This window comes from Vicia villosa, unplaced genomic scaffold (assembly GCF_029867415.1).
Source record: "Vicia villosa cultivar HV-30 ecotype Madison, WI unplaced genomic scaffold, Vvil1.0 ctg.000244F_1_1_2_unsc, whole genome shotgun sequence".
In the NCBI taxonomy this organism is placed as follows: Eukaryota; Viridiplantae; Streptophyta; class Magnoliopsida; order Fabales; family Fabaceae; genus Vicia; species Vicia villosa.
The window spans coordinates 39471-110396 of NW_026705095.1; the positions used below are offsets into that span (position 1 = coordinate 39471).

The 70926-nt window shown below is 35.6% G+C and overlaps 9 protein-coding genes and 1 long non-coding RNA gene across 11 annotated transcripts; 5 read left to right on the plus strand and 5 right to left on the minus strand.

Annotated features, from left to right (window-relative positions):
* Positions 1–2059: 2059 nt before the first annotated feature.
* Positions 2060–4877, plus strand: LOC131625817 (eukaryotic translation initiation factor). The gene is made up of 5 exons (XM_058896647.1): positions 2060–2369; positions 2564–2732; positions 2847–2972; positions 4353–4418; positions 4496–4877. The coding sequence occupies exons 1-5, from the start codon at positions 2161–2163 to the stop codon at positions 4538–4540; spliced, it is 615 nt and encodes a 204-aa protein (XP_058752630.1). The 5' UTR covers positions 2060–2160; the 3' UTR covers positions 4541–4877.
* Positions 4878–5964: 1087 nt separating this feature from the next.
* Positions 5965–7476, minus strand: LOC131625818 (protein PROTON GRADIENT REGULATION 5, chloroplastic). Its single transcript, XM_058896648.1, has 2 exons — positions 7059–7476; positions 5965–6298 (listed from the first exon to the last, which is right to left on the minus strand). The coding sequence occupies exons 1-2, from the start codon at positions 7335–7337 to the stop codon at positions 6194–6196; spliced, it is 384 nt and encodes a 127-aa protein (XP_058752631.1). The 5' UTR covers positions 7338–7476; the 3' UTR covers positions 5965–6193.
* Positions 7477–15238: 7762 nt separating this feature from the next.
* Positions 15239–16309, minus strand: LOC131625813 (putative F-box/LRR-repeat protein 23). Its single transcript, XM_058896642.1, has 2 exons — positions 15963–16309; positions 15239–15776 (listed from the first exon to the last, which is right to left on the minus strand). The coding sequence occupies exons 1-2, from the start codon at positions 16307–16309 to the stop codon at positions 15239–15241; spliced, it is 885 nt and encodes a 294-aa protein (XP_058752625.1).
* A 1063-nt stretch (positions 16310–17372) lies between these two features.
* Positions 17373–18409, minus strand: LOC131625809 (F-box protein SKIP19-like). Its single transcript, XM_058896640.1, has 2 exons — positions 18085–18409; positions 17373–17997 (listed from the first exon to the last, which is right to left on the minus strand). The coding sequence occupies exons 1-2, from the start codon at positions 18387–18389 to the stop codon at positions 17520–17522; spliced, it is 783 nt and encodes a 260-aa protein (XP_058752623.1). The 5' UTR covers positions 18390–18409; the 3' UTR covers positions 17373–17519.
* Positions 18410–20924: 2515 nt separating this feature from the next.
* On the plus strand, positions 20925–22169 carry LOC131625814 (uncharacterized). The gene is made up of 2 exons (XM_058896643.1): positions 20925–21667; positions 22112–22169. The coding sequence occupies exons 1-2, from the start codon at positions 20925–20927 to the stop codon at positions 22167–22169; spliced, it is 801 nt and encodes a 266-aa protein (XP_058752626.1).
* A 3037-nt stretch (positions 22170–25206) lies between these two features.
* LOC131625810 (F-box protein SKIP19-like) lies at positions 25207–26317 on the plus strand. Its single transcript, XM_058896641.1, has 2 exons — positions 25207–25571; positions 25651–26317. Exons 1-2 carry the CDS (start codon positions 25219–25221, stop codon positions 26126–26128), a joined length of 831 nt encoding a protein of 276 aa, XP_058752624.1. The 5' UTR covers positions 25207–25218; the 3' UTR covers positions 26129–26317.
* Positions 26318–27568: 1251 nt separating this feature from the next.
* LOC131625811 (uncharacterized) lies at positions 27569–30061 on the minus strand. Of its 2 annotated transcripts, none has more exons than XR_009290959.1 (3): positions 29600–30061; positions 29284–29406; positions 27569–29179 (listed from the first exon to the last, which is right to left on the minus strand). It is a non-coding gene; the product is annotated as an uncharacterized LOC131625811 (long non-coding RNA). The 2 variants fall into 2 exon arrangements; XR_009290958.1 differs by having other exon boundaries at positions 27723–29179; positions 29332–29406.
* A 6392-nt stretch (positions 30062–36453) lies between these two features.
* On the plus strand, positions 36454–37320 carry LOC131625815 (uncharacterized). The gene has a single exon (XM_058896644.1). It carries the CDS (start codon positions 36454–36456, stop codon positions 37318–37320), a length of 867 nt encoding a protein of 288 aa, XP_058752627.1.
* On the minus strand, positions 36876–39809 carry LOC131625819 (actin-related protein 2/3 complex subunit 2B). Its single transcript, XM_058896649.1, has 10 exons — positions 39661–39809; positions 39491–39557; positions 39184–39388; positions 38923–39089; positions 38749–38826; positions 38531–38663; positions 38354–38445; positions 38214–38270; positions 38012–38072; positions 36876–37929 (listed from the first exon to the last, which is right to left on the minus strand). The coding sequence occupies exons 1-10, from the start codon at positions 39717–39719 to the stop codon at positions 37745–37747; spliced, it is 1104 nt and encodes a 367-aa protein (XP_058752632.1). The 5' UTR covers positions 39720–39809; the 3' UTR covers positions 36876–37744.
* Positions 39810–62530: 22721 nt separating this feature from the next.
* Positions 62531–65720, plus strand: LOC131625820 (uncharacterized). The gene is made up of 2 exons (XM_058896650.1): positions 62531–63112; positions 65046–65720. Exons 1-2 carry the CDS (start codon positions 62850–62852, stop codon positions 65104–65106), a joined length of 324 nt encoding a protein of 107 aa, XP_058752633.1. The 5' UTR covers positions 62531–62849; the 3' UTR covers positions 65107–65720.
* The last annotated feature ends 5206 nt before the right edge of the window (positions 65721–70926 follow it).

Genomic DNA, 70926 nt, shown 5'->3' on the forward strand with positions numbered 1-70926 from the left:
TCTATCTCCTTTAAGGCAAGGTGTAGGGAATTGGCTCAAAGGAATGTCACATACATTGTTTAAAACCACAGAAGCAAAGGATTTCACACGATTTTGTTCAATCGTGTTTTTCGTTTCTGAATTATTTGTTACCTTCAAATGTGCATTGGCTTCAGGGAAGAGGACATCTACATCCATGGCTGAGATTATGGAGAAAGAGGGGGGAAGGAGAGAGAGAGAGAGGAGAGGAGAAAGACGCGATGCGTTGCTACCACCGTGAAAGAGCCGTTATCGGCGAGGAAAGCCGTTAACGGTCATTTTACACAAACATGAATTTGATTTTTGCTTTCTAAAAAAAAAATAGAAACAAAGACACACACACACACACACACATATATACACACATATATATATATATATATATATATATATATATATATATATATGTATATTAGTACACATCATAAAAAGTGTTTGTGGTTGATAAAGGGATAACCCAAAAGTGTAATCTAAATATAATAACAAAAAGTTAGAATCAAAATACAAATACATCATCAAATACTACTGGGTATGACGGATGATGAGTCGGCCTGTCCCCTTCGAGGTGTCTCTCTGCTGCCTCTTGTAAAACAGAACCTCCCGAGCCCAGGCTTCTATAAAACAGAGCCTCTGTAATGATGGCATCCATAACACCTCAAACATTGAATCCATCAGGAAACATATCTCTATCAACACCATTCCGCGCAATCTCCATGATACGATGACACCTAGACAACACATAATTGGCATGATCTACCCTAGACTGCTCCTCTTTTAAGATCTTCTGATGAACTGGACTTGGTGGATTCCATGGAGCATCCTGTACCATGAATGGATGGGACACCCGGAAGAGCCATATAATGTAACCGTACTCGTAGCTCCAGCCGTCTGGTGCTACGGTGCTCCAGGCCTCATCGGGAAAAAAGATGAATCTCAAAATCATCAAACAAATTAACAAAGCATTCATATCACTCCGTTTCACCGTCAGAGGAGCATATACAGTAGGATCCCGAGGAATGGTTCGGGTGAACTCGAATTGACGCATAACCCGCTCAGGCATATAAACAACCGTCTTGCGAATCTCGCAGGCCAACCAACCCGTAAACAACACAACCTCGTCAAATGGTATCGTCACATGGTGGTTGATTTATGAATAAAAGTGTATGTCCTCATGCACCAGCCGATCAATGTAAATCCGTAACGACTTTATCCCTTGGTTCCCTCGGAGCGGGTCGTATGCGCAGGCATGCGCCTTATCTTCAGTATAACTCATAGCAAGTAACCAACCTGAGATGCGGGGGGAAGTGTTGTAGGATCCATCCCAGAAATAGGAAAATTAAATAGTTAGTTCTGGTTCCTGCTGCGATTACAGAAATACGTTAATGGTTTCCTTGTCCCCAAATGAGCTCATAAAAAACCCATTGGTTATGAAAATGACATTGCCATCACCTTTCTAATGATTTCTAATATTGATAAAAAACTACAAAGTTTCAATTTCTAATATAAATCACACATTTGAGTGGATTTTAAATAAACTATAAAAAGTTCAAAAACAACTTAGTTGATTGATTGTGGTTGATTTTCCTTGATTGATTGTGGTTTGATGCTTGAGAGACTGGTGCTTGATGATTTCTAACAACTTGGGTTGCAAATGTGGTTGATTTGGTGAAAATGAGATTGAGAGAGTTTTAGTGTGTTTTGTGTTTTTTTTTTTTGTTTTGAAAGTGATACTATAATGGGAAGGGAAGAGACAATACGCCTTTTAGGTAGTCCACAAACTGAAAATATATTTTCGGTTCTAAACTGTAGTTATATTTTCGATTAGTACCCAACTCTTCCAACGTAATTCATGTCTAATATAATGCGAACCAAAAATATATTTTTCAGTTTTCAAAGACATTTTTAAAATTTCGCGTGGTGCGCTAAAAAGCATGGGGTGGAATAAGAAATGTTATTATTTTTTCATTTTCTTTTCAGCCCAAATTTAACGGGCCAAACCAAAACCCACAAATTACATTTTCCACAACCTAACCAAAACCTCACTCATCATCCCCTTTCCTTCCTTTTCGGCCAAAATTAAAAAAATTCAGAAAATCCCCTTTCCTTCTTCTCGACGACAAAAGATAGAGAGAGAATCGAAATATGGCAACAGCTGAACCACTCGTTGAAGGCTCCACGGCAGAGGAAGTGGCGGCGGTTCCAGTTCCGGCGCCGGAGGTAGGGTTAAAGCACAAACTAGAAAGAAGATGGACTTTCTGGTTCGATAACCAATCCAAACCTAAACAAGGCGCCGCCTGGGGAACCACTCTTCGCAAAGTTTACACCTTTGACACCGTCGAAGAATTCTGGTGGTACGTTATCTTCTTACTCTCCTTAAATTCATTGCGTTTTCGTTGAATTTAAGCTCGGAATATGAAATATTCGTTTTCAATTTGATATAGAAAATGTAATTTTTTTTCTAGATCTTAGGAGTAAGAAACTTAAGGCATCTATGTTACATTTGAAGATTCAGGTTTTGGTAAATGCTGATTTGGGAATTTTGTAGTTTGCATGATCAGATATTCAAGCCCAGTAAATTGCCTGGTAATGCTGATTTTCACTTGTTCAAGGATGGGGTTGAACCGAAGTGGGAAGATCCAGAGTGTGCCAGTGGAGGGAAGTGGACTCTCACCAGCAAGGGGAAGGGAAATCTTGATACCATGTGGCTTGAAACTGTAATTTGTTTATCATTACTGAGCTGTTTTTATGTTTAAGGGATATATATATAAGGGGTGATTTGGTAGTTATGATTGTTGTTTTGCGACTAATTATGGTGGTTTTGTTAATAGTTGATGGCTTTGATTGGGGAGCAGTTTGGAGATTCTGAGGATATTTGTGGTGTAGTTGCGAGTGTACGCCAGTGGCAGGATAAGCTTTCGTTGTGGACAAAAACGGCAGCAAATGAGTCTGTTCAGGTTTGATTGTTATTCTTATGAATGATAATTGTTGCTTGCAAATTTATATGCTATTGTATTTTGTGTTATCGAAAACTGTTATTGTTATAACCAGACAATGGCATGCGTGAGCAAGCCTTCTTACAGTTTAACTAAGAGTGTGTCTGGATATCAATGTGAGGGATGTATCAATGGTGAATGTTGAGGGAAGTATCAATGGTGAATGTTGTTTTTTTTAGACTTAAAGTGTGTTTGGATAAACAGTTTAACTAAGCATTTATTCAATAAGCTATTCTAGGGTGCCTAATTAAGATTTATTCAGTAACATTTTTCTGTTAAATTTATTGAAATGTAAGCTAAAAAACAACTTACGAACATGTCATTAAGTTTTCTTTAATATCTATCCATACACTAATGTAACTTAATGTCATAAATAAATAATCTCAAATAAGCTCTTTGAAATGCCCTCTTAGAGCATGTTAGTAACTGTTTCATCTTGAATTTGTGAATGTATCATATACGTTTTAGTTCCAGATTTGTGATGGCACTATGCAAGTTCCTTCCCTGAAGTCATCTGTGTACTCATGTGTAGTCAATAGCTGCTAGCCGCTATGCAAAATTCCATAGCAATGCGGTTTTGCCCTCAACTTATAGCTGTCCTCGCTATTTTTTGGGCTTTTTTTGCCTATTCTCCTTTAAATTTTGATTGGTGACAAAATAGGACCCATATGTCTTGTCATTTCCTCTCTTCCGAATGGGATTCATCTCCCCCCTCACCTTGGAGATGTTAAGAAATATGGGTTGGCCTAACTGAATCATATAAAACCGACTTGTAGGGTGAGAATTGTCTCCACTTATAAACTCATGTTCAGACCATATTGTCCGACGTGAGACTTTTAACACACCCCTCGACTAAACATTTGGAGTGTGGAAATAAATGATGGTTGGTCCGATAGCGGAAACCAAATAGTAGGTGGCCCCATGGATCTTAAACCTATGATATCATGGTAAGAAATGTGGTTTGGCCTAACTTAGTCATACAAAACCGATTTGTAAGGTAAAAATTGTCTCTATTTATAAACACATGTTCAGACCATATATTGCTGATTTGAGAAACAAAACTTATTTGCTTTATATTGATTTGGATAATGGCAGTAATGAACTTTTATCTTTAGTTATAAATATTTATTTAATGTTGTGTTTCTATTTTTTAGCTTTTGTCTTGTATATATGGTTTAAATTTCTTGTATTGTTTCCCTAAAATTTGGCCCAGCATTCATACCACTCCCAGCTATACCGCCACCCGATGTCATCCCGTAGTTCATAGGGTCTGACATTTTTTTTGAGACATTAGGATATGACATTTGATATAAACTTTTTGTTTTGAAATTTATATTGCAGATGAGCATCGGAAGAAAGTGGAAGGAAATCATTGATGTTAGCGACAAGATGACATATAACTTTCATGTAAACTTCTGCTCATAATGATTTTTAAATGGCCAATGCATAAATATCTGCTATTCTTACATGTTTAAATGTTACAGGAAGATGCTAAAACTCGAGGTGCAAAGGCTCGATACACCGTGTAAATGCTACCAGAGCTTTTTTCCGCATGTGCTGCTGGCAATGCTGTTGTACTCATGTGTATTAGAATGCACTTCTGTTTCATTTGAGGCTGAGAATTTAGTTTTTGTACCCTTTTCTCTTTTTTGATTGTAATACTATTATACTTTTTTTTTTTCTCTTTTCCAATTCTCATAATTGTCTGGCATTTTTCATTATAGTTTGTTCACAATTTTCCTCTTAGCCTTCTAAAAGGCTGAAATTTTGAATATTTTTACTCTTGTTTTCCATGAGTTTTTGTTGTGTTGATTGTACAAGCATGAATCCTAATAGTGGGTTAAGTCACTGGAACTGTTTCTGTTATTTTATTTGTTTAATTAAGTTTATAGATCAATTTGTATGTCTCAAATGAACACATTTTATACTTAGATATATAGAAAACAAAGATATGTTAAACACAGTTTATAGATCAATTTTATACAATTTATTCAACCAAAAATCGTTAAAGAAGACTTGAAGAAAAAAAAAATTGCTAGACTTATGCTATGTTATCTTTAAACATGTAAACACTAAACTTGAGATTGTTTGATTTTTTTACATTTTAATTAGATTTTTCATAGTTTTTAGAACAATTTTTATAAGTATTTTTTAACAAATTTTACTTTAAAATATTACATATATTCATAAATAGATGTATAAAATAAAACCATCAATAATTAGAATTAGTAGAATTAACTTAAAAAATAACGGATTTTGACGGGGTGGCAGATTTTGGCGGGGCGGGCTATGGCGGACGGCGGGCTTAAAATGTCAACCCAACCCACCATTTTTTGGCGGGTGCACGGGCTGGTCCGGCGGGCCACGATCCGTTTTGTCACCCCTATTATAGTTCATACACCAACACTATCTAATATTGACTTTTCTAATCTTATCATGCCTAGTCTTACACACATCCAACCAAACATCTTCACTCTACTCCACTTTATTTTCGTGCTAATTCTTAACCGCCTAACATTATGTCTCTACAACATCACAAGTTTTATTGTAGTTGATAAAAAATTCTCTTCAGCCTGAGCAGTCTCTTATCACATATAAGTGCTAAAGCCCTCCTCCATTTCATCTGTTCAATTTAAATTTGATAGTTTACAACTCTTCTATTTTCCCATCGTTTTGTTTTGTATTACGGACCAGAGATAGCTATATACAAACTACATGACTCGTAAATAGTATCCAAGTTTCTCCTTTGAAAGATGATTTTAAAACCAAGATAAATTGAGTCTAAAATTCCAATCTCACTGGTCTAAGGTTAGGGTCAGCCTTATATTAATATATTAATATATTGTACATGTGAGGGTTTAGAGGAATCTAGGAAACAGGTTGTTATAAAGGGATCAATTTCTTTCATCACTGGTTCACAGAAACAGAAAGAGGCTATGAAAAATATGCTGTATAGTTCTAAATAACATTGCTCTATTTCTTGATAGAAAACCTCATTAAATTTTATAACATTTCATATATCTAAACTCTAAAGAACAAAATAAGACAGCAATTATATAAGAATGAAAATTCAAAACTAGAGAAGATTTCCTAGTTTACATTCTGCTGTCAATTGAAAAACCATCAAGTTTCAACATGAAAGTTTATAACATTTACAAAATGTTGAACATCTGTTAACTTTATCATGCAAGAAAACCAAGCCATTCTCCATTCTTCTTAGCCAACCTGATCAAACCTTGTCTCTGCTTTGCATCTGCTCCTATTGATTTGCAGAATTCTGTAATTACCTAACATTTCAAAACATCAAAGGTAAGTACAATTTTTTGTTGTTGCATGCTTTAATCAATTTTATATATTCACATAAAGTGGCTACCAAACATTTTCAAACTATCTTCCACACAATTCTCAATATCTTATCATATGTTACACAACTAGTACTTTCTGATTGGTCTTTCATTGTTGTTTTCATGACCACCACACAACCGCGATTGCAGCCTTATCAACTGCATTTGACTGCAATTCTCAACAATTAGAACGCGGGCGGGTGACTATTACCATGACCTCAATTTAAAACCATCTCTAATCCTAACCCACAAGAGTTGGCTTGTTGGTGAAAGATTGAGTCCTGAGAGTGTGCTTATCTCAAAGTCTCATGTTCATGTTGGGATAGTTCATACAGAACTTTGTTATGATTTTAAATGAATTTCGTTATTGAACAGTAAGATTGGTCCCTTTGTATTAGTCGGTCTCAAATCCGGATATCAAATTTTCAAAAAATATATAAAAACAATTCTCTAATCCTTTAATTTTAATCTTCTATTTGTCTTAATTTTCCTATAAAGTTGTTTTTCAAATCCATTTTCCTTTCATCAAAATCCTCCAATCTAATTAACCCAGTTTTCAAACAGATAAACCTCATATAATCCGAATCCAAGAAACAATTTCCTAAGTTGTAACACAATTTTCAACACCACAACCCAAAATCTTTAAGATATAAACTAAAATTTACACAAGCAACTATTACTAATAATATTTAATAAGATTCACCTGAGAGTGTAAAGCAATGGCTTTGCCTCTAAGCTGATTGAAACGTTTCTTCCCAACAATATTCCGAGTAACAACAACAATTGGAGCAAACACACCTTTTCCATCATTAACATTCTTCATCATAGGTTGCAACCTCATTGGTTTACTACCTCTTCCAATTCGAACTTGTGATGAAACTGACTTAGCCAACATAGAATAATCTTCACCAACTATAGAATTTCCCCAACTTCCATAGAATGAGGAACCAACACACCCTGTTGCAGAAATTGAAGTAGCCATTTTGGTTACTATGATGTTTTTTGTTTGTGTGAATATAAAAGTAGAAGGGCTGTTTGTTTTAGGTTGTTAGAAACATTAGCTTGAATGCATGGTTTATAATATTTGTATGTGAAGGAAGGGATATTTGGGTGTAAAATGGAGAACCAGTGGTTTAGAATTGGACTAGAGTGTGAATCACAGCTTAGAAGGATTTGGAGCCACATATATTGATGGCTTTGATTTTTAGTTTTTTTTTTTTTTTTTTTATAATTAAAAGTATATAACACAAGTATGACTTGTATAGTGTAACATTGAGGTTGTGGTCCCAAGATTACTTGGAGGAAATCTGAAACTTCAGTTCTAGTAGGTTAGTTGTATTTCTAGGGCCATCCATTAATCCAACAATTAACTCTTGAATTTTTAAGTGAATAAAAAAATTTGGTTCTCATTTTTGTGTGTGCAAAGCTTGGTTATATGAATGTCTATCCAATTGTAAGGATTGATCTCTCTAATTAGATAGATCATATTGAAATTGAATTCATAAATTTCATCTTTCAATTTTCAAAATATTTATGATTACATAAAAATTAGTTGTTAAACAAGAATTTACCAAGAGAATGTCTTGCATCAAATTGTCTTCTATAATATAAGATAATGGAGAGTTTGTTGATGATGGACAGTTGAGAGTAAAGAAGAAATCATAATTCTAAGTGAGAATGAATTGAATTAAATTGAGGGTTAAGTCACAACCAACTCAAATAAAATACAGGCTAAAGACGAAATTAAGTAAAATGAGTTTAATATTGAGTTTCTAGTAAAGTTAACATCTCCTCTTAAGTTGGACTTTAAATTGCGTGGAGTCTCAACTTGAACAAAATAGATGAAAGTGCAGGGAAATTAAGAGGCTTAGTAAACATATGTGCTAACTGAGAAGTTTGTTGAAACTAGAAGTAGATATAGGAGTTTGGATTGAATCTTTTCTCTTATTACATGATAATCTAACTAAATGTGCTTGCTTCTTTCAAGGAATGTAGGATTATGAGCAAGATTGACGACAAACTTGTTTCACAATAAACAGAAGCTGGTTGAGTAAAAGGAATGTACAGATCTTGAAGAAGATATTTCAATCATTGTAACTCACAGGTTAAGAAAGCCAATGCGCTGCATTCTATTTCAATACATGACCTAGAGACAATATTTTGTTTCTTTAACTTCGGACAAATGAAGGAGGAACCAAATATGAAACAATACTCAATAGTCAACTTTATGGTATCAGAGCATCTGGCCTAATGAAAGTCAACAAATCAATACATTTTTAGGTCACTAGAAGTATAGAAGAAAATACCTTTTTGTCGAAAAGCTTTAAGATATCTTATAACTCTGGTAGCATCTTGATAATGTGAAAGAAATTGTTTTGACCCAAGTTAACCCAAATGTTGTACAATATATGAGATATATGACCTAGTTTTAGTCAAATAAATGAGCCTTCCAATGAATCTTCAATACAAAGAAGGATCCTCTAGAGGTGAGCGGGCCATCTAAGTCAAATAACTTTAAAGTTGGACCAAAAGAAATGAGTGAAGGCTTTGCATCAAGATATCTCTTGTCCTTCAACAGTTCAAGTGTGAACTTCCTTTAACTAAAAAGAAGACTTGACGTTGACCTATCAAAACCAAAAAAATATATCAAGTGATTTAAGCCATTGATCTTAAAATTTGAGTTTAAAACTTTCTTGACATACTATATTTTATCTGTGGAATTCCTAACTAGTACATTCACATAAACTAAAAGAGCGGTAAAACTAGTATTATTGGATTTAACATTTAAAGAATGATCAAATTGAGATTGAGAATAACCCAAAAAAATCTGAATGGAAAAGAGCTTAGAATACCACTGTCTACTTACATGTTTCAACTATATGAATTTTTTTTTTAATTTGCATGAGAAGGATTAGAAGTAGAATATCGAAGAGAGGATCGTGTAGACTTCTTCATGCACGTCATTATGCATAAACTATTATTCACATCATGTTTTTTCAAATGGCATCCTTAACAGATGCTACAAATAACACGACTCTAATTATATTGTTCTCGGCAACATATGAAAATGTGTCAAAATAAATATTTTTAATTTAAAATATTCTGCCTGGTTCTCTCCAAAAGCTCCCAAACAAGATACTATAAACTATAAAGAGAATACAATTTATTTTCTCAAATTTTTGTTGTAAGTCTCACGAGAAATTTTAAAATATTTTAAAAATGTAATTATTATAATAAATTTATAAAAACATAAAATATTTTTATATAATTGTTCATACTTTTAATAATATAATAAAATAAAAAAAATGTATAACATTTAACTATAAATTTAATAAATGCAATGATATTGTAAAAAAAAATTAATTGTCATCTATGAATATATCAATCTGTCACGTCATATAAATTATTTAAAATTTTCAGTGAAATTTAATAAAATACATAGTAAATTTTCACTACTGTGGGTCTATAATCCCTTTTCTCATACTTTTATAACAAAATAGTTAATGCACAAAAAAACTCTACATATTTATCTTATAATCTAATTAAAACTTAAAATTATCGGCCGACACATTAATACAATTTGATAGTTATTTGAAGGAATTTATATGTAAATAAGCAATATTTTATTTAATTAATTTTAAAATATAAATTTTAGATTAGTAAAATATTAAAGAAAAAGAGACTAAGACATTAAATTATATATGTTGTTGAATGGTAGAATTCCAGAATATTGTATGACATTCTAGTAGGAAAAAAAAGACACATATAAAGTTAATGTGAATATGATGTTTTATTGGAGTACTTACCAACCTTAACTAGGTGGCAATATGCGAGTGATGAACATTACATGTCCCCTTCTCATCCTCATCATTTTTGAGGTCATAACTCATAAGCACATGTTTTCAAAGTTAATTTCAAACTTAAAATATATACGCGTTTTCTCTTCATTCTCTACCGTCCGAAATGTATTAAGGTTCCTATGTTTTAATTTTAAATAAATAATTTTTTATATTATTAAAAATGATTTTTATGAATTTTTTAAGTGTTAAAAGCTTTTTAAATTTACTTTTATAAATTAATAATTAATTTTAATATTCCATATACATTATTTTGAAGGTTAAAATATAATTAAAATTACTTAATTTTAAAAAAAATATTTTAAATATAATTTTTATGAAAATTTATTTAAAATATTTAAATTTAAATAATTTTTTAGAAGTTTTAATAGTAAAAAGAAGTGTTTTAAAAATCGGACCGGACATCGGTGAGGGTATTTGGTCACTTGTTTATTGCTTGAACTATTGCGTCATTGGTCGAACCACATGATTAAACCAGATTAAACCAAATAACTCGGTTGATTAGACAGATCATTATAACAAAATTATATAGGTATAAAACTTGTCGAACCGGATGATTCAGTCTCTATAAAATATAACTATCACTTAATTTATTTAAAAATATCATATCATAAATAAATTCACAAGTTTATAAATTTAAATTTAAATTTTAAACACAGATATCACATATAATAAAATAGTACAAAATTATAAATTATAATTGCAAACAAAGTTTAATCGCAACATAATTTAATTGAATAGTTTATAACAAAATAACTCCATTGTCTATTAACTTTAATTTCTAGAAAGATTCAATATCAAAATATCTGCAGCAAAATCAACCGCATCTGCAACATCTTTATTTATATTTTTATTTTTTATTCTATTTCTTATATTTTTAAATCAACCGTATCTACAACATCTCCATTATCGTTTTATTTTTTTTAAATAAAAAAATAAAAAAGCACTTAAATCGGCGGTTCAAGAAAACCAATTTTTTTGGTGTTAGTGGTTTATACCGTTTTTGACAAGTTCAACAACATATCTGATCCAGAAATTGAACCAGATTGATTATCTGAACGGTTCCCAGTTCGACCGGACGAGCTGGTCCGATTTTTAAAACACCGATAAAAGTCATATTAAATAGACGAAATAGCTAAAATAATTTTATGAATGATTATCTAAATTAATTTTTTATTTAAAACATTTAATAAAATCTATAACAAATGAATATAAATTTTTTGCCGTTTATAATATAAGAGTGTTAATAGTCGAGTAAAATAGGTATTTTAAGTTATAAATACAAAACAAAAAATCTCAATTTAAAAGTGATTGATTCTCTCATTTAGGAAACACAATCAACGTTTATTATAGGTAGGCAGAGTTTAGACAGGGTGCTGGTGGCATACGAAATAGTAGACGAGGTTTGGAGAAAGAAGAAAGAAATGGTTCTATTTATAGTGATTTTTGAAAAAGCTTATGATTTGTCAGATTGGAACTTTTTAACTTTCGTGATGGGAAAGATGGGATTTCATGAGAACTCGTGTAAGTGGATCCTAGAATGCCTAAGATCTGCGTCAGTATCAATTTTAGTAAATGATAGCCACACTAAGGAGTTTCATATGGGTCGGAGTTTAAGACAAGGTTATCCTTTATTTTATTTCTTATTCTTAATAGTAGCGGAAGTGTTTATGGTTCTAATGAAGAAAGCTTCGACATGGGTAAGTTAGTGGGTTATAGATTTGAGACTGGTGAACAACGTTTTTCCATCTCTAGTATGCAGACGACACAATGATTATAAGTTAGAAGAGTTGGACCAACATTCAGACAATAAAAACAATTTTATTACTCTTTGAATCGATGTCAGGATTGAAGGTAAATTTTTACAGAAGCTCAATCGTTGGAATTAACGTTACACAGTCTTGGACAGTCGAGGCAGGAAACGTACTACACTGTAAAGTTGGCTATTTGCCGCTCAACTATCTTGGGCTTCCAATGGGAGTAAATCCGAATCGAAAAGAAACATGGATCCAAGTGATATAGACGGTGAAATCAAGGTAGAATAGGTGGAAGAGTAAAATTTATCCATCGACAACCGAGTTGTAATTTTAAAATCTAATAAAAGCGACGATGATGAATCTGGATTTGTTGTAATCAATGTATTTTAATATTTTGTGTAAACAATGAAATGTTTTTTTAAAAGGAAAAGCTTATTCACCTCATTTTTCAACAGAAACTGAGGGATAAATACATTTTACCTAAGTTTTTGTCATAATTGAGGGGATAATTAGACATGTTTATTGAGGATATTCACCGTCCTTAAACAAATGTTTGTCGTCCATTTAACGAGTATCAAAATTCAAGACACTACCATTAGTGATCCGTATGAAACATAAAAAACTTCCATTATAATAGCATTATTAATATCAAAAATTGATATTGAAAAATCATGAAGTGCTTGAAACTATCTACATTCACCACTATACATCTTGGTCTCTTTTTTTTTTTTTTGTGAAAGCATTTGCCATAAAAAATTCTCTATGATGGATTGTAAGAGCAGAAAATTATTTGGGATTTAAGATTTGTGTTCTTAAATATTTATTTGAGCAGAAAATCATTCATTTATCTAACTTTTTTTTTTGGTTTTATATCAGAAATAAATGCAAGCAAAAGCAATTGAAAATATCCTAGCACCCAACATTTGATCTTCCCTCAAATTCAATGATTCAAAAATCCAGCATTTTATCTTCACCAACATTATTGGTTTTTTAATTTTTACTTTAATACTCTGTAAACAAATTAATTTATTAAAATTTTGTGTAAATAATGTAACGAGTTTTTTTTTTTAAAATCTATTTTACACCTTGGTTTTATTTATAAAGTGAGAGATATGATGCGCTAGTTTTGAAAATAATAAAAGTGCAGATGTTGGGGTTCGAACCCATCTGCAGATAACTTTACCCCTCGGTGTTTTAAAAACCAAGGGGTAAAGTGATAACTTTTTGTGACATCCTTCGTTACCTCGCTTTTTTCGTTGAGGTTAAATGCATTTAGCGTTTGAGGTGAAATGTGTTTTTTGTAGTAATGAAGAACGTTTGCATGAACAACTTGCATGACCATTTGGAAAACACTCTCAAACATAATGTTCTGGTCTCGGCCGAGCAGGCCCAACGCTTACATTAGGGCCGAGCAGGCCCAATCCCTTATCCAGGCCAAACATGCCCAATCACTCTAGCCCCAACAACGCTTCCAGCAGCCGTTATGAAGTTAGCTCCACGTAAGACCACGTGGTCAAACCAACTGCGAGGGATTCGGGCAACTCCCTCCGAACCCTACGCCATGCTCATCCAGAACGCGAAGTTGCTTGCTGACTCAGCCCTAACACTTGGGATTCTGGCAGTTTCCTAGCACGTGGACCTCCAATTGGATTTGACCCAATTAGGGAACCTTGGCCCAGCGCTGGAGGCTATAAATACCCTCTTTCAATAGAGGGTCAGGTATTCATTCATTCTCTCATAAACCTTGTGCTTGCTCTCTCTGATTGCTTTCTTACTTTGGCATCAGAGTATCTTGTAGGTACCCCCCCTTCTCAATTCTTCAAGTCCACCGTAGCTGACTGTGACGATCCACTTTGATCAAGTAAGATCACATAACATACTTCATTTGTATAAGAATGGCTCCAAGACGACCTCTTTTAAAGCCAAAGCCTCAACTTTTATTATGGAGTAACGACCTACATCTCATGCTATTTCGGCCATGATGTTCCTTCCATTACAATCTTTATAACACCAACCTCTATTCGTTGTTCCTCTTTGGTTGTTAAATCCTGCATCAACATTACATTTCACCCTCCCTAACCTAGATGGTTGCCACAAAACTTGTTGTTGACTTTGTTGAACAATATGACTATCAAAGTGAAAGTTTTGTGCCATGAACCAATCCTTCCAACTATGGAATGCTTGCATACACAATTGATTTGGTTCCTCCTTCTCATTATTCCATAACTAATTATTTATGTTATTCCAAATAACCCATAACATAACCGCAACACTACCTGCAACCATCATATCCTCTTTACTACATACATCCTAAATTATCGTCCTCACTTCGGTGAAAGTTTGTAATCAAGGAATAATGATATCACCCAAGCCCGCCATGCCAACACTGTAAAGTTGCATTGTAGAACACCCAAAGAACACATGTCACCCATATTCCACTCTGCCATCACATAACTTACAATTAGTAGGACACGGAACATAGTGTTGTCGCAAGAGATATCAAGTAGGGAGACGACCTGCGCCTATTCTCCAAGGTAAATGCTTAGTATTTGGCGGAGCTCTTATCTTTCACTAACTACTGCGATCATCTTCATCATTTCCCCCTCTTTGACTAGTATGAGCTCTCATCCACAACATATTTTGGTTCTTTGATTATTAATGTCATGACACATATTAACTAAACTATAAATTATATTAACGTAACTTTTAACATATTATTAACCAAAGTTCCTTATAGAGTAAGAGATGTGGATAAAAATAATTATTTTTTTATAGAAATAATAGCATTATATATTTTTTATTCACAGAATAATTTTGTAAATTATATATGACTAATTGTTGAATAAATAACCAACTTTATTAAAGAAAAATTTAAAAAGGGGACAACTTCTCTACCCATCACAAAAAGTTGGGTATGATACCTCCAACCAATCACATGATTCCATCTCATTTAACACATTTAATTATTTATTAAAATACTACAAATGTTTGTTGTTTTCAAAGCATTTTACAAAGGAGGTAACCTTACCCAACTTTTTGAGTTGGGTAAATAAGAATTCACCATTTAAAAAACCAATAATGTTTATCTATCATACAAACGCAAGACTAATCAAACATAATACAACAATCTAAATATTTCAGCAAGAAAAACAAAGACGATCCCAGTTGATTAATAAACTGTACATGCCAACCACAACTGATACAAAATTTTAACCTTTCAACACGACTTAAACAAAATTCTACTAGCTAGTACTTCAGGAATCTCCATCCTAATTTTCATCTAAAGATAAAAATTGACCAAGATAATACTCCAAGTTACTTCCATCATCAGATCCATCGAAATCTTCACTTGAAGTGTCGCAATGAGAATCATTTTTTAAAAAAGTGCAGGGTTGTAAAAACATAGGAAGTATACATTTTTTTATTTGCTCACAACACCTTTTCCTCAAACTTTCATTGAAACTTTCTTCCAATTCCATAGAATAATATAATGCCATGTCAAGAGATTCAAGAAGAGGACATCCATTAAGAATAGCAACAATTCCATCAGAAGTTAGCACATCTCCATCAATTTTAAGACTGCGTAATCCCGGCATTGTTTTTGCGATAACAAACGCCTCATCATCCACCTCGATGAAGCCCTCAACAGAAACCATCCTGCCATACGACAGTGATTTCAAAAAAGGGCAACATAGACCAGCAGCTACATAAAAAAACCTAGAAAGTTTATAATTTTCTGAAACGTAGAGTTCTTCTAACAGTGGAAGCTTCTTAACTGCTCCAATAAATCCTATATCTGAGAGATTTTCACACTCCACAAGCTGCATGCGCTTGAGGTGACTTGCACTATAAAATTCAAATAAAAAACTATTACTATCAAATAAAAATCTTTATATGGTTTTAAACTATGGTTTACCTGCAACCATGTTCGAGATCGAAATACGTTAAATTAACAGAATCATATGTGTATTGAGAATGTATGAAGTTAATCACCTATCAGCTATGTATTCAAGGAGTTCATCTGTTCCAATGAAATCAATGTAAATGTCTTCTAGTTGACCACAACTGCGCTGTACTGCAAGGCGGCACATCTTCTCCAAATCCACGAGGCTGTAGCGTGGATAGCCAAACTTGGACACATGAATGGTGCGCCAGATGTAAGGATCTTTGCAGATATTCCACCATGAAGGGCACACTAGACATGCACTTGTGATTATTTCAACAGTACCAAGCCTCTGGAGGATGTTTAGTGTCACATCTCTCGGAAGTTCAAGCCAATTTGGCTCTTTTGTTGGGTTTAACTTTTCCACTTCTGCTGCTGGAACCGAAGTAGACGCCATATTGCTAGAGGAATGTAATGGCATGATAACGTTTATATAAATGTTTTGAAAGGTGAAATGTGGTTTCCAATAAACTTTGGAACAAGATTATAATTATCATCATTAATTACCATACATAATGCCTTCATAAAGAATTCACAAATAATGTTTTGAAAAGTGAAACGCCGGACATAAGAAAAATACTTCAATGTTTCCAATAAGACTATAGTCTCAGAAGTACCACCACACCACAAATAAGACTATATTCCACCTAGTGTATCATACTCGTCGAAGCCATTCGCCAAGAGAAATTGGCAAAGCTAGTGTATCATACTCGTCAGGCGCCAATTGTCTTGGCGTTTGGTGTTGTCGGAAGGGGAGATGTCATCTTTCCCGCCGTCTTCAAAAGGAAAAGGAAGTGTTCAAGAATGTGTCAATGCTAGCTCTTACAATTGATCAAGTTCTGTATTTGGAGGAGCTCAATAGGCACCTATCTTGCTTTCGGAGATAGGGGTTGATATCCAAACTTTTGTGTGCCCTGACTTGCTGGCTGAGAATGTACAGTCACTTATGCAAGAGATTAAAAAGAAGGGTGAAGCTACAACCTCTACTCATACAACATTAACCGATACCGGGGTTGCTTTTGTTGAGGCAAAACCATACAATGGATTCTTCCCATAAGGCGCTAGAGGAGTTGAAGTATTGTGAAACCAGTTTCAGCAATTTGTTTCTGACCTTTATTGCATCAGTTTGGACAAGGAGGCAACGGTGGATCAATTGGGAAGGTTTATTAACAATGTTTGGCAGTGGGAGAATTTTGGAATTCAATTTCCCTTAGACGGTCCTTCGCTGAACAGGTTGAACCTTTCTTGGAATTTTTTCCTATTGCAGGTCCAGAAATTGATGCTTGGGACAGTGTTGTGTGGATGTCAGATCAATTTGACGGTTACACTGTTAGATCATGATACGACTTACTAGCAGCTGACACTGACAGTGTATTAACCGAGTTCGACGAAGAGTACTCCTAGTAGTGTACTTCTAGTACTTTATCTATATAATATACTTGCTTTCAGAAGAAAAAAAATTCAGCAACGAATTCATAGATATTCTCATTGAAAATAAAACATGCAAGCAAGTACAGAGAGATACAGGATTTAAGGTGAAGAACACAACTAAAAAGCACACAATTTATATTTTCCTATAACCTTAATCAAATTCTTTCCTAATATTTTCAATCAAAATCAAAATTACAAGGGTAACAATAATTGCCATCAAGTATAGGTGGAATGAATTTTTTTATTTGCTCCCTGCACCTTTTCTTCAAACTTTGACTCAAACTTGTACTTTTTGAAGACATATAATAACAAGATTTCAGGTTAAGAGATTCAAGGAGAGAACATCCATCAAGAATGGCAACAACCCCAACAGATGTAAGTCTCCATCCTGAAATTGTAAGACTGCGTAATCCAGGCATTGTTTTTGCGATAACAAATGCCTCAGCATTCTGGTCAATGGACACATCGTTTCCGTATGTCAGTGTTTTCAAAAGAGGGCAACATAACCCAACAGCTTCAAAAGAATGCTTAGATAGATAGTTGTTTGAAATGTCCAGTTCCTCAATCAGTGGAAGTTTCTTCACAGCTTCAATAAATCCTTTATCGGAAAGTTTGTCACAATTTACAATCCTGAGACGCCTTAGATTACTCGCCCTGTAAAATTCAAATCAAAATCTTAACAATCTAAACAAAATATGTTGATATGAATCGAAAGTTACGAGAATAGACATCGGTCATCACCTATCAGCTATGTATTCTAGGAGCTCGTCGTTTCCAAACATATGTATGTAAATGTCTTCTAGCTGACCACAACTTCGATCAACTGCATACTGGCACATCTTCACCCAATCCATACCGCGTGCATGGTAGAATTCGGACATAAGAATGGTGCGCCACATGTAAGGATCTCTGCAGATATTCCACCATAAAGGACACACTAGACATGCACTTGTGATTACTTCAACAGTATGAAGCCTTTGTAGGATGTTTAATGTGACATCTCTAGGAAGTTCAAGCCAATTTGGCTTTCTTGTTGTGTTTTCCATTTTCACTTCCCTTGCTAGAACCCTAGAAGATACCGTATTATTTATTGATCTAGGGTTTTTATAATCTTTTATAGTATGGAATAAGAAACTGTTTTGATTGGTTGTTTATTTTACAAAATATTAATTTAATGACAAAATAATAAAAGTATATAATAAAGGAAATACTAGTGTATTGGAACAAATATTTTAAAAGAGAAAAAAAAAATTATATATGAAATTAAGCGGTGATTGGTAGACCATTTATTTATAGTTCAATTTGTTATTTTAATCACAATCAACAATTAAAGGCTATTTTGCAAGAGTTAAAAGGTAGTGCACTGACAGTGTAAAATAACTTTACACTGTCATCCAATAGAAAATTATAAAGGTGCCATGTCATTAAGTTTTTTTTAAATAAAAAAATGGTTTAATTGGATACATGGGTGGTGATTGGTTGACAGTGTAAAAATATTTTACACTGTCAGTGCATCACCCCTTTTCTCATTTTGCAAACAAAAAATCGAAGATATAATAATTAATTTTGTTTTATTGGTTTTTATTTTATGAGAAAATGATTGTATTTCTCATTTTGGAATTCCCATTCAGTAGAAGTAGTATAAAGTTTTTTTTTTTATAAAGTTGGACCAAGTTTTCAACATAGTAGTCAAATGTGATTTAGTATTTTTTTTTTTTTTGTGAATTTGATTTTTCTTTTAATAATTTATATTTTTTAGTCTTTCTGATTCATCATTACTTTATTATGTATTTTGTGATTAAATTGATGATTTTGGCAAGACTAATTTATAATTTCTAATTAAATGTGAAAATTTCTTTCCCTACCTCCCTATTTTTTTGGCCACCTCTGGTGAAAAACGCAAAATACCCTCACTTCAGAAATGCATTTTTGAAACGTTTTTTTTTTTCAAAATTTGTCTTATTTCGGAAATGCACTTCCGAAAACAAAAAAAAAAGGTGTTTTCGGAGATGCATTTTCAAAAACTCCCCTTTTTTGGGTTATCGGAAGTGCATTTTCGAAAACACTTTTTTTGGGAGGGGTGTTTCGGAGATGCATATCCGAAATATTCCAAAACCAAATTGGTCTTGGAATGTTTCGGATATACACTTCCGAAAGAATTCAATAATTATTAAAAAATTAAAATCAAGGTGAATCAATACAATTAATAGGTATAAAATGAAAGTGAATCAATAAAATGAAGGGGAATCAATGAAATCAAGATGAATCAAAAATTTCTAAACAATTTAAAAGTTAAAAATTATTTTACTAACTTATATAAATCAAAAACATCTTAATTTTGAAATATATAAAATTAAATATAAAATTTATTCATTAAATAAAATTAAGACAAAATCTTTTTTTTAATTTTTTTAAACTAAATAAAAAATTATAACTCATTTTTAATTATGAATCAGAATAGAAATATATAAATATATAATCATAATTATTAATTTTGTAAGTGAAATATATAAATATATAATATATAAATATATAATAATTATTATATAAATATATAAATATATAATAATTATTATAAATTAAAACACTCATTTTTTTAATTTTTATAATTATTATATAAATATATAAATATATAAATATATAATAATTTTTATAAATATATAATAATTATTATAATTATTATATAAATATATAAATTAAAACACTCATTTTTTTTATAAATATATAACAGTTATTATAAATATAAATAAAAAATTATAACTTATTTTGTAAGTGAAATTATTTTAATTAAAATTGTTTTAAATTTTAAAATATGAATCAGGATAGAAATATATAATAACTATTATTCATAACTAATAAATTATATCAAAATATATAATTATTATTATTCATTACTCATAAATAATATCAAATTTATGATAGGTGAATTAATTAATATTCTAAAATTAATTTTTGAGTTTTTTTAGATTTTTTTTTGTTTCGGAGATGCATCTCCGAATTAGTCAAAATCCTAATTTTTGGGATTTTTTCGGAAATGCACTTCCGAAGTCTGAAAAAATTTAGAAAAAAAAATATTTCGGAAATGCATTTCCGAAGCGGGGTAAAATGAGGTTTTCGCTGGGGTGACCCCCATAGGGAGGTGGTGGGTAAAGAAAAAACCTTAAATGTTAAACTGATCATTTTATGTATAAAAATATTTTTTTCCTTTTAAATTATTTAACCTTTTTAAAAGATACTTCAATAATGCACTTCTATTGAAATGGAATTGGAGAATTCTAGGGGCTTCTAATTCTTTGTGGTACCGTGTGTTGAAGGCGAGGTATGCGGATGTGAATCTAAGGGCTTTTTATGGTGTCAAGAACAAACCAAAGGATCGTTTAAGCTCGGTGTGGTGGGCGGATATTTGCTCTTTGGAGAAGAAAATACCGGTAGATTTTTTTGCTAACAACTGTAAATTTTTTGTAGGTAATGGCCACTCAATTTCTTTTTGGCATGCTCATTGGTTGGAAAAGGGTATTTTAAAGGATATCTTTCCTTTTCTATATAACATTTCTCATTTGCATGATGCCTCTATTGGAGCTATGGGAGGTTGGATAGATGGGAGATGGTTTTGGGGTGATCTAAGCATATCTTTGCCTACTGTTTTCGGGGCGCCAGCAGCCCCCGGTTCTGTTTTTTCGTCCGTTGACACTTCCCCTTCGGTGCTGGCAGCTAGCTTGTCGGAGTTGGCATGGCTTTTGAACGATGTTGTCGTCTCGGTTAACCAACCGGACGGGGCTGTTTGGAGGAAACATGACGATGGAGTCTTTTCGGTTTCGTCTTGTTACAATTTATTGTGTAGGAATTATATCCCTTTTGGTCCGGCAAATTGCTTTGATTCCGCTTTTGTAGCTTTATGGAAGGTTGATGTTCCTTTAAAGGTTAAAGCTTTCGGTTGGAGAAGTTTCCTCAACAAAGTTCCTACCAAAGACGCTCTCTTGCATCGAGGTATTCTTAATTCTTCTTCGAATTTAGATTGTGTTACTTGTAACATTTTTTCGGAGTCTTTGCAACACTCCTTTTTGCTTTGCCGTAACACCGCTACTGTTTGGATGGAAATGTCAGAGTGGATTGGATTGGGTTACACTAACTTCCTTGATTTTAAGGAGAGTTTTTTGTATTGGAGTTCCTTTTGTAGAGTTAAGAAAGTTAAAAGAGGAAAAGAAGGAGTTATTTGGCTAGCTATTATTTGGAGTATTTGGTTGCATAGGAATGATGTTGTGTTTAACGATACATCTTGGAATTCTAGAGATGTGGTGTGGAATTGTAAAGCTCTTATTTGGAGGTGGTCTTTTATCGGGAAAATTACTCATCCCAATTGTAATTTCTACGAGTTTAGCAATAACCCATTGTTTTACTTAAGCTAGAAAACAATCGGTATGTAATTTTCTTTGATGGATTGTTTGCTCTCGTAATCCGGTTGTTGAGTTTAATATATTTCTTGATTTAAAAAAAGAAGAAGATCCATTAGTGTTTCTCTTAACATAAATAACATAAATGTGTTTTACTATTTCACTATGGGATAAATGACTATAATTTGACCATAATTTGACCATATTATTCGTGGGTTATAACCGGCGTAATTATTTGATGGCTTTGCATGACAATTTTTTTTGTCTTTTTAATCGATTAACACTTCTGTCTAAGTAGTTAGGACAACATCTTAATGATAAAAAATGATTGTATATCTTTTATGGATTTTTAAAACTTATAAATCGATTATTTTTAGGCCTATCAATCGATTGGATCTTTATGCCAATCGATATGCTTATCATTATTGGCTATAAAAGATTTCCTTTTTTGCGTCAATTTCTCTTACTAAAGTTTAGTCTAGCGCTTTTAAAAAAGTCGTTTTGCAAGTGAGGTAGTTGTAATTCAGGTTAGATTTGTAAGTTCAACAAAGAAATTTTGTTTTTACCTTGATTGAACAATTCTCCATTTATGGATTATTTATTTGGGTTAAAAGTTAAGCCCGTCAAAAGCTAAGTTTTGGGGAGATCGTTTCTAAGCAGGGGCGGTTCCAAGGCCTAGCGAGCCCGGACACGCGCTTAGGCTCAACCCCTATTTTCTTTGTATTTCCTCCAATTTAATAGTCAAATTTTTGACAAAACCAGAGGCAAAATTAGGGACAAAATTAGTAAAAATAAGGGGTAAAAATTAAAACAGATAAATAATCAATGGTGTAAAGTTTTCGCCCAGACTACCTAAATTTTTTGGCTCCGCCAATGTTTCTAAGTAACCCTGTTCGATTCGAAGGCTCGACGCGTTTAGAAGCTTTCACTGGTTTGAGATCATCCTTGTGTTGAAATCAATTTAGAAGCTTGAAGATAGTTTCTAAGTAACCCTGTTTTGTTCTTCATTAGTCGGGTATACAATTAATTTCAGTTCGTTAGTTTAGTCCGGTGTTCAAGATCAGCCTGTGTAAAATTTTATTTGGAAGCTTGAAGACTAACCGCTCTAAGTTCCTTGTGAAAATGAGACTAACCGCTTCGATCAATTGCTTGAAAGAAAGACTCACCGTATCTCTCCATGTTTTTGTTTGGTTGGAAGTTAGCCACAAACTCCATTTTCTTGTATAAGGGGGTTCGAGAGTTCAACATTCTAAAAGGCGCTCTTAAGTTTATTGGATACTCTAAAGAACAAAATCTTGGGAGTGAATTACGTCTTTTTCTTTTTGACCGAACCTTTATAACTTCTTGTGTTTTCTATCTCCCAGTAACTATATTTTTTGCATTTTATTTTTGATTTTTATTTTCCGCTACTTAATTCTAAAACTTTTCTAAAATGTTTTCCAACTCTGATTTTGACCCAATTTTTTTTTTTCAAACTTAAGTTTTTCTAAAACAAACAATTTACTTTTTCCCATTCCATCTTTTGTATGAATTCACATGTTCAACAAATAGATTTATTTTTAGGTCCAAGTCTAATCTATTTGAAGATCTGATTGACTTTTTAGTCTACTTAAAAGTCTATTTTATTTGAACATATTCAAATAAATAATTCAATTAATGTCTATCCAAATTAAAAAAAGCTAAAACATAAATAATATTAAAATTTTGTTTGCACTAATTTATTTGATTTTATTTAGTAACATAAGTTTTGTGAAATTATATAGTTAAAAAATTTATATAATAATAAATTATAACATTGTTCGTAAAGTGTTTTCCCTCTCCTTTTATAAGTTTTTTTTAAAGATAGTTAAGTTTTATTTTTTTTATAATGTAATTGAAAGATCAATATACTCCCTCTGGTCATATATAACAACTTTATATAAAAAAAAAAGCCTACCTTTAAGAAAAATGTTTAAATGCATTTAAGTCTTATACACTTTTTAATTTTACCTATACTTTTTGTTTTGGAAATAGTTAAAAACATATAAATGTGAAAAAAGTAGGGGTATACTGGAAATAGTGATATTAAATGTAATAATTATAGTTGTTTTTTTCTTATATTTAAGACCAACGAATTTTTTTGTTGTTGCTTATATTCGAGACCGGGAGTAATAATCATAAAATTATTTATATTTATTTAAATAATTTGTTTTGATAGACAAAGGTTTTAAATGCTTACTACTATTCATTGCCACAAGTATCCATAGAATTCCATAAACCTCTTTGAAAGATTCCAATCCTAAAAAAGAGTTTATATCTTGGACTTCCGTTATATCAATTATCATTTCAATGATCAACTTCGCTCGACCACATGATGATGAACATGTTTTAAGCTAACTGCATGTCGAGTGCTTAAGCGAAGTTTGTGGTCACTCGTTCCTCGCTTGTTCCAATCCTAATAAAGTGCTCACATAAAGTTTTGGCAATTCAAAAGTAGGAGATAATTTTTTACCAATGATTCTATATTCAAAATCTTTCCGTTCTAGCTTATTTTTTCTATCAAAGCAACGAATTTCAAAATTTTTATAAGCCCCCTGGAATTTCTTCTGAAGCCTGTTTAATTATTTTATGGATTCCTTATTCTATATAAGGAGTTGATTTCCATCCTTGTCTCGCAGTTAGCTAAGCGAGAAGTTGTGATCGAGGAAGCCCCCGCCCGGTATTTCCTCTACTCTACTCTACTAGTGTCATTTTAGTAAATAAAATTTAATTTAAAATAACTTTCATTCTAGAGTAAGCACAGTTTGGTTTGCTTGCATTTGGAGTAAATAAAAAGCGAGAAATAAAAAAATATTTAACAACTCTGATATCAGTGGAGCAAATGGCTGAAAATGTAAAAAGATGGTCATAGAATTAGTTGAACATTAGATCAAAACGAGTAGACTACTATTTGGCTCAGTGGTATATGAATTCCAGATCATGTTTTGGTTGTATGGATGAGTGAGCTTGTTTTTGTTTATCTTGAAGAGAGGGTTTATGTCTGGTCGAGGGTCGATCTAAATCTTTATGCTCCTTGTTATGTCTCAGATGGATCGTCAGTCAAATGCTTGAAGTAGAGTGCGTTTTCCAGTCCGACCCGGTTGTGTGGTGGAGCTTTCCTTTAATCTTATAAATTAATCTTATTGTACATATTTTTAATAAATTTATAAGATTAATTTAATAAAAGTATACTAATATTATTATACAATAATATTATATTATTACATTTATTCTGAAACTAAGGGAGGCAGTATAGTTTTATTGGAAACAGATCCACTATTTTCTTAGCATCCTCGTTTCAGTTTTCAAAACGTTTAGGTGTCTCTATTAGTAATTGTTTATGAAGGAGTTATTGCTAATAAAAATAATCTTATCCCAAACTTTATTGGAAACTGCATTTCGCTTTCAAAACATTTATTTATATTATACAGAGATCAAGCAATTCCATCTCTCACCCACTTGGATTATGGCGTCTTCTTCAGTTCCAGCAACGAAAGTGGAAAGCGAAAGCACAACAACAAAGCCAAATTGGCTTGAACTTCCGAGAGATGTGACACTTAACATCCTACAGAGGCTCGGCACCATTGAAATCATCTCAAGCGCATGTCAAGTGTGTCCTCTATGGTGGAATATCTGCAAGGATCCTTGCATGTGGCGCACCATTCATATGTCCAAGTTCCGCTATCCACGCCACAAGTACAGCGATGTTGATTTGGTGAAGATGTGTCGTTATGCAGTTCAGAAAAGTTGTGGCCAGCTAGAAGACATTTACATTGGTTTTTTTGGAAACGATAAGCTCCTAGAATACATAGGCCATAGGTGAATGATTAACTTCAAACCTTAATTTGAAACTATGTTATGGTTTTTGTTTAATTGACTTATAATTTAAATTTTACAGTGCAAATCACCTAAGGCGCATTCGGCTTATAATCTGTGAATATCTTTCTGATAAAGGATTCATTGAAGCAGTGAAGAAACTTCCATTAATAGTGGAATTAGACATTTCACATAACATTCACATATCAAAGGATTCTCTTGAAGTTGTTGGTTGCTGTTGCCCTCTTTTGAAATCACTGACATACGGAGGTAATATGTTCTATAACAAGAATGTTGAGGCGTTTGCTATTGCCAAAACAATGCCTGGATTATGCAGTCTTACAATATCAGGAGTTGCCCTCGATTCTATTGGGGTTGTTGCTATTCTTAATGGATGTCCTCTTCTTGAGTCTCTTGACATGCTAGAATGTGTTTTGGAGGGAGATTTGGATGAAAGTTTGAAGAAAAGGTGTTGTGAGCAGATCAAAAATTGTATATTTCCAAGACAATTGCAAACTGGTTTTGACTATTATTTTGATTGGACTGGAAATTTATTATGATGAAGAGGACTATTGTGGTTATTTTACTGATTTTTAAAGTGGAGGTTTTATTAATAGGGTTGATTCTTGAAAATACACAGTTTTTTTTAAAGTAATTTTGTTTAGTAGTGTACTAGGCCTTCAATCTTGTATCACATTCTTCATTAATCAAATGTTTTTGTTGCTGAGTTATTTTGTTTATGGTTTATGTTCGTAAGAAAATGTATGGTACTATATAATACTTCATCTCGTTCTTTTTTTTTTTTTTTTTATATAAACATAGAGGAAATAATAACGAAAAATATGGAGGACAAGAGATACTCAATCCGAAGTTACAACATGATCCACAAAATTACAAAACAAAGTACAAGACCAAATCATGCAAAACACAAACGCATTTTGTGACTACGACCGTACATAGACCTCGAGATCTTTGTTAATGGCAACAAACCACTTTCAAGATGCTACTTTGATAAAACCAACCATATCTACAACTCTCAAAATCTCACCCTTGAACAAGATATTATTCCTAGTCAACTCAATGACCACACATTGCTATCAAGAAAAACCAATGGAGATCCATTTTTAAGTTTCCTTCTAATCATCATCTAGCAAAACTGGTTTAAATGAAAGGCTATCATATATTCATACCTGATTCTTACACCACTTCTACACTAATCCAACAACAGACCTCCCTCCACACTTGAACATTAAGGAACAGGAAAGAAACGTGTATACCACATCTTCTTGTGCATTGATGCACAAGGGTAATACCAAGTTTTGACTACAAATAATAACCACCTCCTTTCCAATTCAAGTCTGGTTGGTAACTTTTTAAGCAACATGTTAGTCAAAGAACTGCACTTTGCTTGTCTCCTCAGTTTTCCACAATCTAACCAATTGAATTCACACAATAATTCGTTGTCTATATTATGCCCTATACATTATCGATTTCATTCAACCTTGAATAATTTGACTTGACTGAGAACCCACTCCTGCTTCTCCACCACATATATCCATCCTCCGAATTTGCCTTAGACCATCTCCAATGGTAGTTTCTTCTATTGAGTTCTCCACATGTACCATTAATTTAATAATTAAATATTTAAAAAATTTGCCATGTCATAGTAAAGTTGCATTGCAATGCAACAACTAAAAGATTGTAGTACCCAATCAAATCAATAAAGAACTCAAATGTAAGTTGCACCACTAGTGCAAAAAAGGAATTTAACACCTAATTTTTGGACATTTCATACCGGTTTTTGTACCGGTGTTATTGCTACCGGTATGGTAAGTAAGAACATTTGATACCTGTTTTAAAAATGGTGTAAATAGCCCATTTAAGACCAATTATTAAGGAAGTTGGGTATTAAATATTGACATTCAACACACATTTTAGGAAGAAACGGGTGTTACATGCCCATAATTAACATCTGTTTTATATAACCGGGGTTAAATATTATTAATATATTCAATATCTACTTTTAGTTGAAATTTGGAGTTGAATGGAAATATTTAATACTTTTTTTAAAAGAGAAATATTGTTAAATAAGCAGCTTTTTTATTTTATAAATAAAATTCTTCTTACAACATTCATATATTTACATCATTTGGCACTAAAAATTCACATTTTAGATTTTAAACTTTACTATGTATAAAATAATTTAAATAGAAGTGCATGTGTTTGTAAGATAGTTAAAGTAGTTGTCCGCATATCAAGTGCAACCTAGTTTGCACAGAATCCCAAATTTTAACATTGATAGATATTCTAAAATCTAGAAGTAACATATTGAGAAACAACAACATTTATACTTATTATAAAAACAAAACTACATATGTTATTCTGAATACAATATAAAAGTTAACTCAACCTAATAAGCTAACTCTAATGTGGGTGCAAGCATAAGATGTTTAGAAGCTTGTAAAGAACATTTATGGTGATGACCTAGGAGTTCTTGTCGCCTGAGACATTTCTTTCCACAACCTCTCTAACCAGCTATGATACAAGACTCTGCTATCTAAAACTCTTCTAATAGCATCCATATGTCTGTTAATTACCTCTCCAAATATGAAAACATTAAGGGCAAATGCTTCAAGCTGGAATACAAAACAACTCCACAAACATCTGATCTAAAACTCTAGCTTTTGTAGTTGCAAATATTTGGCTTGGCACTCATCAAAAACAAATGACATGCACTGCTTTTGCAGTTTCCTGCATCAGCATAATACACAAGTTCTTCGGTTGAGTTATACAAAGCTCTCCAGTAGCTACGCCAACCTATCCTTGACAGAACAAAGTTTAGCATTGTTTTCTCCTTCACGCATGAGAGTTTAGTATCCAACATGTTTCTTTATTATCTCCTAATTAAAACTTACATGCCCATAAAAAACAAAATTAATCATAATAATTAGTAGAATGAGAAACATTAAAATATGACATTATCTTAACAACTTCAATCACACTATATGGACAGCCGAAACAAAATCAAGTTTAAAGAAGGTATAGTGACCTCTTTATTGTACTAATTTTTAAGGTGAAGATCCAACCTTTATGGTATAGAAATGATTAATGTAATCACAGATTTAAAAATAGGACTGCCTGGTTCTACTAGAGCAGAACCTACATCTTTTCTAACCTATGCATTGGATTGATTGTGTACCACATAGTTGCAACAAAGGAACATATTTGCAACACAGACCTAAGGATCACACTGCTCTAGGAATATCACAAAGTCATCTCTAACCAAAAGAAACCATGTGACCAAAATCAAATAAAATGGCTATTACTATCTTCCTAAACTAGAAAAGTTGTTAGCCCCTCAGAAGCACGAGAGTGGTTACCGATGATGTAAATCAAAACTCGTGCAACAGTCAACTAACCAGGAAAAGTCGAACCAAAGGCAAAAACCAGAAAACTACCCAAATCGAAAGCAAAAACTAAACTGAAGTTGAGAAGCAAGTTGTAACTGAAGAACCTGAGGAGGCCAGAACAAAACTGTCTTGTACTGGTTCAAATAATGGGTAGCAGAGCAACACAAGAAGCTAGACCACAACACTTACCCCAACCCAGAACTGCAACAGAAAAGAGGGAACACAAAAGTTAGTCAAGAGGAGAAAAATATTAGAATAGAATAGTCTAATTAACACTTGCTTCATCGAAGCCTCTCCTTAAATACCTCTAAGCCAACATCCACATTTTGACATGACTCTGAAGAAAAAAATACCTCAATTTAAACTCCTGAACATGTAAACACATCTCAGGACTGCTCGCCAAAGAGGCAGATTCGTGGCTAAATTCTCTAAATATCATTGTCAAGAAGTGTTTGTTAGTTAGTGAACTCAAAAATATCAAATAACATAGCCAATACCAAGATGTCAAGTATAAAATAACATAACAAATAATATCTCCAATTTCTCCAAAAAAAATGCATGATAAACAAAATTAACGAAAAAAAATGCAATAATAATGATAATAATAGTAAAAGAACATACCATTATCATAAGGATCTCGGCCGTCGACGGTTTATTTCATTAACACGACGCCGTGAAATGCATTAAAACAAAGAGGGAACACCGATTATAAGATTCAACAAATGGAGAGATGATGAATGCGATTCTAAATCAAAGGTGACATTGATTAGCGATTCCGATTCAGAGAAAGATTGAACCCTAAAAGAGAGGGCTTATGAACACGTTTGTGATTCAAAACAAGTTTCTGAGAGGGTTTTTTATTCTAAACTTTTTTCTAAGAGGACTTCCCAATTTTGATTGATTGGCAGAAATATTAAGAGAGGAGGTGGAATCGTGAAACACTTATCGTGAATAGTGAATACCCAGGATTGAGGGGAAAAGGGTTTTAAGCAAGTTCCTAGGTTTTTCTCAAGCGAGAGTCATGTTTGAAGCGCAAGGGTTAACTCTCTGAATTGTGAGGCACAAGTTTTTTAAAATTTTAGTGTCTCAATAATAATTTAGCTATCACATTTCATTTTCTTAAAATCAGGTATAAATTTATGTTTATCTATGTGGTTACTCTTTTTACTTTATACTTCTTTTTCAAAAATCAGGTATCGTATACTAAATAATTTTTTTTTTTTAAAAGTATCTTATATTAGTCACCGGTTTTTCTAAAAATTTGGTGTCAATGACGAATACTTAAACTTTTTATTTTAATTACAAAATTGCCATTACTTATCAATTTTATATCCTTTTTTAATATAATACGTATGATATCAATAATTCTAATGTTATTCCTGCACTAGTGCACCATTGGAGATGCTCTTAGGTTGCACCCAGTGCCGGTCCCGACTTTTTGAAGGCCCCCGGCAAATATTAAATTTTTTAAATTTTAATTTATTAATATAAAATAAAATATAATAATATATTTTTTTATAAAATAATAAATAATAAAACTAGACACAAATAATAATGAGTTTAATTGGAATGTGCAAAGAAGTTTTACACCGTCAGTGAATAATGAACGTTGGATGTAAATTATATTTTATTTTTTTAATGAACGTTAAATGTAAATTATATTTTATTTTTAATTTAATTATTTATTAATTCGTATTAGTGGGTGGTTATGATTCATGTGTACAAAATTTTACAGAGTGACAGTACTTAGTAATTAATCTCAATAATAATATATTAAATTTTATCATATAAATTTAATAAAAAATGAATTTATCATATAATAAATTTTGTAAACATAAAATAAATATAATTTATATATATTAATCAAAATTTATTTTTAAAAAATTGAAAAGTTCCATACGTGATTTTTTTAGTTATATTAATACAATTTTTTTTTAAAAAAGTTCATGTGCCATTTTTGTACATAAAAAGACAAAAAGATGGAATTGGAATTGTAAAAATTGATATATTCGTTTTCGTTCATGTGCCATGGTTTAGAAAATTAATAAAAAATGGTATTGTAAAAATTACTTCTCCATGGATCGAACCAAAAATATTCACCTTTTAAGGTCAAGCTTCATACCATTGTGAAACAACCACTAGACATTAAGGATTTAGCAAATGCTGTATTTATTATATATTATTTATTAATTTTTATCTATTTTCCCGATTTTGAAGCCTCGATTTTTTAGGTCATGGGCCGTGGGCCTGGTTGCCTTGGCCCAAGGCCGGCCCTGGTTGCACCAACTGAAGAATCTCCATCAACATAACCAATTGACTACCTTCTACATCCAAAAGGACATTCAGATCCATTTCTAAATCCCACACCCAAGTATCTTCAATCCAAGCTCCCATTTCCATCACTTTGGAGTTGGGGAGAGATGAGTGAGCCCAAAAACAATTTTGGAAACTGTGAGCTTAATGGTACAAAACCTAACCATTTGTGCTTCCAAAAATATATACTTATACCATTCCCTAATTTACAATTAACTGAGTTGGAAAACTAGTTTTGATCCTCCACTAGGGATAATCCCATTAATCTAATATCCTTCCACAACAAGGAATCCTTACTTCCATTAATTGGCATTGAGGCGTTAGACATTTTGGCATTAGTTTCTCCATACATGTAAGACATCAAACCAAATCAAATAACATTGTGTTTATTCAACATTCTCCAGTGCCACTTGCATAATAGAGTTAGATTAAATCTTTCACAATGCTTGACACCAAACCCTCCTTCTTCCTTAGCCATGCATATTTTGGACCAAATAGCCCATTGATCTTTTTCTTCTCTCCTATTCCACCCCCGAAGGTACACATGTTGTAACATCATTATCTCCTTTAGGATTTCGTTATGAGCTTTATAAAATCAGAAGTAATAAATTGGAATATTGGTTAGGACTGCATTCAACATTGTTCTATAAGTGACTTGTTGAATAGTATTTTCAAGGCAAATATTTTTGTATCGTATCCACAGAGATTGGGTGATATTACCGCCGTTCTATAGTTGTAATTGTTTTAAGTTGACAATTAAAAATTGGTTTGGTTTGTTTTAGAATTTATCTTGATTTGATGAAATAAGACACAAATGACAAAATGTAATTTTCTTCAAATAAAAAGTACTTTGCCAAGATTAGGATTCACTATTCCAAATTCATGCATCTGATCAAACCAAGTATGTGAATTTAAATATCATGAACATAATCTAGTATTCCCTTAATAATACTTATGTCTAAGTAATATTGTGATAATTGTTAAAATAATCTCTTGGCAATTTCTTCACTCAAGACATTATTTTAACAATCTTTGGCTAGCAATACACATAGAAAATCAATGCATAAATCTATTTCTACAACTTATGCATTACTTGAATAAATCTCTAGAACTGAATTTCTACTATCTATTTCTACAATAGTATAGATCAAATATAAGAGTTTAAAACAAAAGATTCATTCTACATTCATTCAATAAGATTCACATACAAAGATGTTCAAGAGAGATACATAGAGTAAAAGGAATAGCTACCTCTAATCTTAGCAAAGAGAGTTGTTTAGTTACTCATCACCATGATAGAAAGCTTGCAAAGATATGAAATCCCGTTTTTGCCTTCAACCTAATTTTCTCTACTGTTTTTCTGTAATGGGATAATGTGTCCTTCTGAAAATCTCAAAACTAAAGATATCAAAATTACATTCATTTCCTTTCTAATGAGACAAAAGGAGAAATGATTGCCATCCCTTTTTGCCACCCAATTGACCAATAGAAGTGAATAGCCCAAAAAAGTGCTCTTTTGTTGTCTACCACGCCACCACTTCACATGCCTCCACAAAAGTCAGAATCTTCACTTAAACACGCTGGCTGGATTCGCTCAGTTCGCGGCGCCAACAGGAGGACGCGGCGCCAACTGAGTTGACTTGGACATTTCTGATTTTCACTCAGTTCGCGGCGCCAAAATCTGGACGCGGCGCGAACTGGCTTGATGATGACTTCTTCCTTGATTTCTTGGCAGCCTTCTTGCATTATCTCCGCTTGTATCCTCTTTGATCAATTCATGATGTGAAGTTCTACAAAACTAGCAATGAAAGTGAAATACCTACTCAAATAGAATTAAAACAAGACTAATTACATATTTACCTATTGTGTGATTAAAACCATACGATTTGAATAGAAATTAGTTAAAAGGGACCAATAAAAGATGTGAATTTTACTACTATTTGGTCCCTAACATGACTCCAAACACAGGTCTGGGGTGAATCGCAGTATTTAAAATTCGTGATTAATTTAAAAGTTTTAATACTTCAATAGAAAATTATGTAAGTAATTTTAAGATCATATAATAAAAGCTATGGAAAATTAAAGCAGTAAAGTAAATAGCTGAAATTATAAATAAGAATTAGAGAGATGACACCTGACAATTATCCAAGTTCAGCCGAACGTTGGGTTACTCCTATCCCTAAGAGACCTTCTTGAGATTTGACCGTAATATTGAGCTTTTACAGGTTATGCCCACAAACCTTTGATACAAGCGAATTAAGAGATTTTGCACTAGGTTATCCCCAACCAAAAGTGAGCTTTTGCATGGGCTGAACTCACGACACATGTAAAGATCTTACGAGCTATTCTCAATAGCCAAACAAAACTTTTTCAAACTGAGTTTTATAACCAAGCATAAATTTTCAAATGGTTTAACTCAAGAACCAAACTCAATTCTTCAAGAGTATTGCTCTCTTGAAAATAACAATAGTGGTACGACACTAGTACAACTCTTTATTCACAAGCAATTTCACTCAAAAGGCACTAAAGAAACTTAGTGAAAAGTAAATATTTTAGAGAGATAGAAGATTTGAATTGATAAGAAGTAGAGAAATTCAGAATTCTGGTGTGAAATGAAGTGAAGAGAGACCTTCCTTATAGATGAGAAGATTTCGATAAAAAAAGAAACAATCCATTGACTAATTAACTCACCTAATTGATCAGGTCTTGAGTCTAATCGATTAGGTATTTCAAATAAATGAATATTGTAACCCAAAATGGAATATTTTGATATAGGATTGTTATCAGTCATCAAGAGACTGTCACAATCGATTATAGACTCGAATATGCATCATCGTTCGATTAGGTTCAAGATCTAACTGATTAGTTAGTTGAAAAAATGGTCCTAATCAAGCGGACAGTCTCCTAATCAACTGGCTAAGCCTTGAAAACATATTTAGGTAACTTTTTAAAGTAAAGAGAGACCTAAAAGTATTTTAGGTGTGTGTGTATGTGTATGTTTGTGTGTGTCTGTGTGAGAGTTGCCTTAGTATCTTAGGAGTTACTCTCCTACTTTCACAAGACTCAGGTCACTCAGATAGACACGACCAAAAAAAACTTTCACACTTCCTCTCATTCATAACTCTAAAGTAAAGAGAGACCTAAAAGTATTTTAGGTGTGTGTGTGTATGTGTATGTCTGTGTGTGTCTGTGTGAGAGTTGCCTTAGTATCTTAGGAGTTACTCTCCTACTTTCACAAGACTCAGGTCACTCAGATAGACACGACCAAAAAAAACTTTCACACTTCCTCTCATTCATAACTCTAACGCTTTCAAGTTCCTTTCCAGATATGCTGATCGTATAATCACTTCATTGGAACCTTGAATCTTCTACTTGATGAGGCTTGAGAAATATCCAAGTTAATCACCATTATCCAAGATTTGGAAAGATATTACCACCGACTTTGACAAATATAAGTGTTGTCGTACGTCATGAAAACACCAATAAGTTCACCAATGTCAGGATCATCAACTTCATACCTGCATGCGCATAGATCCATATTATTCCTATTTTTTATGATGACAACACATCTCTCAAGGAGGTGGTAAAAGAGAAAACACATAGACAAAATTTAGAGTGGTCAAACCCCCCTCACATGAGTAGAAAGTATACTCTACTCCCTCTGAGAGTATACTTCTCCCACCCCTTTAGCATAATGAAAAAGGTGGAAAAAAGTAAGCATAACACAAAGATCACATGTTTTCTTAAGTAAAGGGAACAAGTTACCTTATAAAGGGATGGACATGAATAGTCCAGAGTAAGGCACAAAAGTAGAACCTAAGATCTTACTTTTCCCTATGGAAGGTAGCATCCATTTTGAGAATAAATGGTAGGTAAGCTCAACGAGAGTCTTGCTTGAGGGACTCAACTAAAGTTTTGTCAGAGGAACTCAACTTGAGCCCAACGTAAAATGCTCCATTTAATGTCCCTTCTGTGGCGTCCAAATAAGGAAAAATATAAAAAGATTTTGTCCTTTACAGAGAAGGGACTCTAAAGGGGCGAGGCGGGGGAAAGGAACTTTAGTTGAGCCCGTAACGCCTTCCTGGTTGCCCATTTTCTAGTTTGGGCGTCCGTCTACTATATGTGCCGACCTCTTTATTGAATACGTCACCTCATTCTAGAAATAGTCGCTCGACATGGGAAAACGGGGAAATGACGTGTCCTCATTCCATTATGGTACGAGAGGAATCATTTGACCACATTCTTCGAAATAACGGTGGCTAAACAGTCCAATCTTACATCCTCTCAATGGTAGTTGTTATTTTCAAAAAAGTCTAGAATTCAGGCCCAAGAACGCTATAAATACCTCAACAATTGAAGTTTAGAAAACAATTACATTATGATACAGAAATTCACGTATACAGAACTCCTCACCTCTTATTTGAGCTAACTCTCATGTCCAAAACTTATCTTAAAATCTCTTACGACCCTTAATCATTAAGGATTGTCATATATCATTACTTTCTAATGGAATACAAAGTTTGATAAATTTTAGTGTCAATAAAAATAAATATATATTAAATTAGGTATATCGTTGTTGTTGTTGAATTTTTAAATATCAAATCACGGCAGACCTCTTCTTTTGTGGTCTATGTAATACAATATGTCTTGTTTACCTCTATTTTGATTTTTTCACAAAAAGTATGATCCGAGTGACTCTATTGAAACCAAATTATTGCAAGAAGAGTTTAATATTGACGCAATAATTTTAGGGGACATGTGGCTGAACATGTAAATTTAGTTTGATGAAGAGTACAGTTTCACACAACTAGATTTGGAGTGGAAATAGTTTCACACAAAAACTAGAAAATACTAATTAAGTAGCAAATAAAACAAGAGGTATGCTATAGCTACACTTGAAAACATACACCGTATGCTTACACCTGAGCATGGAAGCTTATTTTTAAGTGTGGCACAGAATTCAATTTGAATAAAAATAATAATTAAATGGGAAATGTATATGATACCGTGTGGTGTCAAATTCAGGTGTAAGCATAATATTTCTCATAAAACAAAGACCAATTCTTCTCCCTTTGACAAATTCCCTAACCAAAAAGAGCCACAAGAAAGACATGAAATGAAATGAAACAACAACAAGAACAACAACAGAACATCCTCAAAAAATGGCATCATTAGTCACCAATTTCTCTGGTTTTGTCCTATTCTTTCCCATTGGCATTCATCGCTTACTCTCTTCTTCCTCTTTCTACCTTCAAAATCCATCTCACTTCCGATCCAAGCTCTGGTATTTCTCCGACCCAAAATGGAAAAATCTCGATCTCTATCTTCTTCTCATAGCTTTACCTTTAGCATCAATTTCCGAACTGTTTCTCTTTCTCTCCTTTTCTCACCACCCCATTTACAGATTCTCATTCTTCCAACAATCATTCGCTGTTTTAGCCTTCTGGGTCTTGATCATATTGATCATTGTGATTGAATATGTTAACTCAGTACGTATTACTGAAAGTTTTGTTTTTATTTTTGGTGGTGTTGTTTTTCTGATGGAGTATTCTGTAATGGATAAAGGGATTTCAGGTGTTGCTGGTGTTGTTTATGGATTGTTAGGTGGATTGACGCTTGTATGTGCTTTTACATGCTTTTATCTGTCTGTTAAGCCATCTGCTTTCTTTGCTGAGTTTTTGTTGTCTTGTGGATTGGTTTTCAAGGGGACATGGTTGTTGCAAATTGGGTTTTCTTTGTATACTAATACTTTTGGGATAAAAGGGTGTCAGAAGATTTCGATTTTGAGTTTGACACCTCAGATGGAGAATGTGGATGTTCTGTGTGATCTTGATGAGGATAGTTTGAGAGGTTCTGCTATGATGGAGCTGTTGTTCATTTTGCATGCTATTGTGGTGTTGGTTTTGGGGCTTGGATTTTTTGGAGTGTTGGCAGGTAAAAGGAATTTTAGATGCGGCGAGGTGAAGGGACCGTTGCTGTCTGAGCTTGAATCCACGAGTACGAGGATGTGTGATGTTGAGATGGGGTGAAGTGGAATGCAAATGATTTTGTTTTGATGACAGCAATGAAGGAAAGGTTGCAAATTGCAATGTGGATCATTAGTGTTTTTTTGAAATTTCAGGTTAGGGTGTCCTTACCGGCTTTTTCTTTAGTTTGTTGTTTACTCGATTTTGAAGCAATGTTTCATCATGTCATATGATGTTTTGAACAATATATATGTTTACTTATAATCAATGAAAGTTATAGCATTTGGAGAAAACTTACAGAATCACAAATCTGTTATACATGTATTGTCTAGTGATATGAATATACTCTCTTTTGCTTACAATGCAGTAGTTTAAAGTCGGATAAAATTAATAACTATACAACACACTTTATCGAATAGTGCACTGAACATGTTCTAGCGTAGTTGGAGTCCATATATTACATAAGATATAATAAATGCAAAAATATCTACTCCAATTTTGTGTATTTTGTTGAAGAAAATTTCGGGAACCTCAACCAACGTTGGCGAAATCGTGTAAATCCATGAATTTTAAGTCGGAGATGAATTCTCTTTATTTTTCTTCCCAACGTGCGCCATCTTTGTTTCATAGTGTGTTTCGATGATCTTACTAGTTTCATGGTATACCTAGATCCTGCATGTTGAATAGAAATTGTAAATTAACAGTTCTGTTAACTTTCTCATCAGTATTTAAATGTGTTTAGCAGAAAGCAGACCTTGACGTTGTTTTACTTGTTTGGCTTGTTCTTTTTCTTCTGAGTTTGTTCCGTGCAAAACCTGCGAGTATGATGAAAGGATTAGCATTTATCAAACATGTTTTAGCTATTTATAGTCAATGCCTATAAAATTTCAATACTGCTTTTACAGAAATCTATGTTCAAACAATCAGCTTATCGTTCAACTCAGATACTTGTGTACCTCAACCAAATTTTCCAAACGCTTCCTCATCCGTCTGTGTATGAAACCTTTCGTGCTCTGCAGAACGTATATCGGTCAAAGATATCATAAAATTTCAATCGGAAATATTCTTTATAAAACAATATTATTATTGTTGTTACCTTTACATGGTTTCTAACATAGGTATTGAAATTTAATAGATTCCAGACAGTTTTGTCTAGCCTCTTGCCTTCAACATGCCGAGCAGAGATATCTATAAAATACCAAAGATCAAAACTATGATAGTGTAATCAATTTATGGCTTGTAGGGAAGTAGTTCTTGGAAGAAAATAGTATACCAAAAGAGAAAAACCCTCCATTGGTACTCAAATCCTCGAAAGCTTCTCCTCTCAACTCTGGTGGAGGAATGGCTGACCAGGTGCAAGGGGGTGTCTTTGTCCATTTATCTGAATTTCCAACATCCATAAGCTCCTGTCGTAGGTAGTTAAAACAATTGAGTTGAAAGCACATCGAGTTTAAAATAAATTACTCGGTTTTCATTAAGCTAGCTGCATACCTGAAAGAAAGTTGTTGCGATAACGATATCTGATTTTTCTCTGAAACGAATTGGGAATACTGCTATGATTCTCTGTGGCTGTATGCATCATGAATTATACGATCTTAGTGTTCTTAGCTTTCTTCTATGGCATTCTTCATGAAAAGTTCAAAGATTTGGTTACATAGGAATTACCTGCCTGATGACAAAGAAGGGTTCTCTCGGATGATAAACTAGTTTGATGGGTTTGTACATTCCCGGAGACGCATCATCAGAATTCACATTCCACAATATTTCTTTCAGCTGTGAACTCAGAATAACCGATTGAACTGTCGAAATATCCTCAATGACCTTGACATAGTCTGATACAAGAATCGTGCAGAACGTCAGACCGGTTAAAATCTAAGTTAAGCATGTGAAAATCATACATAAGCGAATAAATTACGGGAAACAAACCTTTATTTCTTGGAATCTGATCTAGGTTAAGCTTCAAAGTAAGCTGGTATCCTTCTCTAGCAGGTTCTTCAATTTCCACAACATTAGGACAGATTCCCTTTACCATTTCAATGGTGTATGGAGAAAGATTATTTGGTAGGATACCATGACAAAGAGGAGGTATTGATACTGATAAGTAGGCTACTATAGGATTAGAAGCTTGAGACTGTAAAGTAATAGAGAAATAATCAATTCTTATTGGAAATTCCTTGTGTTGATTTTGTCAAACTCGTCGAAAATTCAAATATACACAGTTAGTGAGTTTCACCTGAATATGGTATTCCACTGATCCGAATTCGTATAAATGGTGATCAATCTCAATGGACTTCTCAGCACTGTTAAGTGATGAATGAGCACTTTAACATCATTTTCTAAATGAGCATTAACCATAAATCAAATGAATATACTAAGAAGATTCTATAATATAAATTTTCTTACTGATAGAGCTTGAGCAGTATTTGTTTGAGAGCAGGAGATGCTCTATCCATGCATGCCATTATGATAAAACTATTGATCTTCTTTCTCTTCTCAAATTGTTTGAATACATAGTTGATTTTTATAATGTGAACTATATATAAAAGATCTAAGCATATCTCAACTTTTATTGATGATGAAGTTTTTGAGTGAAATGTAATCATAATCATGTTTGGTAACCTTTGAAGCAAATAGCCACCCTCTTCCACTCAAAGCTAAATCCTTTTCATTACTTTGTCACTTTCCCTTCTATTTCACTCCATATTTATTTGACATTCATGAATATTTATTTTTGTAATGAATAGATTATACTCATTCGAAAATAAGATGCAAGTAAAGTTAGACATGTCCATAAATTTAGGGTCTGACCTATACTCGGATTCAGGAGAGACCGCCTTGGTCTTCAAGCGTTTTATGGGACAATACCGATTTGGATCAACATAAATGGGTCAAATCGAACAGATTGACACAAAGCTGCATATCTAATTGATAGTCGATACAGTTCAATCCATTGGTATAATTTTAAGAGTATAATATAAGCCGTAATTGGCAGGTCCTAGACAAAGAAACAAATGGCTTGATTCTCCTTTACTGCCCTTAGCCAAATAGGGAGACATGCATTATAATGATAGTAAAATTGGTTATAAAGGAGTCAAAGCCTAAGATCTTATTGTTAGTCTATGATTTTCGACTCAAACATATTTGACTGGAATGGGAGTGTGAGATAAATACACATGCTAAAACACAGATCGATAAATCATGTTTTGACGCCAAAATTACAAGTAGTAGACAAGAAACAAATTGATTCTTGATAGGGGCACTTAAAAGACTTGAAGATATTTTCCGTCAAAAGTAGTCAAGAGATTTAAAGACAGTTGTTGACATTAGTAGCAGTTTGCAGTAGTTCAAAAACAAAAGACACGTGGAAGCTAAGCAGAAGACAAAAAGTCACGTAATGGTGTGCGTGTCGAATGTTAGAGAGTTTATCGTTGTCGACGCTTAATCGCTTATAGATATACATAGTATATAAACAGACCTCATCTATAAGATGAGGATTCACATTTTTCATTATTGTTCTCTATATAATTCAAACATTCAAATTACACATATATAAAATTTATGAGAAATGTATGAGTTTTGCCTCTCACTTTTAATTTAAGCATATTTTATTTTATTCGATTGCTTTTATCAGTTTCTTTCTTACCAATTTAGTCCCTAATTAAAGAGTTTATTACTTTAGTACCATCAAACATGGTCTAAACAATAAATTAAATAATACTTTGGCTCTTTCCAATTTTAAATCCTACCCACGTCTTTACCTCTCACTTCAGTTCAGACTTAGGTGTGAACTGAGAAAATCTCTGTTGCATATTAAATGGAATATTGCTTGGAATTTTCTCACATAACAATATAAGAATCTTGTGTCTATGTTCACTGGATTACCTTTTTGGTTAGTGCAAAAGAAGCCAAAAGGGTTGGTTCCTTTCAATGCACACACCTTTTGTGTTGAAAATGACTTTGTCTCTAAAGGGATATAACACCGCACCATTCTTTTGTTGCTGTTAGGCTATGTACACTGATTTTATTATTCAACATTTTTATTTTTTATTTTTTATACTACATATCATCTTTTCTTTCTTCCACCTAATAATTCAACATATATTCAATTTATACTCACTTCACTACAATGATTTTGTTTAATAAAATTCAACATCTTATTCCACCACCATTCACAACACACTAAAAAATTTAAACATTCAAAATAACCAATAAAATTTTACAAAGTATTTTGTGGACCCCACTCTTTCCACATTCAACATGTTGAAAACTTTCAACGCCAAAAAACAATTTTTTTTATGAGTTTTCACTATTCAGAAAAAGATTCAATGTTTTTATAGAATATTTATAGAGATACCATAAATTATGATTATTTGTCAAAAGAAGTTTTCATATTAGACATGAGAGTTGAACCTAAAAATGAATTCATTCTTTTTTTATGCAAGGATTTTGTTGACAACGACTATAAGGGATACTCGAATTCTATTATAAAAACCGGCAGTCAGGACAAAATAAAAAAATTTCAAGCCAACTATGATTTATGAAAGACTATTTAAAGGAGCTGAACATAATTCATGAAAATTACAGTTGAATTTTGAAATATCTCCAATGATTATCCATCTCCATGCTATGCATTTGATGTATCACACCAGATCATTAACATTAAGCACATGTCCGTTATACTATCGTTCATAATATTCTAGATGCTCTAAATGACTTTAGCCAAACAACTCCTTCCTTGCCCTCTTTGTGCAACTCTCTCTTGCAACTGTTAAAGCTATTTCAAATCAAGTCCCCCTTTTGGAATTTTATCCCTAACCAACATTCGATTGTCATCTAAACTTTCTTAGTTATCATCATATTTTTGTTTCTTTTGTGTTGCAACATTTATAGCTTCATTTTTGGACTCATTAGTTTTCTTTCTTTTGCCATTGTTCTTAGAGGTGTCAACAAAATGAGTACCTTTTATCTTGCTTCATCATTTCTTCTTCTTGCACACAAAATGAAAAGAGCTCATTAAGAGTTCATTTCTCCTTTTGAAAGAAGATATCTTAAACTGTCTGAATTATGAAGGAAGAGAAAGTAATACTAAATGAATGAGCAAGTCTTCAGACAACTCAAGCTTTAATGTCTTAAAATTTGAAAGAATGTTTGACATGTCTATAATATATTCTATTATATTTCTTTTTCCTTGATACCTCGTGGAAATCAAGTTTTGAAGAAGAGTATTTGTTTATGCTTTATAGCTTTTCTTGAAGCGCTTTTCAATCTCAACAAGAACTTTTTTTCATTTGTTATATCTTTCAATATAATACGCGTAAAGACATCAGGAATTCCGCGCATAATGATCATGAGACAAATGCGATGGGAACAATCTCACTTCTCATGATCTTTCCTCTGTTCATAGGTACTAGATTCTGCAAGAGAAGTTTGTTGCTCCGTTCTTAATGCAGGATCAAGGACCATAACCGAATTAAGATTAGCCGGTATTGAAGCAATTATAACTGAAAATAGAACTAAAATTAAAAAATTTAAATATGCTCATATAAAAAGAAAAATTGAACCATCAATATGTACAAATAATGACATATTCCATCTCAAGATACACATGCACCATCAATATTGAGTCTTTAGACACTAATATTAACTGCTAGTGGTATCTTGTTGTAATGGTCAAACATTGATAATAAAACATGTCAAATAATAAACCTCTCTTTGGATTGATTTATTATTCACATGTGAGACCTTATAATTGTCACATGTTTACTATCACATGCGTGTATGAAATCTTACAAAACACCAACTGTTTTTTGAATCAATTGATACTCGCATGAATAAACATACACACAAAACAAAAAAATCATTTAACATTTCTAATAAGTAATCTCTATAAGAGAGGTCATTTAGGCGACTTTTCATTTAATTGACTCATAAAATGTTAAACTATTGTATATAATACATACCGTAGCCAAAATTTGAACGTAAATGCATCAAAATTAATGAATTAAACAACTAAGGGGCATGACCATGCAAACTGGAACGACATGCATGTGTTCCAAGCTTTGTAATGCGAAGCACAACAAGATAATTAAGCCTATTGTACTAGGGACATAATTGGTTCAGTTTGGACCAGTTTTTGGTCAAAAAAAGGTTCGAATCGATGATATCTCCATCGGTTTGGTTTGATTTTTAACATTTTTCAAAAATGAAATGAACCAAATTAACCGGTTTGGTTTAGTTTGATTTAGTTCAATTGATCGGTTTACAATATTTTTTTCAAACATTATATTCATCAGTATATTCTTCACTATTGTGTTTTTGGTATATTTTATGCTATTATTTTAAAAATAATTTATTTCACGCTCTTTTTTTGCAAACAAATTACAATTTTATTTTAATCCATACGAAACAGTGACATAACTTCCATTTATCATAAAATAAGTTCGCTATGAAATATAAAAGTTGAAACTTGACATCAGAAGGTTGGGAAGAGATTTGAAAGCTAAACAAATAGAACCCAATAGAATACACATCAATTAACATGTTTCACACGTCAAACACACATATAAACTATTTTGTAACAAGATTAGAATGAATTTTGTTGAAGAAGAAGAAACAAAAAAGGTAAAAAAAAATTAACAAAGAGAACTTGAACACAAGATGACCATAACATATCAGAACGACGGTAGAGAGAACAACACTTCAGTAAAATTATTTATTATCATATTGTACGTCACTTAAGTAAAAATTATTATTTATTTAGAATTACTATTTTTAATAAATAAATATAATTAAGTACAATCTTCACTATTTACAACATAAGATAAAATTTACACAAATTAAAAGATCAAAAAGATCTCTATTTTAGAACCCTAATATAAAAAAACTCAAATTCAACTTGAATCAGATATGAGTGGCTCCGATTCCAATTGTTGGATATGTTCATAATCTTATGATTTTTATCGATATAGAAATCAAGAACAAAACTCTAAACCAATCCCTATGAGTGAAATATGTCATTGACTCACATCCCTTAAACCCATACCAGAATTTAATCTGAGAATGAAAGTGAAAGTGTACTTAAGTTTGCCATTGAAATTGTTGAAGGTTTATGGATATGAGATCTTCTGATTTGTAGAGTTACTTAGAGTTCCTTGAATCTCTCCTGACGAGGATGAAGAGAGAATCCTAATAAACAGTGTATGTCAATAGCTCTACAAATGGGACCATAACCCATATAAATAATTTTGGGGTTATTTCTTAGTTTTCAATATTCTAATTTACCCCTCATTAAATTAGATATTGACTTATGGTATCTACACAATAACCTTACCTTTCATGACATTTATGCTTTTAGCCACATACTTAATATTAATTAGACCATTGTTTTGGCTAATTCAATAATGACCCTATCACCTGTAATATTACATTTGTGACCCAAAATTCTAACGGGTTCAAGCATAGGGAGGCTTTCAATATTCTAATTTACTCCTCGTTACATTAGATATTGACTTTCTGATATAGTAAATTGGAGAGCTGCTCTCTCCTCCAGAGTAGATTCTTTTGAACTAGGTAAACAAATCTTCTTATTTTTTATAGCCTTATTCTGTTATATTACCGGTGTACGAATTATTATTGTTGTAGATCATTTATTTTGATTGCTACTATTCTTTATCTCAAATTGATATAAAATTTCGTCGTAATTCACAACAAGATTTACAACAAATAACATATAATCATAATCAGAGGTCTCTACCTCTTACCTATAAAGAGAATTCAAACCAGAATTATTTAACAAATTTCTCATTAAAGATTAATTATCAATTTTGTCTAGTCACAAAACTCAATATTATATAATTCATATGCTAAGCCACTAAAAATGGAAATGTATATATATCATGGATGGACCAGATGTAAACTTGCCCAAGGACAAAACTTAATTTCAATGATTATAGATTTTTAAGAAAAAAATATTATATAATCCACGATCGTATTTAAATGGCCAAATGAATTACCAAGAAATTTCGGATTCAACGAGCAATTTTCCAAAAGAAACTTTCTTAAAGAAGAAAAGACACTATGAATTCAATCATCTACAATATAAGAAAGTTTGATGTTCTGGAAAGGACCAGAATGCCCCTCTGCTTAGATAGTGAGCCACGTGGATGAGTTCTTTGCATTTCTTTGAAACCTGCTCTTTCTATGCCAAAGCTTACGACTTCCACCAACTCATTTCTTTGCTTCTATCTTCCCCCTCTTTCTCTTCTTCTTCATTCACTCTCTTCTCCCTCTTTCTCTTCTTCCTCGAAACGAAAGGCTACAGTGGTGCGAACAGGGGAGAAGATGACGAAAGGCTAATTTGATGACGATGTCGGATTCGTAACGAAATGTGGTGGTCGGCCACTGTTTATGCAATTTGAAGGTAATGTTTTCTATCTTCACTCCGAGTTGCTTCTGATATATTATGCTCTTCCTCTTCATCATTTTTTCCAGATCCAACACTTTCGTGGCTTAGGTTTTCTAGATCCAACACTTTCGTGGCTTAGGGTTTCCAGATCCAACACTTTCATGACTTAGGGTTTGCGGATCCAACGCTTTCTGTTTCTTCTGTATAGGATGCAATAAGTGGTGGTGGTGGTTGCGTTCCTTCTCATGTCGACATATTTTTTTAGGTTTGATATTTCTGACCTTTGTTGCTCTGAAACGGGATATTTATTTTTGGTGTTGTTCTCACATTCTCTTACTCTTATGCAACCTATTATTTGTTCTCTCTCTAAGTTTTTTCACTGCTTTGTTATTGTTTGGATATTTTTAAGTGAATTGGTTTTCCTATTGTAAGATTTATGTGATTTTCATTTCTGCCTCGGGTTTGATTGCAAATCTCTCAAACTTAATTGTCATCAATTTGGATCACATATTGTAGTAGCAGCTACTAATGCAGTTAGGACCAACTAATTCGGTGATGTGTCGCGGAAAGGAGGGCTGATCTGTTGTGCACTGTAAGGAAAGATTTAGTTTTTGAAGCAGCACACCATTAGAGCAGCACACCTATTAGTTGTCTGACTGTTGTAATCGTGGCAAAAAAGTTTCAAATTCATATTCAAATGTTGAGTATGGATATGAATAACATAATTTATTCTTTATCATGACACAGATTGACGTTGTCCCGATTTATTCTTGATCATAACACTAATTAGCAACATCTCAATGTATAAGTTCACTTTAATTTGCAAATATTAGAATGACTCATGTTGTTTTTTATATTGGTGCAGCGTAAATTGGGTAAATGGAGTTTCAACAGTACCGTAAATTGGGTAAATGGCAACATCCCAGAGATAACAGCTTTTCGTCAACGCTACCGTAAAATTTATATGAATGCAAATTGTTCGGTTATCAGTTACTCCTGCAATTTGTTCATTAGTGATCACTCCATTTTCTTTGTAATGATTTTCTCTGTTGCGTGTTACTAATCTTTTCGTCTTTAACTTTGAAATGTAGGAGGGCATGTGGGCATAGTTCTGTAGTGTGGTGCACAAATTGGATCTCTTGACCATGATTCGTAAAGAATAACTGATAGCGGTTTCACCAGGTTTCTTATATTCTTGCACTCATGGTGCAAGTCAGTGTAAACTCTTAAAATTTTTAGGTACATGCTGGCTGAAGGCGTTGGTCTGTCTGGTATTGTATCAATATTATTCACAGGAATTGTAAGTGCACGTGACATTTTTCCTGGGTTATTTTCACTAGGATTGCACTTTTTGTGAAGTCCGAAATGAAAAAGTGATACCAGGTGGATTTAAAGAAACTTGACTATGTTGCATTGTGTGTATAGCTGCAACGTCTGGGTTGAAATAAACTCGGAATCCGTCTAATACTGGTTATGAATTTTGCTGATTATCTGATGCAGGTTATGTACCACATGCCCTGTCGGTGATGGTGCATTTGCCTCTGCTGTTGGAACATTCATTGTCTCACATTCTGAATAACAATATGTTATATTTTACTTTATATTTTCACTTTTATTCTCATTAACAGCAGGTTCATTTGCAAGTTTTCAATTTCAAGGCTGCAGAAAAGTTGGTGAAAAAAGAACTTTGGCAGCGAGAAGAGAAATGTTTGATCGGTATATTCACAATACGTGATGTTGTTGCTAAAACTAAGCTACTCGGTTCTATCGTATCTCAACAAGGTAGAAATGCTGTGTGGTTAGAACATAATAAAAACACTAATTGGATAATGGCCCATGTTTGGTTCCTCCTCTGCCAGCAATCAGTTTATATCTAGCTACTTGCTCATTCATCAGGTCAAATAGGTGGCTTTAGTTACCAACAGAAATAAGAGGAAGTCTCACTTTTGAAATTTTATCTTGGTTTCTCTTTATAGAGCATGATATTTTATCTTGGTTTTTCTTTATTACAGATAGTGAACTGGAGATCTCACTTGAAATTTCCTGAGGAAGTTGGGTTATCTACAGGGGCCAAAATCTTATTAGTAGACTTTTATTTAAGTCAACAATAGGCTGGGATCAAGAGGTGCACATGAAATAAACGTGTTGTATGGTGTGTTCTTCTTTAAATGAATAGATTTATTATATTATATATTTTGGATATTGAGTTTACCTTGGTGTTGAATTCCTCTTCAGGCTCATCAGTTCTTCAAAGGTGTTGAATGGGATAAACTATATCACATTGAAGCTGCATTTACACCTGAGGTCAATGATGAATTAGATACTCAGAATTTTGAAAAGTTTGATGAGGTATATTAGTTGATCATTTTCTTGCTTATTTTATATAAATATTTTTGTGCTGTTAGAATTACTTATATGGAAACTTTTGTGATTTGTAAATGGGTTACTGTTCACCCCAATTAATTAATGCCTGATTATTAGATAGATTTTCTGATGTTTTGTTTTGAGCAATATCTGATATGCTTTTGTATGTATTAAATTTAATATAACATTAATTTATGCATGATCATCATATTCAAGTATTAAAATGTTTTGATTTTATTAACATTGATGTGCATGAACAATGAAACATGAATTTGGCAAAATTTAATTTATGGAAGGAGTTTGTTTGTTTAACAGGCGTGGACCACATATGCAATTCAGTGCATGAGAACTGGTATAAGAGTAGTGGTTGAGATGCTTTGTATCCATTCTGTTGTAATTTCAGCATATCAAAACCACCTCCATAACATTGCATTTCCTAAATCTTAAAGTCATACGCAACCAGTTAGAGCTGTAAATATATTTTATATAAATGCCTAATTATAGTTTACTATCTTAAATTAGTTTCACATTTTAGAAAAAACAAAATTTAAAATTTTAATTGATTCTGCTTCATTCAAATGAAATTAATAATATAAATAGCTTCCATCAAAAAATATTATATGGGAAAAATTTATTATTGATTTAAATATTTTTATATATAAAAATTTAATATTGATCCAAATATTTTTAATAATAATACTTAAACAAAAATAATATTTGTATACTGAAACATGAAATTATTGATCAAAATATTAATTATTAATGAGACAAGAAGTTACTGTTCTGGACTGGGCCAAGGCTAGGCCCAACACCGCTTTCGGCCCAATAAGCCTCAGAGGCCCATGTATAGTTCATGGCCTTCCGACACGCCTTGCTCGGCACCAACACCGCGCTCGGCGTTCATTCTCCCCCGGACATCATCCTTGCCGAGGACCCTGCTCCGCGCAGGGCTCCTTCATATCCAATCCTCCGAATAACTCGGATCCCACGTGGCTCCTAAAAGACCGCGTCTTCCCTTGGACTTCGGAGCGGTTAACCAGGACAGAGGGCATACACGCACCTCCGATATTTCCGCTCAGGAAACCTGGCAGTCTCCTAGTTGGGCTTGGGAATCCAACCCAATAGCGAGATCATGGCCCAGCGCTGGGGGCTATATATACCCTCTTTAACTAGAGGGTCAGGTATTCAATTCTTACTCACTCTTAGCTAGTACTTGCGCTCCTTTGCTCGTCAACTTACTTTGGCATTGGAGTACCTTGCAGGTACACCCCCCCTCCTCCTCCTTCCTAGAAGATCCAGTCCGAGCAGCCTACGACGATCCTTCTGATCAGGTACGATCAGTGGCGCCGTCTGTGGGAAACTTGCTTCCCCATCTTTAAAGAACAAAGATCAAAGCTAATCATCTCCAATCGTCATGGCTGACAACAACATCCCAAGCGCTGACCCTTTCCTCCTTCACGATCTGATCGAGGAATCTTCCCGCGAGCTAGCTAATCATCGTCGGGGGGATCGTCGGCGACAAAGGTCCGGGCATGAAACCCAGGACACCCAGCTGTTGCAGGTCCTACAACAGGTCCAGAATGTTGACCATGTTCCTCCAGAAGGGCACGTCCAGAACGGCGAGCAGATCAGAACGACCAACGTGCCGGAACATGCCCAGAATGTGAATGAGACCGACCTCCGAGACGGGCAACCTGCTTCCTCGTTCACTCACACCTCCGAGAGGCGGAGAGCCCGTAACGGTGAGGAAGAGGAACCGCTCAACATTCCCGAGGATGCGGACCCCATCACCGTCCGCCTACTCAAAGAAATACAGTTAACGAACAGCCTCCTCAGAATTCAGGATGACCGAATTCACGAACTGGAAAGACAGCGGCGACGTCGCCCCTCTCCACGGAGGCGCTACAGGTCACGCTCATATTCCTCCTCGCGCTCACCGCCGAGAAGATACCGCCGGCGTTCTCCGTCCTCTTCAAGGTCTCCCCCGAGAAGACATCGCCGCCGGAGGACTCGTTCCCGTTCTCCACACAGAAAGAACAGGAAGCACCAGAAACCTGAAACTGCTGAACAAAGAAGCCCCTCCCCCGAACAGGGCCGTCGGGGCCCCTCCAAAGCTGCGACGGGCAATAACCAAGATGATCCCCGACGAAACAGGCACTACAATTCACCAGGACCGAGCGACGAGGAGGACTTTCGCAGCCCCTTGTCCGCCAGTATCCGGAGAGCCCGCCTCCCTCGGGGAATGGAAAAACCGCCGGTATTGGACCAATACGACGGAACCACTGACCCTGACGACCATATCCGGAGCATCGAAGCGGTCATGGACTATCACGTCGTCAGAGGCTCGATCAAATGCCGCATTTTCCCGACCACCCTCAGGAAAGGAGCGATGAATTGGTACAGGAACCTCCCTTCGAACTCCATCCATTCTTGGACCGAGCTCAAAGAACTCTTCTTGAGCCACTTCACAGCCTCCCGACGGCAACCGAAATCGGAAGCCAACCTCGAGGCCGTAGTACAAGGACCCAACGAACCTCTTCGAGATTACCTCGAAAGATTCAACAAAGAGGCCGTCCAAGTGCAGACAGAAGACTACATGAAGAGGTACATCTTGGAGCGAGGACTTCTCCCCGGCAGTGACTTCAAGAAAGCTATTAAGATTGAGAAGGTGCACTCGATGAATGACCTCCTCAACAAAGCAAAGGTATTCATCGATTTTGAAGAAGGCGAGGCAGCCGCAATCAGAGCCCCGAGGGGCAGTGGTACCGCTCGTAGCTCAAACCTTGAAGACCCGGGGTCACGCCGAGGACAAGACAAACGAAGGGACGACCGATCCCGAGATAACAAAGAACGGCGGGGACCGGCCGGGCGTTTCAACGACTACACTCCTTTGAACACTTCCCGGGAGAGAATCCTGGCCGACTGCCAGAATGCCGAGTTTAAGAAATCCAACATCAGGCCCCCGAAGTCAAATCCTACAAGACCGGGGACGGACAAGTCCAAGTACTGCAAGTACCACAAGAGTCACGGGCATATGACCGACGAGTGCATACACCTCAAAGATGCCATAGAGACCCTGATCAAAGAGGGCCACCTGGCAAAATACACCAAGAAGGGAGAACCCTCCAAAAGAGACATCCCTCGAAACTCCGACGAGGGGAACTCACCGGACAGCAGACCCCTTCAAGTTGCACTGTCCGTAACCCGACCTGAGGACTTCATCCCCTTACTCGGCGTGACCACCGCCCTCAGCCCCTGGGAACATTTCCCCACCGCTATGGTCATCTCCAACGGCGGGGACCCCGGCTCTCTCACCGTCAGTTCAGTCAAGAGAAAGTTCGACGAGCTACTCAACGCCAATGCCGACCTCGGCCCTACTCTGCGGAAATTCCGAGGGAAGTCAAAGCCAATCACTTTCTACCTCGAAGAACTGCCCGGCGGAGCTCCAAACGCCACCATTCCCCTCCTTGTCCGAGCCAGAATGGCAAACTTCGATGTTCGACGGGTCCTGGTAGATGAAGGCAGTTCAGTCGACATTATGTACTCCCACCTCTTCCAAACGCTTCAGCTGGACGACTCGCACCTCACCCCCTATGTGGGTTCCGACCTCCAAGGTTTTAACGGAGCCACCACCAAACCATGGGGATACGTCGAGCTGATTGTCACCTTCGGGGAAGGGGAAGCGTCCAGGCAAGTCAAAACCAGGTTTTTGGTAATCGACTGCAAGACATTGTACAACTGCATCATCGGGCGTCCCACACTAGCCGAGCTAACCGCCGTACCCTCCACGGTCCATCTGAAGATGAAGTTCTACACGAGAACAGGGAAAGTGGCCACCATCAACGCCGACATTGAAGCTGCGAGAAGGATTTTCGATGCATCTGTCAAAGGATTGGAGCTTATCGCTCCTCCGAACAGCTCCAACAAAAAGCCAAGAGCCGAAGACAAGCGTCCTCGGGAAGATCAGGTTCCAACGGCCAACGTCAGCTCGGTCGACCTCGATGCGAGGTTTACGCAGGAAGAACTGAAGACCGGGGAAGAGACACAATCAAAGGCCCCTCATCCCGTCCGGCCTGTCCCCGACGGAGACTTCGAGCTGATCCCCCTGGGAGACAACCCCAACAGAGCAGTGAAGATCGGCAAAGGTATCCCTGACCTGCCGAGGAAGCAACTCATAGCCTGCCTTCGAGCCAATGCCGACCTGTTCGCCTGGAGCGCCGCAGAGATGCCCGGACTCGACCCTGAGGTCGCCTGTCACCACCTCTCCATCAATCCAACCGCCAAGGCCGTAGTACAACGTAGGCGTCGGCAGTCTCCCGAGAAAGCGGAGGCTGCCGAAAAAGCTGTAAAAGACCTCCTAGAGGCAAATTTTATTTCCGAGGCCAAGTATTCAACTTGGCTCTCAAATGTTGTACTTGTTAAAAAATCTAATGGAAAATGGAGAATGTGTGTTGATTATACTGATGTTAACCGGGCATGTCCAAAAGACGCCTACCCTTTACCTAATATTGATAGACTGGTCGACAACTCGGCCGGCTATAAACTGTTGTCCTTCATGGACGCTTATTCTGGTTACAACCAGATTCCCATGGCGAAATGCGACAAGCAATGCACGGCTTTCATGACCGAATCGGGCAATTATTACTACAACGTAATGCCCTTCGGACTCAAAAACGCCGGGGCAACCTACCAGCGGATGATGAACAAGGTCTTCCGAGGGGAAATCGGCGACACACTCGAGGTGTATATGGACGACATGATCGTCAAATCTCGAGAAGACTCCGACCACACACTACATCTCGAGCGGGTCTTCAAGCAGGCCAGGTCCTGCAGGATGCGCTTCAATCCGGAGAAGTGTACCTTCGGAGTACGGGCAGGCAAATTCCTCGGTTTCTACTTAACAGAACGAGGAATAGAAGCCAACCCTGATAAGTGCCGAGCATTCTCAGACCTCCCTACCCCCACCAATAAAAAATCCATCCAAGTACTAAACGGAATGCTCACGGCATTGTCCCGCTTCGTCGCGAAATCCGCCCAGCATGCACTTCCATTCTTTAAGCTTCTTCGGAAAGAAGCAGCTTTCGAGTGGTCCGAGGAATGCGAACAAGCATTATCCCACCTCAAACAAGTGCTCTCCAAACCCCCGGTGCTATCCCGACCAGACAGCAACGAGGTTCTCTATCTCTACTTGGCCGTCTCTGGCGAGGCGGCCAGCGCGGCCCTGATCCGAGAAACGGAAGACGGGCAGAAGCCAGTGTACTTCACTAGCAAAGCCTTACAAGGACCCGAGGTCCGCTATCAACAGATAGAAAAAATCGCGCTGGCCCTAATAACGGCCGCCAGAAGACTGAGGTACTACTTCCTCGCCCACACTATCGTCGTCCGGACAGACCAACCGATCAAACAGCTTCTCAGCCGACCAGACATGGCCGGAAGGATGCTGAAATGGTCCCTCGAACTGTCCGAGTTCGACATACAATACGAGGGCAGGAAAGCGCTAAAAGCCCAAGCACTCGCCGATTTCGTGGCCGAGATGACGACGATCTCCAACTCCCTAACACCCACCGTGAATAAGTGGACCATCTACGTAGACGGTGCCTCAAGCCACGCGGGCAGCGGAGCCGGGATCATCTTGGAGAACGACGAGGGACTCGTCATCGAAGTATCCTTAGTCCTCTCCTTCACCACATCGAACAACCAGGCCGAGTACGAAGCCCTCCTAGCGGGCCTACGCCTTGCCGAGGACGTAGGCGCTCGGGAAGTCATGATTTATACCGATTCACAACTGGTCGCGTCGCAAGTTAGCGGCGATTACCAGGCCAAAAACGACACACTAGCCGAGTATCTATCGCTCGTCAAAGAAAAGATGAAAGGGTTCGCGAAGGCAGACGTCGCACACATCCCTCGGGAACACAACTCGAGGGCCGACCTCTTATCCAAGCTCGCAAGCACGAGAAAGAAGGGAGGGAACAAGTCGGTGATACAAGAAGTCTTGTCCGATCCAAGCGTAGCCAAAAACGCGCCGGCCATACAAGTGTTTGCCATCGGAGACGACCATTGCTGGATGACTCCGGTATACAAATACCTCATGAACGACGAGCTCCCCGATGATCCGAAGGAAGCTTCAGCTATTAAAAGGAGAGCCTGCTCGTACACAGTCATCGAAAATAAACTCTATCGGCGCGGCTTCTCCATTCCCCTTCTCAAATGCATCGACGACTCGCAGGCAATGGAAGTACTGCAGGAGATCCACGAAGGGATTAACGGCCAGCATCTCGGCGGCCGGTCGCTGGCAAGGAAAGCCCTCAGAGCCGGCTACTATTGGCCGACCATGCAGCAGGACGCCAAAGAGCATGTTCAAAAATGCGACAAATGTCAGCGGCATGCCGACATGCACCTAGCTCCCCCCACCGAGCTCAAATCCCTCTCTTCTCCTTGGCCTTTTTCCACCTGGGGAATGGACCTCCTCGGCCCTTTTCCGGTCGGCTCGTACCAGAATAAATATCTCGTGGTCGCCGTCGATTACTTCACGAAATGGATAGAAGCCGAGGCGCTTGCCAAGATCACATCTCAAAACGTGCTCCGTTTCTACAAACGAAACATACTTGCCCGGTTCGGGGTCCCTCAGGCCATAATCACCGACAATGGCACCCAGTTCACTGACAAAAAATTCCAAGAGTTTGTGGCCAAGCTTGGCACGAAGCAACACTTCACCTCAGTCGAGCACCCTCAGACGAACGGGCAGGCCGAGGCAGCCAACCGAGTCATCCTCCGAGGATTAAAGAGAAGACTCGGCGAAGCCAAAAAAGCCTGGGTCGAGGAACTACATAGTGTACTCTGGGCGTACAGGACGACGCCTCATTCGAGCACAGGCGAAACTCCTTTCCGACTAACCTACGGCACCGAAGCCGTAATTCCCGTAGAAATCCGAGAGCCTTCTCGGCGCACCGAATTCCCCCTCGAGGAAGAACTTAACGACGAGGCCATGAGGGAAGAACTCGATATGGTAGAAGAGATTCGAGCAGGGTCAGCCCTCCGAGAAGCTAAACTAAAACAACAAATAGCTCTTCGCCATAACGCCAAAGTTATAAAGCGCGAATTTGAAATCGGCGCCCTAGTACTTCGCAGAAACATGAAAGACTCGCGCGAAGGCAAGCTAGCCCCAAACTGGGAAGGCCCGTACCGAGTTTATGACAAAACCGAGAACGGCGCCTACTACCTCGAGAATCTTCTCGGTGAAAAACTTGCTCGACCCTGGAATGCTGAAAAACTCAGACGTTATTACAGTTAAACATAAGCTAAAACGCCCGGCCTCTAACCCAAACTCAGGTAACGGACGGGCACGGATCCACGTCGTCGGTACGGACGTGAGTGTTCCACGACAGCAACGATCGGTTCCTCTCGTCGGATAGATGGACCGACCCCTCGGCGGATTCTACACCTAGACCCCCCGTGGAAGTACCTGCATGGCAGAACCCCAGCTCGCGATGGGATCGTTCACGCCGCGAACGCTTGGCCGCAACCGCGGTCTCGCGCTCGCTAAAAGCGCATACCTGCTCTGCGCACCCGGCCCGTACTCAACACGCCCGGGCAATCAATCTAGGTCGAGCATAGCCCACAAAACCAATAATATCACAAGTATACGGGTGACTCTCCGGCATGTCCGAGCATAAGTCATCGGTCACCTAGAACAACCGCAAAATACTTTAAGTTTAGAGGAAATACCTCGTCATACAAGCACGGCAGGAATGTTATCGAAAAGAACAAACATACAGTGATAACGCCGAAAGTAAAAATAAACAGATATAAGCAAGCAGAATTGTAAGACATTAAAATTGCCGACCAACTTGGCCGGCGATGTCAAAGGTTACAATCATTACCGGGCACGCAGGCCCCAAAAATTATCCGGGCATAGCCCAACAAAAAGAATGGCACGCAGGCCGAGAAAAACGGACACGCAGACCCGGAACTACACTTTCTACTCTTCACTCCCCGGGGACTCAGGCACCAACACGCCATCTACGATCCTCGAAGAGAGCCCGACATTATCCTCCTTCAAACCAGGGTTCAGAAGCCTCAGCTGGTTAAGAGCACGCTCGAAACCGACGTCGGCCATGTCGGCCAGGCTTATCTTCAGGCTTTCTATCTTCTCCGCAAACTCAGCCCTAGACTTCAGAGCTGCCACATCCGGCGACTCGTCAGCCGAGGGAGCCCATTCGAGTCGAAGGTCAGCCAGCTTCTTCTTCTCAGCCGCGACCTCCGCATCTTTCTGCTTCAGGGCCGCGTCGACCTTCTTCCTCAACTCCTTGCGCTCGACCTCCATGGTCTTCACCTTGTCCTCGGCCACCTTCTTAGCCGCCTCGGCCTCCTTCAGGGCCTCGGTCGAGCCCGAACCTCCACTAGCCAACACTTGGGCCATCTCCAAGACCCTCACCACGGCGGCACTGTCGCACGCCAACTGTTTCTGAAGGGACGGGGGATCCATATCACTGATCCGACGAGCTTCATCCGGTGAGGTAGCCAAGGGGAACTTCTCAAAATAACCTCCATCCTTGTAGCAAGAAGGCAACACGAAGGCGCGCCCGGGACCTAGGTTCGACTGATCTGGACGTCCCCCCTCGGAAGCACGAGGTCTCTTGGGTAACCTCTCGTCGACATGAATCTTGTGAGGGGAGCCTGCCGAGCCTGAGTTCTCTCCAGCTCCGGTACCCTGGTTCTTCTTCTTCTGATTCTTCCTCGCATCCAATGCCTGTTTCAGGATATTATCCTCCTTCTCCGGCATAGCCTCTGCAAAGAAAAAATAAACGAGTTAGCAAAATACCGGACAGAGATCACAAAGCAAGGGGAATGGACACAACCTAACAACGCCCAGGTCTCCTCGGGAGTCCGACAAGCTAGCAAAGCCTTGGTATTAATAGGCCGCTGCTCCGTGATCGGCACCCCGTCCTCGTTCAGTATGGGATCTCCATTCCTCGTCACCCAACGAGACAGAGTAAAGCTATCTACGTATTTGCAGAGGACCGAGTATGACTCCCGGTCCTGATCATCCAAATCATCGTCCTCCCAAGCGTAGTATTTCGGAGGAGACGCAAAATGACCCTTCCACCAGAAAAACGGAAACGTCGTGCAGAACTCCTTTACTTCCTGCCCATGTTCATCCCTTACTATCTCCCCCTCGGCATCCCGCTCGGCCACCATATCCGACACCGAAGAATAGGCCGTTGGACTTAGGGGGCGGACAACGAAGTAGCGATCCTTAAAACCCTTCACGGAATCAGTATACATTCCGAAGAGTTTACGCTCGGCGTTCCTGAACGAAACCCAGCTGTACCGCCCGTTTGACGCCTGCCGTTGAACACGAAAACACCTTCCGAACAACGCAGACGTTGCGCCGATACCCAAATAATCACAAACAATCTCGAATGCCCGCATAAAAGCAAAGGCATTCGGATGAATTTGGGACGGCGCCAGAGATAGAAACGCCATGACTGAAACCTGAAAATCAGAGAAAGGCAACCGGAAGCCGAGCTCCCTAAACACGTAATCGTACATCGCAAATCCGTCCCCGGCAAACCGAGAGCATATGCGTTCGTCCGGAGACGGGCAACCTATTTGATAATTGGGCGGATCTCCTTCCCCCAGGACCTCAATTTCTGTAAACGCCCCATCCAGAGACGCGGTGTACCGAGAAACAACGGACAGAGCCTCCTCGGCTATCCAATCGGGCGCAACGGTATGTTCATAACTGAATAACGGCATAGGGGAAACCCCTCCCTCGGCATTCGAACCAGGGGATCCCGTGTGAGCGCCTTCGGCCGAGGGAGTGCTATCTTCCTCAATAATTTCGACGTCGGAACTAGTTGCCGTCGAGCTGTCGGAATCACTGGTCGTCGAGTCGGTGTCCGAGCCGGTTCTTGAGGTAGCGCTCGAATCTGATTCACCTGCACGCAGAAGGGAGAAGTGAATTCGATATTCTATCAAATCCACCCTTCCACCGCAAGGCAAGCGAAAGGGTAGAGCAGGAGCAGCAGAGCCCCCGGCCAAACCCCATCGAGGAATAACGCTCGTCAGCCGAGGACTCACAGATAACACGACGACCGGAAAGCTTATCTTAAGCAGTTTAACGCCAACGTACTCCGGCCTGCTAACCCACGCCGGCCCCCGGGCATCGCTTAGATAACCCGGGGAGGATGACGATGGCGAAGACCTCGAAAGCGAAACACATTCTATGAAAAATAGTAAAGCAACGACAGGCTAAACGAACTTACTTGCAGACATGATGTAGATGGCCGGGGAGAATCCTTCGCTAAGCAACGATCTTGATATGACGAACGAGCTGGGAAATTATTCTCCGAGGAACCCTTGATCGAAGCCGAGCAGATAAATAGAGAAAGGAAAACTCCCTTATGAGAGAATTCGCCCCCTTTTATAGGAAAAAGGCTCGGAAGGCGAAGCGTCACCTCTCCTGACAGGCGCCGCCTCCTAGACCCTAGGCCATCAATGCCTATGCCACGTCAGCGCGTGCTCCCCACGCGCGACGTTTCGCCCACCACTGGATTTTCCTCCGAGCGCGTATATGTAACGAGGACCGATCCACCGAGCAACCACGAGAAATGAGGGTCCGAGCGTAGAAGCAAAGTCACAGTTTCTTAACCAGAAAACTCCGACTTGGGGGGCTCCTGTTCTGGACTGGGCCAAGGCTAGGCCCAACACCGCTTTCGGCCCAATAAGCCTCAGAGGCCCATGTATAGTTCATGGCCTTCCGACACGCCTTGCTCGGCACCAACACCGCGCTCGGCGTTCATTCTCCCCCGGACATCATCCTTGCCGAGGACCCTGCTCCGCGCAGGGCTCCTTCATATCCAATCCTCCGAATAACTCGGATCCCACGTGGCTCCTAAAAGACCGCGTCTTCCCTTGGACTTCGGAGCGGTTAACCAGGACAGAGGGCATACACGCACCTCCGATATTTCCGCTCAGGAAACCTGGCAGTCTCCTAGTTGGGCTTGGGAATCCAACCCAATAGCGAGATCATGGCCCAGCGCTGGGGGCTATATATACCCTCTTTAACTAGAGGGTCAGGTATTCAATTCTTACTCACTCTTAGCTAGTACTTGCGCTCCTTTGCTCGTCAACTTACTTTGGCATTGGAGTACCTTGCAGGTACACCCCCCCTCCTCCTCCTTCCTAGAAGATCCAGTCCGAGCAGCCTACGACGATCCTTCTGATCAGGTACGATCAGTTACTATGAAAATATTTTTTTATTAATTATAAATTCATTATTACTAAATTTGTTAGTATTTATTTTTGGATATATTACCATAGTCTTATTGATCTAAATATTTTTATGGGTACCAGTCATTTTACTAAACATTTAATTATTATTTTTCACGGGTACCAGACCTTTTTTCTAAACATTTAATTATTATTTTTCACGGGTACCAGATATTTTTTTAAACATTTAATTATTATTTTTCACGGGTACCAGACATTTTTCTATACATTCAATTATTATTTTTTCACGGGTACCAGATTTTTTCTATACATTTAATTTTTTTTTTACGGGTACCAGACATTTTTCTATACATTCAATTATTATTTTTTCACGGGTACCAAATTTTTTTCTATACATTTAATTATTATTTTTTTACGGGTACCAGACATTTTTCTATTAAAAAATATATATCTGAAATAAATGTGCGTCCCGTACCAGAACCAGTTCAGAGATAGCAAAATTATAAACCCTACATAATTTTGAATAATATATATTTTATAATACCAATTATATATCTGAAATGAATGAATGCGCGTCCCATACCAGAACCCGTGCAAACGCACGGGTTAGTTACTAGTTTAAAGGAGAAAGAAAGAACCTACCTTACGTTTGACACGTCGGAAACTCGGAAAACAATTGTTTATGCTAAAAAGCTAACCCGCAAGTAACAACAACGTTATTTAGGTGTCTTTCCCATTCCAACCGTACAATGGGAATCTCAGCTATTATAGGCCAATTTCATAAATTTGTTGATATATATATATATATAAAATAAATTTGAACCGTCCGATTGAAATCAACTGATTTACTGACTAATTTGTGCAAACGGATCGGATTGCTTAATTTAGGTAGTATAAGTGTATGTTTGGTTTGAATTTTGGAAAGGTCAAAAACAATTCTAGAGAGGTGTAGAATTGATTCTGAATAATTTTAAAATGTTTGGTTAAGAAAAAGTAGAATTGATTATGTCTCCATAATCGATTTTACTTGAAGTTAGAATTTGTAGCTTCTACCTCCAGAATTGATTCTGGATGATTTTTATACTGAAATTTATTGTTCAACTCATTTTTACATAAATATATTCAAACATAAATCAATTCTGCTAAACTCAATTTTGATAAAATCAATTCTACTAAACTCAATTCTACTAGAATCAATTCTATCAACCGCCAATCCAAACACACCCTAAGATTGTTTTGGTCAGTCTCAGATGATTATTTTAGCCTCGTTAAAAATCGAAATCAACTGAACCTAATTATTTTAGACTCGTTAAAAATGACGTTTATATTGTTGTAAAATTATTGTCATTATTATAATCTAAATGCGGCATTGTGTATTCACAAGAATACATAACACACAATATAAAATAAATATTTATTTAATTTGTGATTTAAAATATGATAATGATCGACTTATTTATAAAAAAATAATTAAAGCATAAGTAATTTTATAAGAGAAATTAATAATCTCTATTTTTTTTTAAAACAAAAAGGTAATTAAAATTGAAAAATTGAAAATGTAATTAGATTATAGTAAGAAATGAATTTTTGTTTTATACGAAGTATTTTATATTAAATGTAATTTGATGCTTCATTTTATATTGTCAAGTTTAATTTGTCTTTAAAATGTGCATCAACATTGTATAAAAGTAATAAAATTATAGATTAATTGGTATGTACTGTCTGTGTAAATTTTTTTAAATCATTAGTGTATCATTACCATTCAAATGAAAAACTTTAATAGAAATTGAAATAAAAGTCAAATCATTTTAACAAATCAACGATTGAAATTCACTAACAGTGTAAAACTTTCCGTGTATTCTAATTAAATTCATAAAATTACATGTATTAAGTCGGTGTATTCTAATTAAATTTATAAACTTACATGTATTAATTATATAGATTTGATGTTTTGATTTATAAGGTTAATAAAACACAATTATTAAATATTTTTATTCTAATATTTACTTTAAAAAAAAATTATTTGTTGTTTTGATGTTTTGAAATATGTTTTATAGGAACATGTAAAAACAATTTTGATTTATTGTTGTTTATGAAAAAAATGAGAGATAAATCAAATTAAATATAATTTGTATTTAATTTTATTTAAAAAAATGAATTTTATTGAATAAAATGGTCAAATCAAATAAAGGTGATTTTTTAAAAATAATTTATAACAAGAAAAATAAGTATTTTTTTGCTTATGAATGGGTATCGAAAGGGAAACTTTTTTTTTTTTGAACAAATAACTTAGCGACTGAAATTTACTATTTAAATATGAACAAGTAGAATGTTGTGGGTTCGAACCCGCGTCCTTACATCTGATGTCCCTACAAAACTATCAACTGAATTGTGTTAACCTGACTAGGCCAGACTTTTAAGGTCTAAGTTATTTTTATAAGTTTATTTAGTTAAAAAAATTAAGTCACGAGCTTTTATAAATTTATTATGTTTATACTTTGAATTAAAATACAAAAAATACAACTTAATATTTCAAAAAACAGTTTATTAGCAATGTCATAAGTTATTTTTATAAGATCTCTTAAACAAATAGTGTCACATCATTTATACTATTAAGTGAATGCAAATAAATAATTGATAAATTAAATTTTAATTTGTCAATTGCTTATTGACAAATATTTAAATAAAATAGAATTTTAAGTTAGTTAATAAATCAATGAAAAGATCAAATCAAAACCCAAAAATAAATTTATGATAGAGTGCGTAGCAAACTTAAACTTTCAAATTTTTAATAATTTATTTTAAACATCTTAAATTTGACAAAACCTATCTCAAATCAAATAGGGGTGACAAAACAGGTCAAGGTTTTAAGTCCTCACCATTTAATATGACTGTTCCGTCTTGTTTTTTATTCGAGCTTTTGTGGGCACGTAAATTAACATAAATTTTAACATTTTTAAGCCTAAAAGCTATACTGTCCGCGAGTTTAGCCCGCACTTTTTTGTGAGACACGACAAAGTTTTAAGTCCTCAGCCTTAATTATGTTCGCCCTACCACTTTTACAGGACGGACCTAAACAATACGGGGATGCCGGTTTGCCATCCCTAATCTCAACTGAGCATTAAATCAATTATTTAAACCTAACATTTTGCAATTAGTTTTTTTTTCTTTTCTTTCTAATATGTTACGTGTAGAGAATTTTAGATTATCATTATTAAAATTAAAATTAAAATAACCTGTTGCGTTGTCATTTGCAAAACGCAAAATTTCTCTTTTTTCTTAATAAAATTTTAATTTTCTATTTCTGAAACTGAGATTCTCTTGTAACAATTTCTTCTTATTTGTTTCTTTTCTTTCCATTTCCACTGTTCTCTCCGTGACTTGATACTTGATACCTCCGTCCTTTTAACAAACGCGTTGACCTCTTTCTTGGGTTCCGTTCCTCCACTCCAAAGTTTTGATCTTTCACTAAATTCTAAAGTTGAAACACAATTTCTACTCAATTGGGTCTAATGGGTTTCTTCCAAATCCTCAGATTCCTCTGAATTCATCTGGGTTCAATTTTTTTTGTTTTTCTGTGTTTACGTGTATGTGGTTGTTGATGGATACCACGGATTCAAAGGTTGTTAAAGATGGTAAAAGCTATATGATTGATAAACCTGTGGTGAGTTGTGTTATGGATGATGAGAAGGTTGAAGATCATGTGAATGGTGAAGATGATAGTGATTCTCATTCTTTGTTGCCTCCTAGGAGAGGTGGAATGTCACGGAACTGTGATAAGACAAGAAGGAAAGTGCAGTGGAATGATAAGAATGGTAATAAGCTTGCTGAGGTGTTGGAATATGAACCAAGGTAACTCTTGTTGTTATATGTTTTTGGTTTGTTTATGTATGACAGTAATCTGAATTAGTGAATTGTTGTGTTTTGCATTAGTTGATTTGGTTTTCCTTTTATAGTAACTTGTTTCCAATTTTATAATTTCAATGTCCATTTGGTTAATTCTTGAACACTTATGATGCACTAGTAATTTGACTTTCTTCTTCTTCTTCTTCTTCTTCTTCTTCTTCTTTTCTTTTGTATTTCCCTCTAGTTTACAGCATGTTTTGTATGATCTGTTTTTGAATTGTCATGCTCTTGTTTTAAATTGCGGTTGCAATTATGCTGCGAAAGTTTATGTTGCAGTAAAATTGTCGAAATTGCAATTGTGGTTGTGTTTTAAATTGCAGTTGCGGATATTGTAATTGCGTTCAGTGTGTTGCTGTGATGTCCATTGCGGCCGTTGCAGCAGAAATTTTAATTGGGAGGTATTTAAAAATACCATTAAAAAAGACTTATATTACAATTTTTCATTACATAAGAAATTGAGTTTTTGGGTTCTGAAATGGTAAGTTTTGATGAAAATACTTGAGAAATATGGATGAAATGGTCTTATGTGATTTCTAATGGCGTCGGATGCATGGTTCTAATTCACACCGCAATTGCGGTCCGATGCGGTTACAGAGGCTACCACACCAGCAATATTGCAATCGCAATTGTGGTTACGGACACAATTTAAAACCATGGTTGTGATGTAGTTGCAGAGACTTCAAAATTCGTTATATTGTGACTGCCACTGCAATTTAAAACCATGATTATGCTAAGGTGATTTGTTTTGGACAAAAAAGAAATAAGTCGATGAAATCTTGGGAAACTTTGATTTATGTTCATTAGGTCTGAACTTAATTGTATTCATGGTGATATCAGGACTAGAATAACATAATTTAGCTTTCAAGTCTATATTTGAAAAGCCAAGTTGAAGTAGAAATAAGGAACTGATAGAGCTTAGGTCATTGTTCTGTATTATGTTAATATTTTACATGACATTTGAAGATTGTTTATCAGTTAGCACTTGGTCTTAATTTTATATATTTTTTGTCCTTTTTTCTTCTTCACTTTTTAACTGTTTTCTCATTTGGCTTTTCGACTTTTCTGTTGCTGCTGAAAATTTCCAACATACTGAATGGGAAGAGAAAACTTCTACTTTTCTTTTTCTTTTTGTAAAATAGTTTCAACTTCTGGTTTGTTTGTTTAGATTTGAGGAAGAGAAAGGTTTTTCGTTTGGACTTGTTCGAGTTTATCTACTATCATAAGCACTTGTTATACTGTCAGAGAGAGCTTATTGAATTAAGCTTATGACATGTCCATAAGCACTTCATAATAGCTTACGAAAACAAGTTAACAGCCTGTTTGTTTCCGCGTTTGAAATAGTAAGAAACACACGTCTAGCAAAAGCTAGTATTTGGAGCTTTAGAAAATCACGGTGAACTATGCATTGGGATGCCAAAATGGACTGCCAAAGTGGATCCAAACATATGCTAAAACTTATATAAAAACAATGTCTTTATTTTATCCTTTGTTATTTTTTGTGTGTGTAAGCAATATGGAATTAATACAAGAACTAAGGGTTGTAGAAACCTGTTTACACGGTAAGACGGGCACAACAAAAAACCCTGCCAAAAGAAGAAATTACAAACCAAATAGAGTTATGAGAGGAAAAACAAATGATCTTTGCTAAACTCATAAAAACTATAAATTGGGTGCGTAATTTCTCCGATGAACGACCACTTCCAAACCGTATTATCAACACTTGTATGATTTTTTATGCAAGTTAAGAATGAATGATATTATTGTAATACAACTTTAATGTAACAAAATGTAGTTGAGTATAACAATAAACCTTATATGCTTTATTGATTGAGATAATATCATAATTTTCTCACATTTGATCTTCCATATGTATCTGCAGTGAAGTCAGTGACTCAGAAGACGATGGAGATTCAGATTCTTGTATCTGTACAATAATGTAGAAATCATCATGTATTAGTTGTCTCAAACTCTCTGGATTATTCAGGGTCATAATTGTAGCTTGCCAACCCTGAATTGACCAAATTAGAGACAAAGCATGTTAGATTTTTGTACTGATGCGGGGCCCTGTAGTCTTATAACCACGACAAATGGCTTCTAGTGTCTACCGATACATGGATTCAGTTCATCTTACTGAATTTCGAGATGATTTTTTACACGGACTTTGGGATGAATCTTCGGACGTAGGTTAAAAGAGCCTGCGAGACTCAAACACACTAAGTGCGGAGAATAGATGTATTACGGATTTGAACCTGCGTTCAAGCACATCAAATATTTCCACAATTTTTATCATCTCAGCTTCACTTGAGGTGATTCAAGTATTCACTCCCAAGTAAATGTGCTGAAACCTGGCTCTTCATTGTGCTCTTGATTCTTGAATTTTTCATGTCAGACATATGAGTTTTGTACACAATGAGTCTATTCGATGCGTTTACCTTGACGATATCTTTGTAATTTTTGTATTAAATATGAATGAATTAGGAAAACTTCTCATGAGCTAAGTCGAGTCTATAAAATTTATTGAAAATGGGAATTTTATCGATATTTTATTGATTTACTTTATTTTCACTCTTCGAGTTTAAGTAAACTAGTAACATACCCGTGCCTACGCACGGGTACCGCTGTTGGATGGAGCATTTAGGTTAGGAAGAATAAGAATTATAAAAAATATTAGAAGTTGAAACAATAATTTAATAATATGATTGACAAAATTACTATATATGATGAGTTGAATGGACGGAAAAAAATACAGTGCAAAATTGGGCTAAGAAAAGAGTTGGGCTGATGTTTCATGATATTGATCCAATGGGCACAAAGGAAGGATGATTAATAAGATATTTAAATATTGTGTTTTAAATATTTAAAGAGAGAGAATAAAAATTTATAATGTTATTGTAGTCCAAATTAGTGGGACCTATATGTCAAAAAATGGGAAAAAATTGAAATCCAAAATGGGATATAAAAAATACAATAATAGAGTTTAAAATAAAATATAGCTGACATAAGAAAGTACTAAAGACAAAATTTTCCAATTAATAGTTAGAAGAATGTTTGTTTTTGTTAAAAAGGACAAAAATTGTACTACCTAAAATGGGCCAGCACAAAGACATTAGGCTAAATATAGTAGTTAAGGGCCCAAGACATATAGATGCACCAGAAGCACATATAAGGTTTGGAGGCAGAAATTGAGTTACATATTTTCCCGAAGAGTTAGGGTTTCTGGACGGTGAGGAAAAGTCAGTCGTCGGAGCAACGATCGTTATTCGCGGTGCAATGACGGATTCAGGACCATATGACGTCCCCCAACGGTTAGTTGCATGTATTCATATTTTTCTGATATTGTATTAGTTATGCGGAAGCAGCTTTCATGGGTTTATGTTGTTATGAGTCCAATGGTGATCTTTGTCGTTTTAATGTTTCCATGTCTTGTTGGAATATCAGAACCATAGAACAACTTCGACTGGAGGACAGCTGGGAAAGGCTGAGGAGGGAGATTGAGATTCGCCGGGTCTTGGAGCTGATAAGTGTAGTAGGTAAATGGAGGAGAGGTTGGGAGAGAGTCAACCGAAGGAAGTGGGTGGGATGCTTCTGGAAACGCGAGAGTCACTTTAGGCGTGTAATGGGAATTCTCGACAAACGAATTACTTCAATAAAATGGAAGGCAGGATGGCAATCCGCCCATTCTGGAAAAGGTGCAGGAATTGGTGTAGATGAGGTTGTTTTTGGTTCTGGTGGCAGGAAAAGGAAGTCCCGAAGAGAGGCCGAATGTAATGTAATTGTATTATCTTCCGACTCTGAGAGGTAAAACCTTTACACTATATATGTTACTTAGAAACTATGATTCGAGGTGATACTTATTATAGTCATGTAATAGTGTAGATGAAGTAATGTAAGTGTTGGACGTATCTAAGTAAAAATATTACATTAAGTAGGTAATCTATAAGGGTAAAAGTGCTGTGACAATTGTAAAAATGTTATGATAGAAGATATTTTCGATGTTCTTTTGGATGTAGGGAAGAACAGCATGGTCAGGTCATTGATATGTGTAAGAAGAGGCAAATGAGTAAGGAAGGACAAAGTACAACAGTTGAAGAAAGGTATAACTTAGAGTAACAATTAGGTAGTTACAAATAAAAAGTATAATAATAATATGCCTAATGTGAAATAATTAGGATGACTGGTTCAATTTGTGTGTTGTTGTTGTAGGGAAGGGACTGTCGGCACAGGATGCAAAAAGGTTGATAACAGCATAAAGAAGCAATGTGGACCAAGTGGGAGTGCGAAAGAAAAGAGCTCTGACTGGAAAGGAAAAGAAGTAATGGGAGAGGCTGAGGAGGACCACGTTTCTATTTCAACTGATGAGCCAAGGTAGATATATCAATTTCTGTTAAATGTTAAATATTTAGAAGGTAATCCAAAACCAAAGTGAGAAGTTAAATGTTTTGATTGATTCTATACATCATATAAGGCATTAAAACGTAGATTGTGTAAATCTGTTATGTTATAGTAATAGGGTATAGTTAAATATATAATAGTTTTAAATGCCTACAATTTCATTCAGGCATGATGATGAGTTTGTTGGGTTCGAAAATGAAAAAAACTGGATCAAGGAGGTCACCAAGCCTGCAACAATGGGGACTCAGGTTATGGTAAGTGATATATTAAAACTCTAAATGTGCATGACATTATTTAGATAGTTATTGTGAGTTCGTCCTGCACCAATTTCTAACTGGAGCAATGTATAATTAATTGTAGCAAATACCTGCTGATGTAATCACTGGGTGTGAAATGCAAGGCAAGACCAGCATCATGTTGTATGACAGGGACAACCATAAGGGCCATAAATGTGTTCTCAAGAAGAGAGATGGGAAGACTGAAATGTTTCTGTGCAGGGGGTGGTATGAGTTTGCCAAAAGCAAAACCTTCAAGAAAGGTGATATTTTGCAATTCACCATTAGGTACCCTCCAGTGGAAGAAATAGTTGTCTCTGTTTGCCGTGGGAATCAGTTAAGAATGTGATGCGTGTTAGCTGTGTCCTGTTATTGCATGTTGTGTATTAAGTGGGGTGATTTGGAGTTTTATAATTAATGTTGTTGTAATATTCTACCGGACAACTAAACATGGAATTTTTGTACTATGTTATATGGTGCTTTAAGTAACTTATGTTGATATCTGTGTTGGTTATATTTTGTTTATGTTTTTTGGTTGGCTATATATATATATATATATATATATATATATATATATATATATATATATATATATATATATATATATATATATATATATATATATATATATATATATATATATATATATATATATATATATATATATATATATATATATATATATATATATATATATATATATATATATATATATATATATATATATATATGTGGAATGTGGTTATTTAAGTAATATTATTTGTTTTCATTAATAATTTGAAAGGAATGTAAAAGTTGTTATTAAAGGGTGGTGAAATCTTGGTAAGTTAAAAACATGAGAGAATATTGCATTGGAAAAGTGTTTTTGAAAGAATATGTTAAAAATAAGTTTTAGAGATTAGTTTATATTAAGAATTAAATGAAATGTATAAGGTAAATATATAAGGTTTGTATTGAGTAAAATTTATATAGTATTTAGAAAAATGTATAGGCAGCTAATAGAGACCAAATGAACCAACATGAAATGGAAGAGTACTTCACCATATATTATTGAAGTATTTTGTTGAATGGTAAATAAAGAATAAATTAATTTTTTCAATGACCATAAAATAAAGTAATTATATATAGGTGGCATTATAGTTGATAACATAGGTTAAATATTTAAATTTAATAATGTTGGTTAAGAAAGTGCAGCAAAGCCAAAAACAAAAAAAAGAAATTACTTTTTGTATAAAAACAAAGAAAAACGTGGTAAATGTTGCAAACCATATGAATTAAAGTATGTTAATAGTTAGTGCTGTAATATGTACAATAGGTAAAATAATTTTATAGTATGTAACAAAAACATTTGAACCACTAAACCTCGTTGATCACTGTAAAGGCAGGGAAAAAAAAGAATACACTATTGGGCCGAGACAGTAGTTGGGCTTTAGTTTAATGGTATTGATCCAATGGTCACAGAGTAAGAATGATTAATAAGATATTTAAGTCAAATTAGGGTAACATCTTTGTCTTCTGATGCCGCTATTGTAAACTTTGTAACAGGTGGAATCGTGCACATTTGGGGTTTATCACGCAGCAGAAAAATGTCAAGCAATGGTTACGGGAATCCATTTTTCGGTCGAAGTCAAGAGAGGTGAGTATTACACTGGTTGTTTTACGTTCTATGCCTAATAAATTTATGTGTTTCTTGTTAGTTTTGGAACCTCTTAGCTGGTGCATAAAATACGGTTGTTAAGTATCTGAAAAATTATGCAGGTCACTTCAATCACTCGAGGCCGAGGCAAGATGGAGGAGAATGAAGATCGATAAGGCGATGAAATCGTACGTCGAGAATAGGCGTGTCGAAAGCGAACAAAACATGGGATCAGAACATGGAAACGGGGCTGTTATATCATCTGGTTCAAAAAGGACAAATTAAGCATGTCACTCAGTAGGGAATGGGAATAGTGTCAAAAAAGGAAAAGAATGTATTGACTGTGTAGTTGATGTGGAGGAAGCAAAGGTCGGTGCGACTGAAAAGGGAGCTTCATCAAAGGAAGAAAGGTTTACGAAGAAAATGAAAGGTCTGATAGGTAGTGGGTCAGCTTATATTTCAATTTCCTCAGACAGTGAAAGGTATAGGTTAACATACATTTCATCTATAATATACGTGTAATATGTTTAAGTATTGAAAAAATTTGTTGTGTATGTAAATGTTTTTTACGCAGTTCGGAAGATGAAGATGAGATCAAAGAAAAAGTAGTTGGAAAGAGCATAACCTACCATGTATGGAAACTGAAAGTGAAGTGTGCAAAAATAGTTAGAAAACATCTGCTGGTGAGTATGCTATTTTAGACCAATAATACTGAGTAGTACTAAGAATGAGTTGGGAGATTAATTCGTTGAGTTACAAATTTGTGGCATGTTGCAGGAAATTCCTCAGAAAGTAGCTGGGATGAATTTGTTGAAGGAGGACACGGTGTTACAAATGCATGACGTTGATACAGGAAAACACTATGCTTGTGAACTGCATTTTACAGAGAAGAAGAATAAGGTTGGGATGTATGTAGGACGTGGGTGGTATGACTTTGCAAATGAGAGGGAACTCAAAAGAGGAGATAAGGTTGTCTTTGCCGTTCGCGACCCTCCTTCATCAAGATTGGTTGTCACTGTGGTGAACCGTTGAAAGTCGGTTTCGGTTATGAAGAGTTGTTATGTTAAAATGTCATTTTGGTGTTAAAAACTCATGAAGGATCCTAATTCCATAATTAGATGGTTAATATAGTGAACAGTGTTTTAAGTTAAGTTGATGTATCCTTATTAAGTGTTATTTTGTGACCAACAATATGAATGCTATTTATTTAAGATACATTATCATCAATGTAATGGTTTATAAATTGCAAGTAGACTGTTAGTATATTATGCAGCATATGTTGGTGGTGAGTTCAAGTTAAATGGTTTTTTATATAAGCAAAAAAAATATAGTAAAATGCTCGTTAGGACAGGTTTTGGTATGGGCGAATATTTGTGTTTTAGGTGTTGATTTGGTTAGTTATCGTAATGTTAGGCTGGAGTTCATTTTCTTTGGTAACACATTAATTTCTATGCTGT

Excerpts from the sequence above, each read along its gene's own strand:
- LOC131625809 (XM_058896640.1), bottom strand. The coding sequence starts at position 18,389 with ATGGAAAACACAACAAGAAAGCCAAATTGGCTTGAACTTCCTAGAGAT. Across the intron at positions 17,998-18,084 it reads CTAGAATACATAGCTGATAG|GGCGAGTAATCTAAGGCGTC; the intron begins GTGATGACCGAT and ends TGAATTTTACAG.
- LOC131625813 (XM_058896642.1), bottom strand. The coding sequence starts at position 16,309 with ATGGCGTCTACTTCGGTTCCAGCAGCAGAAGTGGAAAAGTTAAACCCA. Across the intron at positions 15,777-15,962 it reads CTTGAATACATAGCTGATAG|AAATCTCTCAGATATAGGAT; the intron begins GTGATTAACTTC and ends TGTGGAGTGTGA.
- LOC131625818 (XM_058896648.1), bottom strand. The coding sequence starts at position 7,337 with ATGGCTACTTCAATTTCTGCAACAGGGTGTGTTGGTTCCTCATTCTAT. Across the intron at positions 6,299-7,058 it reads CCATTGCTTTACACTCTCAG|GTAATTACAGAATTCTGCAA; the intron begins GTGAATCTTATT and ends TTGAAATGTTAG.
- LOC131625819 (XM_058896649.1), bottom strand. The coding sequence starts at position 39,719 with ATGGCATGCATGGATAGAGCATCTCCTGCTCTCAAACAAATACTGCTC. Across the intron at positions 39,090-39,183 it reads TCAGATTCCAAGAAATAAAG|ACTATGTCAAGGTCATTGAG; the intron begins GTTTGTTTCCCG and ends TTCTTGTATCAG. Across the intron at positions 38,446-38,530 it reads TGGAGGGTTTTTCTCTTTTG|ATATCTCTGCTCGGCATGTT; the intron begins GTATACTATTTT and ends GGTATTTTATAG.
- LOC131625820 (XM_058896650.1), top strand. The coding sequence starts at position 62,850 with ATGTGGTTGTTGATGGATACCACGGATTCAAAGGTTGTTAAAGATGGT. Across the intron at positions 63,113-65,045 it reads GTGTTGGAATATGAACCAAG|TGAAGTCAGTGACTCAGAAG; the intron begins GTAACTCTTGTT and ends ATGTATCTGCAG.
- LOC131625810 (XM_058896641.1), top strand. The coding sequence starts at position 25,219 with ATGGCGTCTTCTTCAGTTCCAGCAACGAAAGTGGAAAGCGAAAGCACA. Across the intron at positions 25,572-25,650 it reads CTAGAATACATAGGCCATAG|TGCAAATCACCTAAGGCGCA; the intron begins GTGAATGATTAA and ends TAAATTTTACAG.
- LOC131625814 (XM_058896643.1), top strand. The coding sequence starts at position 20,925 with ATGGGAGGTTGGATAGATGGGAGATGGTTTTGGGGTGATCTAAGCATA. Across the intron at positions 21,668-22,111 it reads TGTAAAGCTCTTATTTGGAG|GCCTATCAATCGATTGGATC; the intron begins GTGGTCTTTTAT and ends GATTATTTTTAG.
- LOC131625817 (XM_058896647.1), top strand. The coding sequence starts at position 2,161 with ATGGCAACAGCTGAACCACTCGTTGAAGGCTCCACGGCAGAGGAAGTG. Across the intron at positions 2,370-2,563 it reads ACCGTCGAAGAATTCTGGTG|TTTGCATGATCAGATATTCA; the intron begins GTACGTTATCTT and ends GGAATTTTGTAG. Across the intron at positions 2,973-4,352 it reads CAGCAAATGAGTCTGTTCAG|ATGAGCATCGGAAGAAAGTG; the intron begins GTTTGATTGTTA and ends TTTATATTGCAG.
- LOC131625815 (XM_058896644.1), top strand. The coding sequence starts at position 36,454 with ATGGCATCATTAGTCACCAATTTCTCTGGTTTTGTCCTATTCTTTCCC.